The sequence below is a fragment of the Antechinus flavipes genome, chromosome 1 (genome assembly GCF_016432865.1).
Source record: "Antechinus flavipes isolate AdamAnt ecotype Samford, QLD, Australia chromosome 1, AdamAnt_v2, whole genome shotgun sequence".
Taxonomy (NCBI): domain Eukaryota; kingdom Metazoa; phylum Chordata; class Mammalia; order Dasyuromorphia; family Dasyuridae; genus Antechinus; species Antechinus flavipes.
The window spans coordinates 370126822-370198910 of record NC_067398.1 but is presented as its reverse complement, the minus strand read 5'-3'; positions in this window follow the sequence as shown (position 1 = coordinate 370198910).

Here is a 72089-nt window from a genome sequence, read left to right as displayed (position 1 = left end):
GGTCACAGGGTGAGAGTTTCAGGGGGAGGAGAATATACCCAAGGGAACAGGTTCATGTCCTTGTTTTGAAGGATTGGGACTATAATATGCAGAGAGAGAGATAATATTATTATTGTTTGAAATAATGTAAGAGATTTATGTTTTTTCACTGAAGCTTTCTAATAGCTTTCTTCTCTGAGAGGTAATAAGTAAGTGTTATTATTTACATTTTACAGATGAGGAAATTAAGTCAGGGAGGAAAGTGATGTACTTACATTCTTACAGCTAACTGATGTCATTTTGGAAATCAGATCACTGTTGATCTTTCCATTAAGTATGGTGTTCCTAACCTGTTATCCATGATCAAAAGAGAAAGATACAGATATAGAAACAAAGATCATATATACATATATACATATATATGTTTGTGTGTATATATATATATAAACTATATTTCACTAAAATAGGATTCATATATATGTAACAGAATGTGTATATGCATAAAATCCCTGTATTTCAATATAATGGGATTCCTTTTTATTTCTATATATTTTATTTTACGCAATTCACATTGCATTATTCTGAAAAGTAGTCCATTGGTTTTGCAAACAGGATCCATGACATTAAAATTGTTAATCACTCCTGTTTTAGGGCATGGTACCCTCATTTCATGAAAAAAATAAAATAAAATTTGTGCAAATTGTGTTCATAAAGTCAATGAATTAAATATCCTGTCAATAAATATTAAATTGAACTTAATTGGTCTCTTACACTTTCATCAGCCACTGACCAAAATCAGCAACATAGATACTGTATAAAGAGTATTTTATAACTGGGTGAGAACATATTTTGTATAGAGCTTGATACTAGTAGATTTAGAAGGGATACACAAGCACACATAAAAAAGAAGTCCTTGTTCTTGAATTGTCTGTTGATTCCAACAATAGTTCATTCATTTATGCAACATTTCTTATGGACAAAATTCTGTGCACCTAGGGACTATGGGGTATTCAAAAAAGAATAAGATATGGTCCCTCCCTTCATGAATCTTGCAGCCAAGTTGGGAGATGTAAGTATATATGTATTAAAAGGTATTTACTAATATAAGGCAATTTACAAGAAGCAAGTAAATGACATAAAAAAAATTAAGTACTAGAAGGGGTTAAAGGATGGAGAGGATATCATATGTCATAATAGGCAGAAATGTTTTCATATAAGAAGTAAGACTTTAGATAGTGCTTGAATGACAAGTATTAAGTATTAATATTTGTGGAAAGCATGGGGAAAGCATTTTAGGTAAGAAGAACGTCATGAACATAGCTAGAAAGGCAGGATTGTTCATGTCATATTCAGGACTCAGTGACTATTAAAAATCTGAAATAAATAGTTTTAGCGAATATATTTGCTTCTCTTAATCAAATAAGACTGAAGATGATAGAAAGGGCAGTAGGAAGCAAAAGAGAGGGAAGAGAAGAGGAAGAAGCATAGCAAAATCAGTATCTTAAGCATAATATAATTTTTTAAGACTCCAAATGGTAGAAAACTATTTGTAAAATTACCCATTCCTAGGCTTTCTAAACTACATTTCTAAACTACATTGAAAAATACATTTTTTTCAAAACTCACAATGTATTTTTACCATATGATATCTTATGACAGAAACATTCAAGTATTTCTTGAAGCTCAAAATTCTGTGAATCCATTGTCTGGCATTTGCACCAAATGGGAGTTGGGGAAGATGACGAAAAGGCATTCCCTCCTCAAAAATAAAAGTCATTTTGACTTTAGAGATATAAATATTCTCAGTGAAAATATTTACCTGGATCTAAATTATTAATATGATAGCCCTTTAATTCTATACACCCTTGGTTAGTAAATACTTGACTACTGGCTACATCAAACAGTGATAGGTACTATATGTGGTTCAGATCTTGTAGTCATAGGGATAACAGAATACATAATGATCAACCACTCTAACTACATATGTTTAGAACCACAAATCAGAGTCACAATACAATTACTATTTTCAAACCATGTACACTGTGTCTGTTCCCCAGCAGCCAACAGACAGCTCTACATCATTATCTCCCCTGCTTCCTTGGCTACCAGGTATTAGCATCATGTCTTACAATTGTGGTGACTAAACCAATTAAAGTACAATTTAAACAAGGCACTCATAAATATTGTACTGAGGTGGTATTGACAAGTCTAAACATAAAAAAAAAAAAAATAGGCTAAGGCTTCCAAAAATAGGTAATCCATCTTAGGAGAGAAGGCTCCATGGAGTGACTTCTGCATTATGAATAAATATGCATAATCATAAACGGGAGCCCAGCTCAAACCTCTCTCCTGCTCATTTGATATACCTCTGCAAGTCATATCCATTTTCATATAAACAACACAATAATAAAACATCTGCATTACTAAATAACACTACTATGTTCTAATTTCTTTGGAATGGCATGAATAAAATCATTCTTCTCCTGTTTATTAGAATTTATTGGTGACAATCCTTTGCAAAGCAGCAGAAGGTATAATTAATTCTGGTACAACCCTAAGTTGGATATAGAAACTCAACAGAGCTTACTTTTGACTTGAAACGATCCATCACTTGATAATAAGGGGGGACATGCAAAGAAGGAGGGAGGGAGTCTCCATAACTTTAGTCTAAAATACCATCACCATATCTCATGCAGTTAATGTTTATAGATAGATATGTGTATATGTCTATATAAACATGTGTGTACATATGCACAAACATATACAGGCACACATATGTACACATACATATATGCCCCATAGCCTTTAATACAATTGTACTTTCCTAGTTTCAGTGTATAGCTTTAGCAGTCATGTTTGCAGTAAGCGATAAGAGGAAGGGATCAAGAGTCAGATTTTGTAGCAAAGAATAATTTCATTAGAATTAGGGTTTTTAAAAATAGAGACCTCAATAATTTGTTACCAGGATCCTCCACCAAACTAATATAGTAGTCTACTTTTCAACAAATTATATTCTCATAGGAAATCAGATAAGTTTGGGTGTAAATCTTTTCAAAATCCTATAATGTCATTTAACATATCACAGAAGTATGTTGATGCTTCTTGTCTATATGCAATATTAGATTGGTACTTCATTGTATTCCACAGAAGAGATGGTCTCATTATGCTAAAAGTAGGACATCGGATAAATTCTTAACTTACTTTACTGACAATTTCAGCACTAGCAATGAAGAGGAAACACAGTGGGGCTCTGCTATTTTGGACTTAATTCTGATTGACATAAAAGAACTGGCTGATGATAGGAAAGTGACAGGAATCTTGGGAGAAAGTGACCATGTCACTTCAGAAAATGTAACATAGAGGAAAGGAGTACATAATATTGAAGAAAGGCAAAATAAGGTCTGTACCCTAGATTTTAGGAAAGTAGATTTCAAAAGATTCAGAGAAAAGATGTGATTCCATGGTCATAGACTTTCTGGAAATATAGTACTTCTATTTGAAGACATTGATCATATTCTCCCCAAGTCTCATCTTTTCTGTGATTACATTCTTATTTCCTACAGTCATCTTCCAGTATCTGCAGATGAGAGGAAGACTAAAAAGAAATGAGTGTTTTACCTGGAAATGTTTAGTTTGGAATGTTTAATGACTTGGGGTGGGTAAGATATAGCTGTCTTAGATGATTTGAAAGATTACCATTTGAAGAGATTAGATTAATTCCTCAAGGCCCTAGGAAACAAAACTAAAAACAGTAGCTGTAAATAGAGAATGATAGACTAATATGGGATCTAACAAAAGATGATTTTAAATTCCTCATCACGGGAGCGGTCCATATGGATTGAATGTCCTCTTGTTAGGAATCCACTTCACAGGTATAAACCTTTCTTTTGTACACAAACCCAAGCTTATGAGCTTATTTATGCACATATGTCTTCTCTATTTTTTCTGCAGATTCTGAAGCCTGAAAGGGAGCTCAAAAACTTGCCAGGCAAATACACAGAACATTTCTACAAGTTACTTCATGAGATAGTAATCTCCTTGTCATTGGACACATTCATGTAAATAATAATTAACATTTAATAAATAGCAAATTTAAGGCTCAAAAAGTTTTCTTCATAACTAATTCTATGAGGTAGATAGCCTGAATATCATAATCTCCAATTGACAACAGAGCAAAGGGAGTCTCAGAAACTGATGGCCACAGTCACAGGTCTAAGTAATCAGAGTAGGGATTTGAATCCAAGTCCCCTGACACTAATTTCTGCACTATTACAACTGTAATAAACTTCCTCCAAAGACTGAATGGCCCCTTGTCAGCAATTCCATAGAGAGATTCTTTTATTAAGTACAATGTTGTATAAAATGGTCTCAAAGGCCTCTTCCAGATCTAAAATTTTATGACTATACATGTCCGAAGGAATCATTAAGAACTAGTTTAACCCAGTTATCTTAGTGTACCTGATTATTCTATTCATTATGAAAACTCGATTGCATTGAACTTTCAGGTAATTAATCTAGGGCTCAATAATAAAGTATTATGACTGGCAAAAAAAGAAAAGTCTGCCATAATAGTTCACATTTCTCTAGTACCATAAGGTTTATAAAACGCTTTCCTAACAATGACCATTTGAGGGAAATGCTTCAAGTGTGACACCCACTCTGAAAAAGTATAACAAAAATAATGTTTATAAAACACTCTCTCCTACCTTGAGGCATATGTGCTCATACAAGTACACACACACACACACACACACACACACACACACACAGAGTTACACAAACATATTCACACACAGAGTATTTCTGGGAATTGAGCTCATACTTAAAGTACCATGCTAGTGAGGCTAGAGAAAATGTGGGCTCCAAGGCCCAGCTTGCAACTCTTTGAAAGTTGTTTTCTCTTCAAATATGCTCCACCAAGTTTGTCCCAAAATGGAGTCAACAAAATGGATTAACTAACTGACTCCTTCCAGGATTCATTATCTTCAATGATGTCATATAGTGCTAGATGGATCAAGGAAGCTTTTCAACTGTTGCACTCCCTCTTGTCAGGTTCATTTGTTGCTATTCCTGGCTCTGGGATCTATTGGTTGGTGACTTTAAAAGCTAGTCTCCCTGGTTACGGGGCTATTCAATTCCTATCTCAGATTACTAATTCAACTAGGTTCAGGAAAGAAATACAAAATCAACAGAGGCACTGTGGAGTTCATGTGGATACATGATGGCTAGATAGGGTAATATTTCTTGACACTTTCTCTTTCCTACTCAATAAATCTTTTCCATTCAAAACCCATAAAAGAAGAAAGAACAAGATAGTCTTCTTGAAACTTTTACATGCAAACCCATCTCTGACTCAGCCTCTCCTACATTATAGTCTTTCTGAGTTCTAGCCAACCAGAAGATTCTTCATTTCTTCATAGTATCCACTTCTGAGTTACTCATGACTGGAAAAGACCTTATCAAGCATCTACATATTATATTAACCATGCAGACAACATTGTACATATTTTGAAGAATTATAGCAGTCAAAAAGGAAAGGACCAACTAAATGTTTCCATACATTTGAGTGAAATACATGCTCATCTCAAGGGAGGAGATGGAATACAAATTATTCTGCTGCTTAATCTAGCAATGCATATAGATCATAGATTTAAATTTACATAAGTTTTCCTCAGGTATACTCCTTATGACAATAAAGAGATATCTCACTATTTATTCTGATTGAGCTTTCAAAGAGATGAGAAAAAGGCTGCTAATTGCTTCTCTTACCTAGAGAATGTACATAGCATAAAGTTACAAAGAAAGAAATAATGTATTCAGTTTGAAATTCATAGGGAATATGAACACATTTCTCTCAAAAGATGGAAATTGAGATGATTTGAGGAACTAACTCTCAAGTTACAAAACCACTTTCAAGTATAGAAGTAATCAACCAAATAACAAAATAGCAAATTCTGGGATATAAAATTTATCAAGTGACCCACTTGCAGCTCTATGGCTTAGGGAAGTTGGCTGGGACCACAATGACTGATGGGAGAGGATTTATGAACAGTGTCCATTGCCTATACATTATTCCCCAACAATTGACAGCCCAAATCCTTGACAGTAAAATGAGCAGGAATGATTTCAGTCACTTTCTGTCACTCCAGTTGCAAATCTTTCAGTCAGCGAGATCTGCAGGCAGCAACAAGGGAAGGGGAGGAAGTCCAGAGAAGCAGTCACTATTAGATGTGTCTCCTTGATAGGATGTCAGTGAGTATAAATGAGAAAGTTAATATTGATTGAACCCTGCCCCTCACAGTTTATGAAGCACAGCACTAGGCCATAAAGAGTTTGAAAGGCACTAGAAGGCTTATGTCAAATTCCTTCTATTCTCTAACTAGATTCTCTAACAACTTTAAAGGCAATGACAGAGTTCAAATTATAATATATTCAAATAAGCATAATAGCAATAGCTTACATTTCTATAGTTCTTTATGTTTTTGCAAGTTTTTTTCTCAGGACAATCCCAATAAAGGGGTAATTAAAATGTACCCTAATATGAAAGACTGAGAGAAATGAAATGGCTTAGCCAGACATAGAGTTCATGCCAGAGTTTCTGATGTTCTGACTTCCTGAACTTCTCTTGAGATTCTAGAGATCCTACAAACTACATAAAAACAATTAAGTATTAATAATATAAGCCAAAGCACATAGAAGAGAATAAAGAGTAAAAATAGCAAACTCTGACTGACTGAAATTTCTTTCAACTGAGGGCATTCCAGAGTAATAATGCCTGACTGTCAGGTTCGGAAGTGAGGTGAAAACAACCATAATCCTTATGGATACTTATTCTATAAACTAAAAACTCAATCTCATCATCATCATCACATCAAGGTGCTGTTAAGATCTTGAAAAGAATTTTCCATAATACTGTGCCCAAAGGGCTATAAAAACTGTGCATATTCTTTGAATCTAGCAATATCATTACTGAGTCTATATCCCAAGGAAATCATAAAGGAGGGAAAAAGACCCACATATGCAAAAATGTTTGCAGCAGCTCTTTTTGTGGTAACAAAAAAAAAATTGGAAAATTAGTATTTGTCCCATCAATTGGGGAATGGCTGAACAAGTTTTGGTATATGAAGGAAATGGAATATTACTGTTCTATAAAAATTGATGAACAATCTGATTTTAGAAAGACCTGGAAAAACTTAAATGAGCTGATGCTGAGGGAAACAAGCAGAACCAGGAATGCATTGTACACAATAATAGCAAGAATATGTGATGATCAACTATGAAAGGCTTGGTTCTTCTCAGTGGTTCAATGATCCAAAACAATCTCAAGGACAGAAAATATCATTTGCATCCAGAAAAAGAACTAAGGAGACTAGATATAAAGCAACACATGCTATGTTCACTTCTTTTTTGTTTGTTTGTTTGTTTTTAATCTCTCCCATGGTTTTCCCCTTTTGCTTGGATTTTTCTCTCCCAACATGATTCATAAAGCAATATGTGTTTTTTTAAATTAATTAATTAAATTTTTAAAAATTTCCATATGTGATTTCATTTCAGTTCCACAATTCTCCTCTAAAGTAGCCAGTATTGTGATTTTTGCTTTATAGATGAAAAAACTCATGCTCAGATAAGTTATCAAACTTGGTCACAAAGTTGGGAACTATTAGAGATATCATTTGACTCCTGATCTTTCTTGACTCCAAGCCTAATACTCCTCCAATGATACTATACTGCCCCTGACATGAAAAGTGTTCAAATAGAAGAAACTACCATCTCTACCATCCTCAAAGGTTCCAAACCAAGGATGAAAGTTTGGAGTTAAATGTTAAGCTGTAGAATCATCTTGTGGTGGGAATGATGAGTTCAGAGTGCTAGCTGGTCAATGATCATCAGAATTGCATTTTTTTCAATAATTCTCTGCTTTCTTTATTTTGCAGATGTGAAAATAGAGGCCCAAAGAAAATATATTTTCTAAGATTATTCAAGTAGTAAATGGAACAAATGAGCTTAGAATTCAGGTCCTTTGGCTCTAGACCCAATACTCTTTTCTACAATTCTTTACCCTGGGAAACCAATTCTATAGCTTATTGCTGCTGCTTCATTCATTGCCTTAATTTTTACAGTCAAGAGTTTGAAAATGTATGTGAGTAGATAGATACACACATATATTATGTATGCATACAAACATATGTGTATATATGCTTATATATACACATACATATGTGTGTATGTGCTCTTAGATTACCTGGAGTATTTGTATTTGGCTAAAAATTCCCCTAACTAGAACAAGTATTTTCTTCCTTATATAGCTTTATCTTCAAGAATTGTGATGGGATGGAGGGAATAGTGGAAGAAATTTGTTATAATTTCATTTATGAAAAGTTCTCTATTGTTAGCTACAATGGACCAAAGATTTTTCTCCAGAGGAAATTTGGAATGAATTATCATTTTAAGATTGGGGGGTGCTATTCAGTTCTATCCTCCCCATCAGAGATAATACTTATGAGTCCTATTCCATGAAAAATTAGTATAATGTCAGTTTGCTATGATGCAGATCATTAGAAAGAAACCAGCCTGATCATTTGAAATTCTCATGCTCAGAGAAATAATTTACATTAAAGAGTGAAAGCACAATTTTAGGTTTCCAGGGTTCAGTACTAAAAATAATAATAAAAGTGATATTTATCTAGGGTTTTGATGTTTGCAAAGTATTTTATGTACATTAGTATCATTAAGGGGCAGTTAGACTGAGCAGTGGAATATTGTTGGGCCTGAAGTCAGGAAGACTCATCTTCTGAGTTCAAATCTGACCTCAGACACTAGCTGTGTGACCCTGGACAAGTAACTGAATCCTGTTTGCCTCAATTCCTTCTCTGTAACAGAGCTAGAAAAATAAATTACAAGCCACTTCAGTATCTTTGCCAAGAAAACCCTAAATGGATTCACAGAGTCAGATACAGCTAAACAACAAAAACAATACAATTAGAATTTAGAAGTCTACTGAGTCCAAGCCCTTCATTTTAAAGATGAGGGAACGAGAAATTTACACAAGTTCCCATGGGATAGAGACAGAATTTGAATCTAGGTTCTTAGACACTAAATTCATCACAACTTAACACAGCATAATACTGTCTCTCTTAATGGGGAGAGGGGGGAGCAAGAGAAGAGGAGAGGAAATAGCACATATTAAAAATAATAATAAATAAGTACATAAATAATAAATGGATGTAAATAAATGTAGAGGAATGGCAAGAGCTAGAAAAATTTAGAAGGATGGGTGGAGAGAGATGATATTATTCTCCAGACAGCAAGAATGCATCAATTATTCAGCCCCTACTGTGTGCTGAACAATGTGTTAGTGGCTCTGCAGGACACAAAGATAAATAAAAAAAAAAAAAAAAACAAAAACCAGCCCCTGTTCTAAAGGAAATTATAATCTGCTGAAGACACAAGAAAAAAAATACTCAAATGAAATACTAAGTAATATTAGGTGAGAGGGGTTGAGATAGTGAGTTCTCTTGAGGGTAGGGAGCATGCTAGTACGCAAAAGACCAAAGTTGAAAGGTCTCTCATTGAATGTGAAAGGATAGAAACAGTTCTCAAATGAAATGTTTAGCATTCACAGCAGGAAGAACATTTCTTTGCATAAAACTGAGAAGATTGACTCAATCTACAAGAATTTACTGGGTTCAAGCCCTATGGTAGTTATGGTGAGAGATTCAGAATTGTTAAGCCTGGTCCCTGCCCTCATGAGTTTAGTTTAATTGGTGAGATAGGAAGTAAACACATGAAGATAATAAATCAATCAACAAACATTTATTAACTGCCAGACACTATGCTAAGCTCTGAGATTAACAAACAGTAGAAAATAATATGTAATAAGTTCCCCAAAAAATGACATTTTTTAAAGTGTTATAAAGGTCCCAAGGTGGGAGAAACAAATTTCAGGTATGGTGGTCAGTAAAAACTTAGGATCAGAGTGAGGCTTTGAATCAAAAACAGGTTAACTACCAGGGAGGGTGAAGGAGAACCTGGGACTGGAGAAAGTCTTAATTATCTGGCAAGGCTTGTGGACTAAAATCAGTCAGTCAATAAGCATTTATTGACTCCCTGCTATGTGCCCCACAAAAAAGGGAGGAATATTAATATGGTCTAGCAGTGGTAAGGGCAGACTCATAGCATGAAAATGTAAATTTGTAATGTGCCAGCACAGCTCAATATCTTCATCATCTTTTCTATTGAATTGAGCTGTTATATGAAATATGTCTTTATAATATGGGAGGTATGTGATGTTGATTAGAAAAACCTATATAATATATAGTGTGAGGATTCAGTCAATGTTTATTCATAAAAATAATAATATTGATTTGGGCCCAAGGATTTTAAAAAATGAATATTCCATGTAAAAAAAAAGTTAAATATGTTAATGTTGAAAGAAAATCTCTCTATAATTATTATTCCATATGTTACCGATTTTGAGAGAAAATATACATTTCAATATTTCAAAAGACTCATGATTTTATCACTGTTGGTGCCTTTTCTTTCTAGTATATTAAAAACCACACTTCAGTAGATAGCTTTTGTGCATTGCTGTGGCTACATTAAACCTGGGATGCTTAGTGATCTGCAAGGCAGGTCCTCAGACAATAGTGCATCATGGGATCCATACTTAGAGCTTTTGCTTTTCTCAGGACCACTAGAATTCCCATCCTGTTGTCATAACCCTTGGGAATACAGTGTATCACCTCTGTGCCACAGTAGCCATAGATGCTGCAAAGCATCACTGTGCTAGACTTAGAGAATTGAACTCAAATTCTACCACAGACACAAGCTGTGTGATCCTGGGGAAATCAGTTTGTCTCATTCAGCCTCAATTTCCTCATGAGGAAATCGGGATAATAATAACTCCTGCCTCATAGAATTGTTATAAGGATTGAATGAGATCAGATTTGGAAAATGATTATAGTATTCCTTGACTATTAGCTATTTGTTATTATTGTGTTGTTAATCTAGTGGCCAACTTTCTTTTTTTATTACAGTTGTTGTTCTTACTGTTGTTGTTATTAATCTAGTGGCCAAACTTCTGATAACGAGTCTTCAGCACTTAGAAAGTCTGTCCCTCAGATGACAGGCAGGATTTATAATCACATTTTTTACAGTGAACAGTCCTGGGATTATAGCAAATGACTATCACAGAAGTGATTATAAAAATACCTCAATACTGGTCATGGAAATCTGGCTAACAGTAATGAATTCATTCTGAATTAAGGACTCATTAGCCCAGACAGCCATGGACATGTACAGAGTATACACTAAATTTCTGATATCATAATAGTCTCTCACAGCTGGAAAGTTTCTCTAGTGTTCATCAGGTTTATTTTTTTTTGCCCTTTTATAGATTTCATCAAATTGTTAAACTATTCATATTATTTCACAGTAATGGGATGAATCAATGCACCCGAAGGAGTTATGTGGATTAATAATACTGGTCACCCTTACTCAGAACAATAAAATGAGAGCAGGTAGAGTTTAAACTCTCTGGATTTTTTTTTTCTGCCTGTTCTTTGACATCTTCAGAAAGAGAAGTTCCAGCACCACCCCTCAAATGCACCATTCCTTATTACTTGAAACAGAATTCCTCAGATTTTTCCTTTAAAATTTTAATTTTCCAAAAATTTCCTTTGCAAAATGAGATTTAATATGTGAGGAGATTGAGTGTATTGCATCAAATGTATTATTCTGAATTTATGTGCATGTACTATTTCCTTTTTTTTTTTTTTTTTTTAGTCTAATTCTCTATAGGCTGTCAAATGAACTGGGCACAAAAAAAGAAAGAAAGAAAGAAAACAGTCTCCGTATAGAGAAGGGATTATTGGATTGAAAATAAAGAGGCCTGAGTTCTCATTCCTAGATTTCCCACAAATAAGATGTTAATTTGGCATATCATCATAGTATCTTGAGTCTCAGTTTCTTCTGTAAATAAAGGGTTTTAAAATACTGTGATTCTATCATATCTTGGTATATTTGTTTGCAAAATTATTTAACACTGTTGATTCATTTAATATCCAAATATAGATAGATAGATATAGTGTATGTATTTATACACACCTATGCATACATGTATGTATATGCATGTGCACACAGACATGTGTGTATATAAAATCTTACTGCCCTTCCTGGAGCACATGTTCTAGAAAAAGAGTGAAACATAAACATATGAAATCATAAAACATTTTATTTAATGAATACAACGAAAGGTTGTGATGAGTTCTAATACTAAAATTGAAAAAGATAGCATTGGAACAAAGGAAAGGAAATCATATTTTGAACAGTAGGTTGGTCATGCATTAAAACAACTATTATTAAAACAACAAGTACTAATTGAACATAAAGCCTTATCCATCTATATGCCAAATTACTGTTCTAAGAATTGTTGTGAGATGAAAATGTTGACATTTCAATAAATGACAATATGAAATGTTTTAAGAGACTACAGGAATATTTGCAGCATACTGCTGACCAATTGAGATTACTGTCATCATGAAGACAACTGTGGACCTAATGGGACAATTATGCTCTTAATTTATAAAATCTGAATTTGAAAGAACCTCAGAAGTCTTCTCATGTAACCTAAACAGAAATCTATAGTTATCTTTAGCAAGGAGTCACCCATCTTTCTTTTCTCCTGAAAGAGCCTACTCTTCTTTTGAATTGCAATATTCTACTATTTGCCCCAATTCCCCTGCCTTGAGTTAAGTGGAACAAGTCTTAATCTTCTTCTATATGACAGCCTTTCAGATATATGAAGGAAATCACACACACCTAATACCTTAGTTTTTCCTTCTCTGGTTTGATATTTTTCAGTTCAATTAAGCAATCCTGATGTGATATGCTTTCCACTCCCCTTACCATCCTGAATATCCTTCTCTAGATTCATTCCAGCTTGTCAGTTTTATAACTAGAACATAGTACCTAAAACTGAATACTGCAATTGTATTTTGATCAGGATAAAGTGTATGATGACTTTTTTTACCCTATTTGAAATATTTCTTTTAGGGAAGCTTAAGATCATATTGGTCCTTCCTTATTTGGTGCTATGCTGTTATTGATTTATATTGAATTTGCAGTCTAATAAAATCCTCCAATCAGTCACCCACACTGTACTTAAACTTTTTTTTAACCCAAATATGTCATTTAACCCTATTAAATTCCATCTTATTAGAACTGGCCTATCATTGTAGTTTAAGATTTTTTTTAATCCCATCATCTAATGTGTTGATCATCTTTTCCAGTTTTCCACAGATAAAAGTAGTAGAGTGGAACCAAGAAATGAATTTGTATATGGAGAACTGGATTCAAATCCTAGCTCTGCCATTTACTACTTAAATTGACTTTGGCCAAATCACTTCATATCTCTGGATTTTTTTCTTATCTTCAAAATGAAGGTATTGGACTAGATGTTCTCTAAAATCCATTTCAACTCTAAATCCTTTGTCTTTATACGATAATGGGAATACTCCCCAATCCAAGTCCTAAAGATTCTTCCTCAAGGAAAAATCAGGCAGATATATTGAATTTATAGAAGATTTTTGCAACCATAGTAGATGTTTTTATAGATTTGAAAACTTATTAGAAAACTGGAAATGTTCCATATGTATAGTAATCACTTAGAAAAATTCATGTTGATTGATTAACTGATAGACAATCCTATCTGGATTTTTACACATTTCTTTTGGCGGGGAGTAGGAGGGATGGAAGTAACTTGATTACATAGTTATTCAGAGTGGGTTAATTTTTATAGTGAAACTTTACCAGATTCTAGGCCAGCATCTAAGAATGGTTTTTCTACTGGCCTTCTGTTTTGATAATCCTGAGTCTCAATGGCAGATGAAATCACTGTCTGGAGTCTATCTCCTCTTAACTGCTTTCTTCAAGGTTCAAATTCCCTTTTCTTCCAATTTTGATACCTGTGCTGAATCACAAAGGAAATTGTGTTTTTGTTTTCAAACTAAGAATCACCTATGGCTCTCATCTTCTTTTCTGAGCCTCAAAGAATGACTTGCCTTGGTTATGAGCTCAGCCCATTTCTCAACATTAATCTTAATGACTTATCCTCCCTCAATTCCCCTTGAAGTGATCTCCCAGAATCCTGACATAGGAGAAAAAATTACATTTAATTACTCATACAGACAGATCACCAGAAAAGTAAGAGATGAATCCTTTTGTCTCAAGCAGTCCCACCTGCTTTGCCTTGGTTATTATGCCAAAGCATAGACCATGTGTAAAACTCAGATCTCTTCTAACACCACTGGGTAGAGATCATTTTTTTTTCTTTCCAATCCTATATTATACGCAAATACTATCAATGGGGACCTACCTGGGCAATCTCCCTGATTTTTTGTTCCCTACATAACTAATCTTCTTGTAAGTATGAGCACAAAACAAGATATCTACAGTTCTTCTCCTAAATGTTACCTAGACTAATGTGAGACAAAATGTGTCTTTTTTAGATCCTGGTAAACCTGGGGTGGTCAGAAAATGGAATTTTTTAATTGGGTATTAAGTTAATCAATCTGAATAATAGTTTCCTTGTACAATGCATGGGGATTAGCAATTTCTGAAGTGCTGAAACATCATAAAATATATTTAGCACAAAAATTTTATTGGACTTAATTTCATCTTTTGTTAATGAACATATACAAAGCAATTCAAAATCTTTCTGTATCTTGAGGTACATAAATTCCAGTCCATAGAATGCTAGAAAACTAAGTTCACTAAAATTTTTTTATTCATTTAATTTATTCATTTATCAAATACTTATTGAGAATAGATAGAACATGAGACTAGTGACTTTGCATAGCTTTTCCTCACTTAAATCCAATTCACTTATAAGTCATGATCTCTCCTCCCTAATGCTATGGTTGTCTTTAAGAAAGAAGGACAGACAACAACCTGAAGCAGTGATGAGACTGAAGTAGGCACCAAATAATGAAATTGAGGTAAACAATTGGCACCAAATGATGATGTTGATGTAAATACCAAATTTGGGGACTGAGGAAGATTCACCAAATGATAATGCTGAGGAGAGCAATTTATACCAAATGTTGGGATTTGGTCATGGAATGAATTCACAATGAATGGCCTTATTCTTTGCCAAAAGACAGATTTGTTTATGAGAAGAGGTTTAGACAAGAAGAGATAAAATAGGCACCAGGAATAGTAAATATGAAAAACTTGGAAGAGCATATAGTAGTTTATAGCTAACTATGGAAAAGACAAGTTCCCCAGTGGAACTCAAAATTAGCCAGTTCTAAAGTGGAAATATGCCATTAACTGGCAAGCTAAATCCATAGAGGAGTTTAGCAACTTAAAAGAATTAGCTGTAGGTAGTAGAAAAACACCATGAGGCATGGGGGAGGGAAGAGAGGAAAGACACCAAGAGGCAGAATACCATGGTGGGCTAATCCAAAAAGGATTCACACACATGATGTAGACCATAGACAGAGTAATAAGGGAAATGAAACCTTGGGGGTCTGCTTTCTGGTTGAATAAAATAAGGTGTGATTACCAAGACTTCCAAAAGGATGGTAGGACAGTAAGGTTGAGCTGATCCCCAACAATGCAATTCCCTGCCTTCCTTTCTTCTTTCCTCCATTATTTCCTTTTTTCTTCATTTCTTCTTTATTTCATTCTTTATTCCTTTCTTTCTCCCTTCATTCCTTCTTTTCTTCTTTCTTTCTTTTCTTCCCTCCCTGCTCTTACTCTGTTTACATAGGGAATCATACCCTTACCTATGGGTGCTCTTCCCAAAGAAATATAAATTTTCATCTCTGAAACTGAAAAAGATACCTTGAGGTTTACAGATTAGATTTCTTTTTTTTCATGGACTATTCATTAAACCAAAGTGACTATGGCTTTCATTGACTGATCAACAATGGGTCCCAGCCCAATCTTCTTTTGTCATAAATTGTTATAGAAATATCAAATATTGTTATTGGCCATCTATGCAAATGTTGTTTTCCCCCCAGAGGAATGTAAGTTCTCTAAGGCAAGATTTTTTTTCCTTCATCTTTGTATCCCACAATGTCTATACTTTTGATTGTTTAATCCTCTGTATTTTCTCCATTTTTGGTCAATCCAAGTTTTTTAGCTATGCAACCTGCATCACGCGTCTGACAGCTGATTCTGCATTACTCACCAGACATTTCTGACCTTTTCCTAAATTTAGATTTTTGAGCTCTGGCTTTTTCTCTGATCCTCAGCTTTAGCAACCTATGCTTTGGAGGACATTCAGCCCTTGACCTATTCCAACCCTTGTGGTCAACAACATTATACAATAGTCACAGCATTATACATCAGCTAGACAGATACCATTTTAGAAAATTTGTTAAAAACAAACTTTCATCCCAATATTTGAGAAATGTGCCTGATCTTAGATCATGTCTAGGGAAAAAATATTCAATACAGTTCTTCTCCTTAAGAAATTTATCATCTAGTGAGGAATTTGACATGAGCTCCTTGAAAGCAGAGATTATTTTGTTTTGTTTTACTAAATTTGTTTACTTTTCTTTAAATTCCTAGGGCTTACCACAGTGTTTGGCAAATAGTAGGGGCTTTATAAATACTTTCTGTCTAACGGGCATAAAAAAAGAAACAAGAGATATATTTTTGGAAGCTGAGAAAAGATAATCAAATATATATGCCTTGTAGCAAATTCAGTACAGTTCAAATTTTCAAAGTAATGAGAGACTTCTGTACTGACTGAGGAGGGGTTGGCTATGCCTGTAGATTTTTTCAGAACTTATGTTTTGCTCTCAATCAAAAAATGAAAGGGATGGGGTTGGGGGGAAAAGCTATATCATCTGTCACTACTCCAATATCACTCTCACTCCTCTGTGGATTCTCTTTTTGGGGAGCCAGATGCCAGGCAGTCGATGATATTTTTCCTGTAGCAACATCATCTGCTCTTTGGCAGCTTCCTCGGGCAAGTTGTGTTGGCAGAGGTAATGTCGCCTCCAGGTCTGACTCTGTCACATGCTGAGGCCATTAATGGGTGTGTGAGCCTGTCAGCTCTGGATGGACGCTCTTTTCCTTGACTTCTCTTTGTGCTCCTAAAACTTAGACACTTTAATATTTTAAATTCTTTCTTAATTTTAAAGAAGTCACTCACCAATCATTTCTCTGACTTCTAAAAAGAGACTTTCCAACAACAAAAGGATCTTCCATGTGTCAGTTACTGGTCCTACCCAATATCAGAGTGAACACTCCTCCCTATTGCCCACTATCACCACAATATCCCATCATCATATAATTAATCCTTTGCTATACTCATATTTGACCCTATGACTACAATACAATAAGCCATGGGCAATTATGTAAATAATTAATCAGAAAGACAGGGAAGAGATGTCATGTTTATGATAAAGTAGTTTGCTCAGTTGAACTTTATGGATCAAGTTTATTAAAGAAAAAAAGACTTAAAAATATATATGTTCTTACATTTAAAAAGAACACAGGTCCAACCTTCCAAGTCACCAATGCCCAGTGAGTAGGAAGGTTATCCTCCATGCTGCTGCCTTAAAAGGTTGGGGACATACCAAATATCTCTTAATTTTTTTAATGCTTTTTCAATGCCCTATTGATCTAAACCTGCCTTAGTTATGCTAATATTTTTACCTACTCTCCAGGCTCTCCAGGCCTTTTACTTATTGCCTAGATTATGACATAAAATTAAGTTGGCTATCAATATATGTTATGAATACTGCAAATGAATATTATATAGATAATAATTCAGAAATTCATGGTTGAAGTAAGGAGACTATAATCAGGGAAATCTGTGATACTGAAATAAATCTGGCAAATGGGTAGGTTGAAGGATGACAGGTAGGCAAACCTAGCTCAGAATCTTTTTATTATTATTATTATAGCTTTTTATTTACAAGTTATATGCGTGGGTGATTTTACAGCATTGACAATTGCCAAACCTTTTGTTCCAATTTTTCCCTTTCTTCTCCCCACTCCTTCCCCCAGGTGGCAGGTTGAGCAATACACATTAAATATGTTAAAGTATAAATTAAATACAATATTAGTATACATGTCCAAACAGTTATTTTGCTGTACAAAAAGAATCGGACTTTGAAATAGTGTACAATTAGCCTGTGAAGGAAATAAAAACTTCAGGCAGACAAAAATAGAGGGATTGGAAATTCTATGTAGTGGTTCACACTCATTTCCCAGAGTTCTTTCACTAGGTGTAGCTGGTTCAATTCATTACTGCACTATTGGAACTGATTTGGTTCATCTCATTGCTGAAGATGGCCATGTCCATCAGAATTGATCATCATATAGTATTGTTGTTCAAGTATATAATGATCTTCTGGTTCTGCTCATTTCACTCAGCATCAGTTCATGTAAGTCTCTTCAGGCCTTTCTGAAATCATCCTGCAGGTCATTTCTAACAGAACAATAATATTCCATAACATTCATATACCACAATTTATTCAGACATTCTTCAATTGATGGGCATCCACTCAGTTTCTAGTTTCTAGCCACTACAAAGAGGGCTGCCACAAACATTCTTGCACATACAGGTCTCTTTCCCTGCTCAGAATCTTCTAAGTCAAGAAAATTAAGGTAGGCTTCATGAATGTTCAGTGATAAACCTATGGAAGTATATGGAGAAATGACACAGAAAAGGAAGGTATAGATGAGTGATGATTTGCATCATTTGAGAGAACAACCAAGTTGATGATATTACAGACCCATTTGAGTATTTTAGTTTAATCTTTGGTCAAAACTATTTCTCTCGATTTACTGACTTTTCTATCTATTCTTCCTGTGGGGAAAAAAAATTGCCTGAGTTTCCCTATAGAACAGGAATGAAGGAAGAATCTGTGGTACTAGTTATATTATCTTTGATCTTGAGATGTGAAGTTTAAAGGTGATGTTTAGAGGAAGAAATATTCTCAAATATTTGGGGGGTAGGGGGGCAGGAGGGAATGCTGCTTATCTTAACAACCAAATTCAGCAATGATGAAAATATACTCAACTTAGGTGGAAATGTCCAGCATAGTATTAAGAGAAAGATTAGATCCTTTTGGAAAGTTCAAATTTTGCAAGAAAAAAAGTCCCTTTGGTGTTATTAGAAAAAAATGAAAAAAGAAGTTTAAATAATATTGGATCTCCAGTGAAAAGAGAATAGATCTGGTTTGGACCAACTGAAAGAAGCATATGAATGATTGATAATTATATTGAATCAAAGAAAAGGAGATGCAGAAACATCTTATTTTAATTTGTTTTTTTCCAAGTATTCTTTCCAACTTGAAAGAGATAGAGACAGAGAAACAGAGAGACGCTTAAGTTCAATTTGGAAAGCACAAATCAATTTTTCTCAGATTTGATGAGTCCTAAATAAACTGAAGAAGTATGTTCCTGAAATGAATCTTTTAGACATATGGAGATAAGAGAGAAAACTCTGACACACAAAGTGGCTGTAACCTTGATAGCTTTCCTGATCAATCCATCTTTTCCAGTACAACATGGGAAATACAAAGATATATGTGACATAGTTTGTGTCACTGAAAAGCTAAGTGAACAGACAACACACACACACACACACACACACACACACACACATACACATACACACACACACACATACATACACAAAGGGCTATTTAATGTTAAGCAGCATATTATTACGTGTAAGGAGTGGTATTAATAATAAATACAATGGAAACTGAGAGAAAGAAAAGAATAATGTAGCTGGCCATAGAAGCCCTAATAGAGGAATTAAAACATGAGCCAGACTTGAAAGAATAGAAAAATAGGAAAGAATTTCAGATGGGAGCACATAATCATGAATGGGAGTGGAGGCTAGAAATGAACATGGAGAAGACTTAATGGACTAAGTCTGATAAAAACAGAGGGTTCAATATTAGGGAGATGGAGGCTGGAAAAGTAAGCTAGATCTGGGCTCATGTAGGTGTGTATATACATACATATATACATATATAATTGATCATAATTTCTTATCCCTAAAATATGAGACTGAGGTGAATATTTTCATTATAAGGAATATATCATTTTGTTAATAGTGTCAATCATTAAACAATTATGTTTCCTTCCTTAATAAAAAGTCAAATGTCCTTTTCTTTGGTATCAATACCAATAGTTTTTCTTCGTTTTTGGCCACCCTGGAAATAATACAATGAATTTCAATCCCATGTATTTGAAGGGCTATAATAAACCAAGAGGGAAATGAATTTGAAAACCCATTAAAATACCTTCACAATGTCCTTTGAAGGCCCAACAGATTCCTCCAGTGTTCTGCCCTGAGTCTAAGACCCCATTCCATATAGTTTGAATTAAAGAGGAAAGAGATACTAATGATAAAAATAAAATCAGATACAGCATTGCCCCCTTAGCCCACCGATCATACTTTCAAATAGGCTGATCACTTACAGTAGAGGTTATTTAGAACAAAGTGGAACTCGGGAGTCCATTTATTTGAATGTATTTCCATTTCAATCACTACACTTCAAAAGTGGCTTCTCCTTCCCGTCACATAAGGTGAATCGATGTGATTTTGAGAACTTGCATCAAGAACTCCTACTCTGCAAGGGCAAAGATGGGTGGGAAGAGGGCTTTTTACATACCCCCACCCTTGCTATGAGATGTGTGATTCAAGAATCAGTTCTTCATTTCTCACATCCACCCCTCCTCTATAAAGATATCAAATTAGAGTGAATATTTTTTCCTTTTCCTTTTGTGCAAAAAAAGAAAAGAGGAAAAGGAGGGAAGGACTTTTCTTAAAGGAGATCATGAATATTTTGTGAAATTTCCTGATTTATTTGACATAGTCATTATGAGCAGCTATGGTCAAAGAATTCATCACCAAGGAGGCTATTGATGATAAGCTTCCATGTTTTTTGCTGTACTGATGTCAGAAAGTAAACAAAAAAGAAATAAGATGTGGAGCCAGCATATTCTATTAAAATGCATGTAATCTTGAAAGTTCTAGAGGAAGATTCCTTGCGTAAACTCCCCCCAATAAATGGGTTTAACAAAGAAAGACAAGAATCAGGAAGGGGACAATCATAAATGGGTATTAATTAGAATTCCTGGAAGGAATGATAACATTAATGAGATCACAGACAGACAACAAGTCATGGTAGCTTGTCATGAATGTGTAATGTTTGCCAAATTATAGGGACATAATTCAGAAGGTTGTTTTCCATACCCTCACACAAAAATGGAATTATGTTTGTTTTTAACCATCTATGCTTTCTTGCTCAGTAGCCTAAAGAATAACATTATGCATTTGGGAGCTGCCTGCCTAAGATCAGGACTACTAACAAGCCTGATGTGCAGAGTGTATTTAACAAAGGGAAAATTCAACAAAGAGAAAAACAGACATTATTGGGGCCTAATTTCAGATTTGTTTTCTGTCAGGTATAAAATCAGCTGAGCCATTTGTACTACATTTTGATAGAAAACAACCTATCCTGAGTTTATTAAGTTCCATTTATTATTTTCAAATTATTACTGGAGAAGCAGTGTGGTATGGTATGTAACCTAAAGCCAAGAAGATTTGTTCAAATCTCCCCTCACATGCTTACTACCTATATGACTCCAGGAAAATTATTTCATCTTTCAGTGCCTTAGGCTACTAAAGCCTTAGTAGCTTTCTAAGGTAATAAATTACAGAAAATGTGTCTATCATTAGTCATCCAGTGCTTAGCACAATGCCTGGCACATAGTAGGTCCTTTAAAAATATTTACTGAATTGAATTAAATCATAGACTGAATTTCCTCATCCAGGAGCTGAGTTTATTCATGAAGTCAAAGGTACAGTTCCTTCCCCTTTCCCTGAAAAAAATATAATTACCAAATTACACACCCCCCAAAAGAGTCTTAGAGATCCAACTCCCTTTCATTACTTTAATAATATTACCAATTTTCAGAGAGGTTGGGTTATTTGTCTGAGGTCATGAAGTATTAGAAGTTTATCTGATTCTGATGAAGGTAGTGGTAGTAGATAGAAGTATGGAATGGTGGAAAGAGTGAAGACAACAAAACCTTTTTTTTTTCAAAAGCTGACTGCTATTTACTACTTGTGAGATCTTAGGCAAGGAACTTTACCTCTCTGGGCCTTAGTTTACTCATATGTGAAGAAGGAATAGGGGTTGAATTAAATGATCTCTATGGTCCCTTTGAATTCTACAACAATAATCTTGCTACTCACATTATTTTAGAACTTTTACACCTACGAATATGCCAGAATACAGAATGCTAATGATTATTCTAGAACAGGTAGACTTACATAAATTTCTGCCCAACCTCTTCTCTACATTTCCCTCACTAGCTAATTATTGCCCTAAAATAATCAACCTTACCTATAAACATGCCCCATGGGTATCAAATGATTGTAAATTACTTTGATAGTCATAGCATTTCCCTCTCCCCTCCATGGCAGACTTCTTCACTACTTTCTCTTTTTCCTTTTTTTTAACAAAATAAAATAAAACAGAACAGAACAGAACATAATCTTGGCATGTGCCCAACAGAATATCATAAAGGAGTCAAAATATTTAACAATTAATTTCCAGCTCAAGAAAGGATATATAATAGTAGAAGAAATTATATTCATGAGTGTCCATTTTTTCTTTATTTTCTTATAGATTTTTCTTTTGTTCTTTGCTGATTAATTTTTTAAACTTTATTCTTTTTCCCCCCTTTTCATCCTCCCCTTCCTCAAGCAGGCTATAGTTAAACACAGATATATATATATATATATATATATATATATATATATATATATATACACATATATGAGGGGCAGGTGTATATGTGTATATATATATATAACACAAACATGGAGAAACATGCAAACATATCTATAAAAACTTAGACACACACATACACACACACGATCTCTAATTTTTCTACTTTAATTCTGTTTCTTAACTGTTAAGTAACTTGCCATTACTAAAACTCCCCCCACTCATGAATCATAAATCCCTTCCTTCTCTTTTTTCCTCACCCTTTGCATCCCCCTCCACCCATCCCTCTCCCCTTGTTTCTATATAGATTTTAAATGGTGTTATATCTTCATGGCATATATGTAGTGTTGCCTATTTAATTTGTTCCTAATGTGAGTAGGTTTCCAGAAGTGTGAGCCCTCCTCCCTCTTTCTAATGCCTCTATTTCTTTTCTTCCTCTACACCTTATTTGTATAAATCTTTTTTTTTGAGCTAGCTAGTTACTGATGTAAATCTTAAATATATGTTAAATTTTCTATAGAAATTGAGTTTGGTTGAAAGAAAGCCCTGAAAATCTGCAAGTTTGTTGAATGCCCATATTTTTTCATTCAACATTATAGATAATTTTGCAGTTGTAATATTTTTGGCTGCAGCCCTAGTTTTTTTTATTGCTAGTAGATATGATTCTAGAACCTGCAGTCTTTTCATTGCAGTTGCTGCTAAGTCCTATACAATTCTAATTGTATAGTATATCCAAATTGTTTTCTTCTTGTTTCTTGAAAATTTTCTTTTTGACCCAGATTTCAAAATTTGGCAATAATATTCCTATGTGTTTCCACAAAGGATCTCTTTGAAGTGGGGCTCAATGTATTTTTTTTCTAGTTCTACTTTCCCCTCAAGTTCTAACACTTCAGGACAATTTTCTTGTATTATTTCTTGGATTATTGTATTAAGGTCTTATTTTTGGTCACAATTTTCAGGAAGTCCAATTGTTCATGTTTTCTCTTCTTGATCTTTCTTATAAAATGTTTTACATTCTGTTGGAATTTTTTTCATTTTTATATTGTTTTGTAATTTCTTGGTTTCTTATAGCTTCAATGGTTTCCCTTGTCTAATTCTAATTTGTAAACAGTTATTTTCATCTTTAAGACTCTGTATCTCCCTTTCTAGTTGATTACCTTTTTGTTCATGATCTTTTTCTTGATTTTTTTTTCTTTTTTTGTTTTTAATATCTTTCATTTGATTTTTAAATTCTTGTTTGATTCTTTTTTAAATTCTCTCTGGACAGGGAGCCATTTAACATTCCTCTTTGGGGTAGAAGAAGCTTTTTTTTACTTGTGTTCCCTTCTGAAGACGTACCCTAAACTTCCAGATCCATAATAGGTTTCTATAGGTTCTTTCTTCTTTGTCAATCCATTTTTTAAAAATGAGAATTGTTAGTGTAAACACTTCTAATCCTCGGGTGGAGAGATGGTGCCCCTAACTTCATTTCAGCTCTCCTCTCTGACCAGGAACCCCAAACTAAAACCTCCATTTTCCTACCAGAGGCATCCCTGTCCCTCTGCTTCTGTATTCATGAGTGTGTTGGTTTATTCTCATCCAAGCCCATGTCTCTGCAGAACAGGTGGACTTGGCACTCCTAATCAGCAGAGTTTCCCTCAGTCTTTTTGAACTTAGACCCCACCTCAACTAGAAGTCCAGGAAGTGAAAGTTTCTGTGGTTCCTGCTGAGGCTCCAGCCAAACCCAGTTTGCCCCAGGTATCCCCACTTGGAGTTCCTGCAGAGCTAGCCCAGAGGTGTTTGAACTCCACAGGGATTAATCACCAGCCTTGGGGCTTTCTTCAGATCTTCTCAGGTTGTATCTGGAGTACACTTGTTCTGCCCCAAGTCTTCTTGATTTTTCACCAGTCTATGTTTGCCCTGAGGGCAAATGTTGTGCCACAATTCTCTTTTGTTGTCTTGGCTCACTTTCCCTAAATTGTTCTGCCTCAATTTCCTTATATTGTTCTGCCTCAGTTTCCTTAATTGTTCTGCCTGGCAAAATTGTTCTGTGGCAAAAAAAATTTTGTTCTATTTGTGGGAGACATCTGGAGAGCTTGAAATTTACTGATCTACTCTGCTATTTCCCCAGAATACTACCCATTCTTTCTTTCTACCAATTTGGTACCTCCTCTCTATGTGTGAGTCTCATCTTTTCATATCTCTCCACCTTAGGAAACCTTAAGGATTAGAAAAGAATTCATTAATGCCTGGGAATTCTACCAAGATGCACAAAACTAGCTAGTTTGGAGCCCATGTCTCTTGCTTGATTCCTAGTCCAGAGATTTTTTCCAACACATCATATAGAGAAGTGAAGCCAACACAAAAAAGCTAAGGAAAATTCACTGAATTTCTAGACATCACTAATTCAAGGGAAGAACAATATCATTATTAATTAAAATATTTAGTGGCGTTTTTTAATATTACTATGTATCTAGCACTATACCAGACAAATGGGAGAACAGAAAAGAAATATAAGTTTGTAAATCTTACAGTCTGGATGAAGAACTAATAATAGTAATAAAAGTTTTACAGAGCACTTTTCTCACAATAACTCTGTGAGATAATTGGTGAAAGAATTATTATTCCCATTTTACAGATGCAGACTGAACATATCATCCATATGTTCCTAGGCAAGTTTTTCATCTGTAAAATGAAGGGATTGAACCTGATGGCTTGCAAGGCCTCTTCCAGCTTTAAATCTATGATCCTATCAGAATTGCTTTTATGTCACTCAACTAGTAAGAGTAAGAATTTAAACCCAGAAATTCTGATTCCAGACCTAGTACATTTGCCAATGCACATCACAGCAGCAACAAATAATGTATGAGATCAGTGAAAACTAGAGTAACCAAAAAAAAAGCTTCCTGGAAGAGGTAGGGCTTTAAGCAGAACTTTGATAGTCAAATAAGATCTGGAACAGAAGGCATTCAGATAGAAGCAACTGGAACAAAGGTATGGAACATGGTATGCTTGGACAATGCAATCATCCTGCTTTATAAGAGGAGTAAGTGGAGGCAGGTAGGTGTTATAGTGGATAGAGCATCCACCCTGAAGTCAAGAGGATCTGAATTCAAGTCCGACCTCAGCCACTTACTGTAACACTGGGCAAATCACTGAGAGAGAGGGAGAAGTAGGGAGGGAGGAAGAAAGGAAAGGAGGATGGGAGGGAAAGAGAGAGAGAAAGAGAAGAACATTAATGTAATGCTGGAGAAACTGAGGCAAGATAGAGATTAGAGGGTTTTTAATATTTTATTTGAAAGGGAGAGATTTACTGGGACCAAATGGATCCATGGTTTGGTCCCAGGGCTGAATGAGACTATCTCCAAGAATCCACCTTCCAGCGACCATCCAGCAGACAATTTGAGTTCTCCATGATATATTTATACACAGTAGCTAAACAAAGGCGGCGGGGAGGATCAGGAATCTCCAGGCAGGAACCATCAACTCAGCTCTGCCAGGTTGTGGGGTAGGCCCATAAATTCTAACAAGCTAGGAGTTAAGAAAGTGTCTGAATACAGACACAAAGTCTGGAGTTCCCCTTTCTGTGTTTACATGTTGACAGTTTATAACCTTAGAGCAAATAGCCCTGAGTTATATCAGTCTTCATGAACCAGAGGTGGGGGAGGGTTTGCAACTAAGGGGATTGAGGCAGAACAATTAAGGAAACTGAGGCAGAACAATTTAGGGAAACTGAGCCAGGACAACAAAAGAGAATTGTGGCACAACATTAAGAGATTGTGAGCCAAAGTTGAACAGATATAAACAGGTATTAAAAGATATCATGACTGGGTTTTGTTTTGTTTTTTGTTTTTTCATATTATTATCTGTGACATTCGCTTGAAAAATCATCCTCCCTAAATGCCTTCTATGTTTGTGACAGCAATTGAAATGGGACAGCAATTGAAATGGGACTGGAGATACAAAAGGCCAAGGAAGGAATTTTCTGAGAGTTTGGTAAAATTCTGAGAGTTGGTGAAATTCCTTAGCAAAATATTAGACTATGGTGCTGATACTTATTTTTACATATGAGAGAGATTAAGTGAACTGGTTAAAAGCTTTGCCCCAGATCTTAAGAAATTGTCAGGAGAGCCAGGATTAGAGCTTGGGGTTTCAGAGTCCCAAAGAATTAGACTCTATAAAACCTTGAGCCTTCATTAGGAAGCTGATTTTCAAGAACCAAGAAAATGCAATGTTGTTCTGTGTAGTTGAAGAAGGATTGACTTTTATCAGAAAACAAAACCCTGAATTTTGCATATCTCATCCATGACCCATTGGGCTGTTGGGCTCTCTGCTGTTTTTAACTTTCCATTAAGTTCGGGAACATTGAGTGGGGTTGCCCTAGAGAACTGAGCAACCCATGGAAGGAACATACACATATATACACTTGCAAGCATCTGATTATATCCACACACCCACACATACGTTCCCATATACACCAATGATCTAATGTCAGAACTATATGAAGGGCAGGAGAGCAGGTTTTTAATTAAATTATCTCCAATACCAGTTTGTTAAGAAAGCTGAGCTCAATGAGAAAGCACTTGCAATCATTAATACTGTTGTCCCAGAAAAGTACTTTCTCTTGCCTGGCTTTGTGACAGATTACAGAGGACAAAGAGAGCCTGAAGACAGGGACCTGTCAGTCCTGCTGCACAAATCGTCAAAGAAATCCCACAGAGAATGTCCCTCCCCCTCCCCTTCTGCTTCTTTTTCCTTGTCCTTGAAGGGTCTTCTTTTTCTCTCTGTCTCTCTCTGTCTCTATGTCTCTATGTCTCTCTGCATCTTTCTTCCCTCTCCTTCCCTTTCTCTCTCTCTCTCTCCCCTTTCCTTCTCCCTTTCCTTCTCTCTCTCTCCTCCTCCCTCTTCTTCCCTTTCTTTCTTTCTCACTCTCCCTCTCCCACTCTTTCTCCCATTCTTTCTCTCTCTCCCTCTTTCTCTCTCCCTCTTTCTCTCTCATTCTCTCTCTCTCTCTCTCTCTCTCTCTCTCTCTCTCTCTCTCTCTCTTTCCATCTTTCTCTCAAACTAATAATCACCATTCAAATGTCACAGTCACTCATTCTGCCCCTTTTCTTCGCTTGCTCCCTTTCCAATAGAAATCAAATATGCTCACAGCCTAGTATCCTGAAGGCAGGCCATCCAACTTTGGTTAGGAGCCATCACTTTTTCCAGCACCAGTAGCTCCCCTTTCTTGCCCCATACCCCCACTTTTCTCAGTAATAGAAGTCTCTAAACCATCATCCTGAGTGTAGAGGTAGTTAGAGGCTACCTGCATGGCCTAGATACAAGCAGCAAGGACCAACTGGTGGTGAGAAGGTTAGGATTTAATTGGTCTCTTGTTGACTCCTGCCACATTTTCCCTCTTCTCACTGCCTGTGCACATGGCAGGTAGTTCACCCACTCTCCTAAATCAACATGCCCTTCTCTCTCTCTCTCTCCCTCCCAATTTCATCTTCCAGCAGAAAACAGATCCTTAAATAAGCACCTAGTGGCACAGTATTTAAAATGGAGAAACACATGCTAATAACTGAGCTAAGCAGCAGAGGAGGATGAAAAAATTATATCTATTGGCAAATATCAGAAGCCTGTAAATACCAAAGGACATAAGAAACAGTTTTATATGACCCAAGGGGATATTAGTAGGAACAATGAAATAAGATTGAGAGAGTTCAAGTGGAAGCTATATAGTAAAAAAAAAAAAAACTTCCTGACAATGAGTCTTTTTAAACTGTGGGATAACTACTGTGGGGAACAGGTGGAAGCTGTAGTAGCAAAGCAACAGACAAATATACTGAATGAAGAACAAGAAATAAGAGTAGCAAATGGTAATGTTCCCACTGAAGGACCCACAGTTACTCAATGCTCATTAATGGCAAGTTTCCCAGTTTGGACATCTGTCACTCTTTAACTTTGATCTGAGAAAAGGAATTTGATAGACATTCTGCTCTGCATGTGATGAAGAACTATTGAAACCTATGAGAGGCAAAATATTACCTGCTGCCATCCTCTAAAAATACATTTCTTTGATAAAGCTGTCACTTATCCTAGAGTCACAGTGTTGAATGTCTACAGCACTGGTAGTGGTCTTCACAACAAATATGTGTACCACTCATTTGAAAATAAATTATTTGATGCCTTATATCTCCTATATTGTTGCTTAATTTGCTTTACTATTTAATGTATACATATGTGTGTCTTATTTCCCTCAACAAGATTTTAAATTGTTTGAAGGTAGCAACCATATTTTCTATCCATCCTATGTCTCCCAAAGAGTTAGGTGCATAGAAGATGATGCAGAAATGAATTGAAGTCATCAGAACCTTAAGCCATATCATGTGACATTGGCAAGTAATTGAACCATCCTTGAAGAAGGGACCCCGAAACTCTGAAAATCCTTAAAGAAGAAAATCTGCTTCGACTCTGCCTCAGTGAGAGACCCCGCCCTGAAGGATAAACAATTTCATCTTTGTTATCTGGGTTGGGGTCGGCTTAGTCCTGAAACTCATTGAATTCAATTCATATTCTAGCTCTAGCTGAAACCCAGCTAGGAGCCAACTTGGGACTCCACCAACGCGCCCCCTTTAGCTAAATCTCTCATCATAAAAAGAGCCAATAAAAAATCTTCTCTTTGCAGAGATCCCAACATGCCAACTATACCATGCTTGGCATCCCAAGGAGTGTCTGTCCACTGGAATACTCTTTCCAGTGCTAGCCTCTCTTTACCCTCACCTATTTCCCTAACCAGGCTTTAACCTTACTTCCAATCCCCATAATAAATCTCTTTTGTCAATCTAGGTTTCCAGGTCTGTAAATTCCTTTACAGGTACAGAGAACCTCTGTGCCACCAGAAGGGAGTCCCCAAAACTCCCTACCCTTGCATTGAATCCCAAGGGATTGCAGGGGAGCTCCATTTGATTCCCTGAACTCCAAACCTGCTACTACTTATTTAACTGTCTGACTACCAGAAACCCTAATTTCATTTGGGTTCCCCAAGGGAAAAAGGATTTGGGACAGGATCTCTTATTGAGGCAGAATTGAAGGAGATTACCTTCATGATAATCTTATAATAACGACAAATGAACAAAAAAGATAGTCCATGTAAGGGTAGCCAGATAAAAGGAATATTTATCTATTTTCTGATGTTTCTACAAATGGAGTTGAAGCAACATATGAAGTTAAATAAAACAAAAACAAAAACAAAAAAACAATTAAAATGGCATAGAAGTAAAAAGCATAAAAATTCATTATGAATGAGGTGTTTTACAATAAGAAAGCACTGACAACTCAATTCATTGAGTCATGAGATTTAGCCCAATCTTGTTTTATACACCCAGGATGATGAAGTTTAGATTTGGGGAACCCAAATGAAATTAGGGTTTCTGGTGGTCAGGGAGTTAAATGATGAGGTCTAGTGGCAAGTTCGGGGTTCAGGGAGCCAAACAGAGAGACATTCAGACAGACAAACAGACAGAGAGTTCCTGGCAGAGAAATCCTGACAGAGAAATAAAGAGGGGTGTAGTCCTATTAAGGAAATTGGTGAGAAAGATAAAGAGGGGCTGACACTGAGAAAAGAATGTCTTCTCAGTGAGCAGAGGGTCCTTGCAGGCAGCTATGCCAAAGGAAGAGAGAGAGGTTCTTTGGCCTGGCAAGAAGTGTCCCAAATTGCCCCTTTTTATAATTCAAAACTTTTGCTAGGGGCTAAGAGCAGTTTGAGTTGAAATCAGATCTAAATCTTCGAATTAAATAGAAATTTTAATTGAATAAGATTACTGCCCCCAGGCCTAGATTTCCAGTAGAATGGGGCACTTTACTAGGAGTGGTCAAGCCAATTTTCTGCTCAATTTAAATCTCCAGCTCAGGATAAGTAGGAGTGAATCTGGACTCAACTAATCCCACCAAGATAACAGAATGAAACCATTTTATCTTGATTCCCTAGAGTGGGTCTTTCTGAGGGGAGAGTTTCTCCAAGGGTTCAAGCAGTTTTACTTTGGATCCTCCCCCAAAGTAGAGACAGTTTCAGGGTCCCCCCCCCCCATCAAAACTGAGACTTATTGAAGACTAGCTTTAAAAGGCCAAGATTTTCTATATCATCCAGGGCCATTTTCAATTGACTTGATCTGTATCTTGTCACTGGATTCATTTGGCTCTGGAGGGGAAAATGAGGCAGGTGCCTTACACACCCCTCCCTCACTTAAATCCAACTCACCTGCTTGTTATGGTCCTTTTCAAAAACAAAGGAAAAACAACAAATACATTTTTTAGAAACTGTAATCTGTCAAATAACTAGTAATTTTAAAAAACTGTTGCAATGTTTAAAATGTAGCAATGTTTAAAGACTGTTGCAAACCTCCAGCTATGTAGTTTTATGTGATTTTTATGAACTTGATCAGTTGAATTAAATTGGAATCACTTTAATCAGTTGAATTAAAGTAATTTTTTTTTTCAAATTGGTTACATGTAGTCCCAGGACTCAGTCCCAAAACAATTGATTATGAAAACTATACTTACTTTTCTAAAGTTTCCATTTGGACCTGACATAATTCAAACTGAATTTTAAATCCCCCAAAAACCACAATTCATTCCTTCTATTCCTAATTATCCAATTTTTTTTATGATTCATTAAAGAGAAAAGCAAAAGAAAATAAATTCTCCTTGTGGAATTTGGGGGCCCTGTTTCTGATTGCAGTAAATTAACAGGCTGACATTATTCTTGTAACTATATTGATATTAATTGAAGACATTTTGTGTTCTAATTTTTTCCTTGTGTTCTAATTCTTTCCCTCCCTTCCCTAGATGGCAAGTGATCCAATATAGAAACAACTAATTTTAAGTAAAACATTAATTGTATTGCCATGTATATAATAAATACACACAAAAATGAAATTTCTGAAGCATTAGTGAGATAGACAAGTGAGAGAAAGATATACTCATGCTTTTAAGTTATGGTTACCAAGGAGAATAGAAGAAATTCAAACTTATGTAGAAGAGTATAGTCTTTATTTTAAGGGGGGGGGGGGTATTTCTTTGAATCACAATGAGTTTCTTCATTTGTAAAATAAGAGAACTAGAATAGAACCTCTCCAAAGTTCCTTCTGTCTCTGAAGTTTATGATCTTTAAGCTTGAGACACCCACTTAGAATTTGATTAAGCTTCTGACCTCTACAATTGCAGAAAGAAAAAAAGAATGAGAGAGAGAAAGAGAGAAAGGGAGGAAGGGAGGAAGGGGGAGAGGGAGGGAGGGGGGAAGGAGGGAGGAAGAGAGAAAGGAAAGAAGGAAGGAAGGCAGGCAGGCAGGCAGGCAAGGGAGGGAAAAGAGGGAAGAGAGAGAGAGAGAGAGAGAGAGAGAGAGAGAGAGAGAGAGAGAGAGAGAGAGAGAGAGAGAGAGAGAGAGAGAGAAACATAACCTAGAGGAAGATTCTGAGTCCCTGAAAAAATCCATCTCATCATGCAGGCAATTAATTGGTGAAGTGGAAAGGTGCTGGACCTGAAGTCAGGAAAATTTGAGTTCAAAACCCACCTCAAACATTTATTAGTTTGACAATTTGACAATAGACAAGTCATTTAATACCTATTTGCCTCAGTTTCCTCAATGAAATGGGTTATTAATAGAATATCTCACAAAGCTGTTGTGAGGATAAAGTGAGGAAATGAGAAAAGTGCTTGGCACAATAGATATGATAGGTGCTTAATAAATAAATGCTTTTTCCCACTTAACTCATTCTATAGTGAAATCCCATCAAAAAGCAAATAGCCCTTATTGCCTGTGTTCTTGCCCATTTGTAATAACTATTTCTTATACTGCACACTCTTCAATTCCTTACACCAAATTTAAGCTACCATTATAACTAAAATTGAACAGTTTTGACTATCAATTGCCCTTCAAGTAACCTAAAAGAGACAACATGCTCAAAAATTTCCAACTTTAATTCCATGTGTTAGAGGAAGGAGCATAGTCTTTTCTACTTAATAAGGACATTGTTAACATAGATCAAGATAGAGTACAGATTAAGAACACCAAAACCAAATTGCCAAGCATGTGGGATTCTAAATTAAATTACAAATCCATCATTGGAATTATCTGGAAGACAGCTGTGAGAATTTGAGGGCAAGCAGATAAGGTGATTAAGTAATATGACAATTATATAAAGAGTGATAAACCAGGCAATAGAGTTGGCTCTTTACAAATTTGTGAAGTTGGTTAAGTACAGTGCCTAGACCATAGTAAATAATAAATCCTTGTTTCTTTTCTTTTGTCTTGCTTCTTTCCCTTCTCTTCCCATTTTTGAGTTTCTTTCTTTCCTTCTGGTGCTCCTGGTTCCAACCTAGCCTCCTTTTCCCTTTGGTTTCACCTCAGCTCTCAGGTATTTATACTCCATTCCATATTCCCAAAGCTTTGCGATTGGCTAGCTTCCAATTAATTCCTTCTAAAATACTAACTGATAAGAGTTCATTCTTTCTAAACACAATGGTATTTTATAAAGCACAGAAAAAAATCTTCAAGACCCAGAGAAAGGAATCTATAATGTCAAAATCGCAGACACTATGATGAGTAAATTTATTTCCTTATTTCTGATAAGGCTGACCCTTCAGATCATTGGTATAGGGATGAACATTTACTCAGGTGTCTTCAAGTACTCACTACACATGTAGAAATGCCTCCTATTCAACCAAATTCTGAATTACAAATGTATATGCAATTAGCATGCTTCTTTGGTGAACTTTGATACCAGAAAGTAATACTTATCCTATAAGAAGCTGCCTAAACATTTCCCATTCCCAAAAGTACCCTGAACATTTATTTGCCCAGGGAATTATCTCATTAGTCCTGATCTGTAATAAAATATAGAATTATAAAGTCCTTTTCATTAGTTGTAGTAGCAGTAGTGGCAGCAGCAGCTGCAGTAGTAGTTGTTGTTTTGTATCACATGCCATTCAGTTCAATTTGACAAACATTCAATGACTTTCTATTAAGTATATCATTGAGTATTGTAATAACATATTTACTCATACTCTTCCAATCCCCAACATACTACTGAGGAGATGGGAGGCAATATGAACAAAAACAAGGAAACAAGAAAGTACAAAATACATTCAAAGAATGGTGAGTAAACCAGTTTGGCCAAGCAGAGTGATTCTTCAAGGGAGAAGTAGATCAGAGAGAACAAGGGCATAAGTGTCAGAGAAATTAGAATGGGGTAATAAACCTTTTGGACTCAAGGTTCATAGGATACCCAAAGTGTTTTCTTTGTAAAAAGGATCTGACCTTGCCATAATGTCTTTGTCAAAAAGAACAAGTCCAGTTTAGGGGAGCAGGAGAAGGGGAATGCCTTTTGATCACAGTAATTACTGGCAGACAGAGGGGGAGCCAATTACTCAAGAATGTTGATTTATGTTTAAATGCTGTTTATTACTTTAAAAAAATTGACACCAAACCTCATTTAAAATTAGACAAAGGAGCCTATTTTTCCCCTTCACAATGATTGACACTCAAAAGGTAATACTCTTTAAATTCGTCCAATTAAAGCAAATTTAATTTTAAGTTTAATTAAAGGAAACTTTAATTAGAAAGAAGATTAAATTTTAATTAAATTTCTCTAAAATCTTCATACTGGCCTTTACTGCTAATATTTCTGTCAGAACCAAATCCCTTCTTAATATTCTTAAATTCCATTCTAGCATTCTTTCCTTGGAATTAAATTGGTGTCTCACCGGCAGTCCTTGCTACTGTGAAAATTATCCCCTGTCTTAAAATACTGGAAATGTAACTGAGGAACAAGAGTCTCCCTGGGCCTAGGGGATCGAGGAGAGGGAGAATGGTGATTCTATTACCACTGTGATTTTTTTCAGTCCCTTACCAATTCTTTCCAAGGCGATTAGGTATGGTGGACCTGCTGTGATCGCGTTTGTACTGCATCAATTTTATCAGCAAATATTTATGGAATATCTACTGTGTGTATGTCACAGCACTAAATTTCTTCCCTGTCAGGGGCAGCATTGTTAGAATGCCAGTTCATTCAGACAATCCCAGCAGGCAGATGCAAGACAAAGAAAACATCCAATATTGTCTCTGGTGATTCATTGCCACTTCTTGATTCCCATAGCCAAGACTAGAACCCAGTTCTCTTAACTATAATGCAGGGCTCCAGGATGCTTGAAGGTCTTCTTCTCTCTTGGGCAAAATATAATTTTTTGAGAGATAATGTGGGATGAGTGTGACTTGCCCAGAATCATACAGTTAATATGTGTTAAATATATGCAGGTGGGTGTGAATTCAAATCCTCTTCAAGACTCCAGACTTGGTATTCTAACCACTGCACCATCTATCTGTCCCTTAAATAAAAAGTACAGAAATACTGCTTCAGTTCTAAACTTGGCTAACTTGATACAGCTGAAAATACACTGGATTGGAAACTCTGAAATCTAAATTCAGGATTTATAGCCCTCCATATGAGTAAATCATTAATATTTCTGTGTCCCCACTTCCTGAAAATGAGAATAAAAAACCTGTCATTCCTATATGGAAAGTTTATTATGAAGACTAATACAATAATATAAATAATGAATTTAGAAAACCACAAATTATTATGCACATGTAAAATATTATCACTATTATTACTAACTGGTCTTTTCTTCTCTGCTGTGTCTTTTCTATCCTTCACTACCAATCCATGTCCAAATCCAACTAAAAACCAATATTTTCCAGGAAGCCTTTCCTGAAATCTCCCCTTCAGTCTCTCCAACTCTGACCATAATTCTCTTTCACATCTCCTCAAAGTTCTTCACTTTCACAAACTGCTCAGCATTACAGGAGTGAAAATTAAAAAAAAAAAAAAAAAAAAAGGAGGATAAAGAATTTAACTAAAATAGTTAACTTCAATCTGTTTTTGATAAGAATGAGAAAAACTAGGTAGCAAGAAGAAGACAGCTTTGGAAATTGTGTGACAGAGTAGAAAGATCACTGGATGTGGACCAAGAACTCTAGATACAAACTCTTAAAATCTTGGTTTCATCATCTGTAAAATAGTTGATATCTCTGCTACCTACCTTATGGAATTGTTATAAGTGCTTTATAAATCTTAAAGGTCTCCCTAAATGAAAGTTGTTATGTGGTTAAATTCTTATAGACATGGGAGGGACTATTTTGAAAATCATTCCAACTTTACTCATCAGTGAATATAATTTTCAATCAGCTTTTATTGTTTATTGAATACTATAAGAAGATAACAGTGTTGTCTGGCCATCTCTCACCACCAAAACTACATGATATGTACAGGATATGATGTGTTTGGTTAGAGTATTCTTTTTATCTGGAATTGCCTTCTCACTTTTTTTATCTATTTAAATCTGAACTACCTTTCAAATTTCTAAGCAAATCCTAACCCCTTGAAGAAGTCTTCTCTGAGCAATCTAGTCCTCATTGACTATCACCTTACCCACCATAAACTCTTCTTTTCTTCACAAACACTATACCTCAGAAGTTAGTAAATTAGACATTATTTTATTAATTAGTGAAGGTCTATATATGCTAATTGTGCCTTTCTTACTGAACTATGTTCTGGAGAGCATTTTGGAACAATGCTCAAAAAGTTATCAAACTGTGCATGCTCTTTGACCTAGCAATGCTTCTAATGGGCTTATACCCCAAAGAGATCTTAAAGGAGGGAAAGGGACTCACATGTGCAAAAATGTTTGTGGCAGCTCTTTTTGTAATGGCAAGAAACTGGAAACTGAGTGGGTGCCCATTAATTGGAGAATGGCTGAGTAAATTGTGGTATAGGAATGTTATGAAATATTATTGATCTATAAGAAATGACCAGCAGGATGATTTTAGGGAGGCCTGGGGAGACTTACACAAACTGATGCTAAGTAAAATGAGCAGAACCAGGAGATTCTCATTCTGAGAATACTTCAATTACAATACTGTATGAGGATCAATTCTGATGGATGTGGCTATCTTCAACAATAAAAGGATCCAAATTAATTCCAATTGATCAGTAATGAACAGAACCAGCTACACCCAGAGAGAGGACTGTGAGAACTGAGTGTGGATCACAACATAGCGTTTTCACTCTTTTTGTTGTTGTTTGCATGCATTTTGTTTTCTTTCTCAGGTTTTGTTTTTCCTTCTTGATCCAATTTTTCTTGTGTAGCAAGATAACTATAAATATGTATACATATACTAGATTTAATATATATTTTAACATATTTAACATTTATTGGACTAGTAGAAAGGGTGAAGGGAAGGAAGGAAAAATTTGGAACAGAAAATTTTGCAAGACTCAGTGTTGAAAAATTACCCATGCATGTGTTTTGTAAATAAAAAGCTTTAATTTAAAAAAAAAGTCATGCATCCTAGTATAAAATGGAATTTAGATATAAGATTTTTGGAATTCTCACAAAGATTCACAGAAGCTATTTATAGAAGTAAAAAGAGGATAGTAAATAGAGGAATTGTCAGTGATAGGTGAGAGGTTATTTGGAAAGGGTTTCCATCTCAAGATGAATTTTGAGGATTAAATAAATGGAAAGGAAAAAAATCAGATTCTGAAAGTGAAGATGGCGAATATGAGAAGGAAAGGAAGGATATGAGAATTTGTCAGAAGCCCTAGGTGCAAAAGACACCTAGCAAGAAACATAGAGAGTAAATTGACTTGGTACAATCCCTCTTTAAATCTTCAGATTATCCATTATTCAGCTATAAAATGGGTACAGTGTAATACTAATGTTCCTATCTTGGGCATTTTTGTGAGTCCTAATTATTTATTGTTTATAAAAGGGCTTTGAACTCTCCAGATAAAAGGCACCAGTAAAGTTCAAAGGATCATTCAAAACCATTATTAGTTATAGTTAGACTCAAAGTGCTACTAAAGATAGGGCTGCTTCCAGTGTACCTGTCATCTTGCTTTTTTATCATCTGCAAAATTTTCACAGTTAAATTGGAATTGCTCTTCATTACTTTTTCACTGGCAATTAAAAAAAGATCAAAATGGGACTTATAACAAGGAGCCTGAATGCTAAATTTTGCTCACTATAGAAAGCCCCCAAAAATATATTATGAAACACTTTCTTTGCATATATTGCTTGAAAAGGATTTAAGGGTGTGTGTCACTTTGCTGAGTTTCTCCCTTATTGTAAGCCAAGCCAAATAAACCTTGCCGTTTTTGAAAATGTAAATTTATTTTCCTCCCCGTGCCATAGCTAGTAACAAATCACCAACCTGATTATTCAGAATCATCCAAAACACAATGGGCAGGGCAGTCTTCAACACCTATCAATCAACACTTCTTATCCTGATGTTTTTTGTACCTGATCCTCAGACTCAGGAAGTTCTACAGGAGGAAGTCCTTCTCTATTTCTTGCTGGACTACTTTCTTATGTGGCTCATGGACAGCAACTTCTTTAGAATCAATTTCTTTTGTATTTACTCAGCTAGAGGTCATCACCTGTTTCCTGCTGAACTCCCTGAATGATTTCATATCCTCTTCCCTCCTCCTCAGTTTCGATGCTATTAGGAGGCAAAGGTTGACTTTTTTCCTCACTGAGGGTCAGTTCTGCTCTCCTTGGACATGTAACACAATTCTTCAGCTTAGCCTGATATGAGAGTTGAATGGAATCATTACCTCTTCCTTGTTCCTAGCACTTTCCCCCACTTCTTATTCGAACAGGTAAAACCAGGTTGAGTGACCCAAAGAAAGCATTGCATATTGATTCTCTGCTGATTCTGGATTTTGGAAAAAAGCAGAAAATCTGTTTATAGCATAGGCTGACTGCTCAGTCTACTCAATTTCCATCTCTATCTGATGAAAAGAAATAAAGAGAGAGAGAAAGAAAAAGAAAGAAAGAAAGAAAGAAAGAAAGAAAGAAAGAAAGAAAGAAAAAGAAAGAGAGAGAGAGAGAGAAAGAGAAAGAAGGGGGGAGGGAGAGAGGGAGGGAGGGAGAGAGAAAAAAAGAAAGAGAAAGAAAGAGAGAGAGAGGAAGGAAGGAAGGAAGGGAGGAAGGAAGGGACATCTTAATTCAAAAATAAGGTTCAAAAGTGACAAAATCAGCCAGAAATGGAAAAGAGAAAATGAGCTCCTTTGAAAACATAACCAGAGGTATAATGATTTCTTGTTTACCTCCCCAATCAAGAGTATAAGGGCTCATAAGTCTCTTTTTTCTTCTATTTTCATGTCCTCTCAAGAATCCTTCTTTCCCCCACCAATAACAACAAATGCTGTCAAAACAGCCAAAAGGACCTGAGGAACTGAAGCTGGGAAGATTGCTAGAGGGTCTAGCAAACATCTATGTTACTCCTATTTTTGAAGAGACCTGGGATCCTGAGCTTGGCCCTGGGCAGATTAGAAACTTTCCTATTCCCTTTCAAAGGTGTAATTTCCATTTTCAGAGGACTTTCCAGTTTACTATACAGAGCTTTGAGCTCTTTGGTGAATAGCTGTGTGCTAGGCATCTGATTAATATAAAATAATTTGAAAGAATACTTGAAATCTCCATTTTCTAGCTGGTTTCTCCAGATACACAAAGTTGGGGGATGCAGGAACACTAGTCTTGAGAATATTCAATAATCATTTATAAACACTAAAAAGATAAGTTTGAAATTTGATTTGTTGCTGTAAGAGTGGGGACCTTAGCCTCTAAAAAAAATTTGTAGTTGCACTTATCAGAAATACTGCAATTAAATGCCCAATTATATATGTATGTCTGTGTTTGTATGCAAGCATATATGTTCAGGTTACTTTTATTTACCATACTACACATGGCTTCTTTAATATATATTGACTCATTGGCTTCTTTTGCAAACTTACAAAGCCCTGTGTCTATCTCTGGCTTTTTCTAACTGGAGCTGAAATTCTGGCTGGAATGAAAAATCTGTTTGTTCATCCTACAGGATAGAACAATGGGAGGTACAAGTTTCCATCCCAGCTATACCATAAAAAAGCTATGTAACCCTGTGGAAAGTGGCAATTATCTTTCTGGACCTCAGTATCCTCATCTATCAGTATTGATAAATGTCTAGCCTGCCTCCTTCATAACCATATTGTAAAAAATGGTTGAAAGCACTTTGTAAAGGTAATTTAGTGGTGCAAAGTTCTATACAAATATAAGACATTATTGTTATTGTTTCATTAAAATCTGCTTTCAGGTGTCAGTCTCTGAATTTCCTTTTTCTATACATTTTGTCCATCAAAACACTTCTGAGCCAAGCAATAATCTTCATATATTTTCTTCCCCCATTTTTTGAAGCATTGGAATTGGAAGTGCATTAGAAATCAAAAAACTGAAGATGACAGAGTGAAGCCAGGAAGCTACTCAAGCTCTCCCAGTTTCCTTGGAAAACCACATGAATCCAAGACTCTGAACAGTCTGACATAATGAAACCACTCTCTAGCTCAACATAGATCCAGAAAACTTCAAGAAAGGTCAATCTCATTGAGGTGAAAATAGTGTTCAGCTCAGCTCAGACAGACTCTGGGAAAGCCAGTGAGAGGGTCTTAATTACAGCAGATCAGCATCTGAGACCCTAGGTTCTGGTTCAGTAGAAAAGCAGACCAGTGGGGAAGCCTCCAGTCACAACTCAGAAGGCAAATTCTTGGAAAGCAGGCTTTTCCTGGTAAAAGCAAGCAAAGCTACCCCCTGAAAAAAACAAGGAGCTCTGGGCTTAAAGCAAAGGCTCAGAGCTAAACAGGAAGTTTCAGACAGTGCCCCAGGAGCAGAGCTCAATAATAAAAGGAAGAAGAAGGAGAAGAAGGAAAAGGAGAAGGGAGAAGGGAAAGGGGAAAAGGGGAAAGGGAAAAGAAAGGGAAAAGGGAAAAGGGAAAAGTGAAAAGGGTAAAGGGGAAAGGGGAAAAGGGGAAGGAGGAAGGGAGAAGAAAAATACAAAAAGAAAAGGAAAGAAAATGAGCAAGAAACAGAAAATAACCTTGACCATAGAAAGCTACTATAGTGATGGGGAAGACCAAAACACCAACACAGAGGAGGACAAAATATCCACAGAGTAAAACTCAAAGAGTAATATGAATTAGTCTCAAGCCCAGAAAGCCTTCTTGGAAGTGCTCATAAAAGACCTTAAAAGGCAATAAGTGAGGTAGAAGGGGGAAAAAATGAAAAAAGAAATGAGAGGTAGGCAAGAGAGAATCAACAACTTGGAAAGAAAAGAAAATTCCTTTAAAAAATACAATAGACCAAGGGCAGCTAGGTGGCACAGTAGATAGAGCACCAGCCCTGAAGTCAGCAGTTCCTGAATTCAAATCTGGTCTCAGACACTTAATACTTCTCAGCTGTGTGATACTGGGCAAGTCACTTAACCCCAATTGCCTCAGCAAAAAAAAATGAAAGAAAAAAAAATACAATATACCAAATGCAAAAAAAAAAAAAAAAATCCACTAAAAAAAAAAATCTTGAAAAATAGAATTAATCAAATGGAAAAAGAGAATCAAAAGCTAACTGAAGAAAATTACATCTTAAAAATAAGAATGGGCCAAATGAAAGCCAATGACTTAATGAGACAGCAAGAATCAGTCAAACTAAAAAGAATGAAAAAAATAGAAAAAAGTACAAAATATCTCATTAGAAAAAGAGCTGACCTGGAAAATAGACCCAGAAGAGACAATTTAAAAATTACTGGTCTATCTGAAGTCCATGACTTAAAAAAGAGCCTGGATATCAGTCTTTAAGAGATCATCAAGGAAAACTACCCCAATATTCTAGAAACAGAGAAGGAACTAGTTGCTGAAAAAATCCATCAGTCACCTTTGGAAAGAGATCTTATAAGGAAAACCCCAAGGAACATTATTGCAAAACTCCAAACTATAATCTCTAGGGGAAAAAACTGTAAACTGCCAGACAAAAGCAATTTAGTTATCAAGGGAAAACAGTCAGGATTATCCAGGATCTGGAAGCTTCTACAATAAAGGATCAGAAGGACTGGAATACCATATTCCAGAAGGCAAAGGATCTGAGATTACAATCAAGAATTAACTACCCAGTGAGACTGAATATCATCTTTCAGGGGAGATGATAGATCATTAATGAAGTAAGAGACTTTCAATCATTTCTATTGAAAAAAAAAAAAAAAAACAACTAAACAGAAAATTTTATCTTCAAATACAGGACTCAAGAAAAGCATAAAATAACAAATGGGAAAAATATATATTATTTAAAAGTTAAATTATTCACATTCCTAGATGGAAAAATGATATCTGTAACTCTTGAGAACTATATCTATTACTGGGGCAGTTCCAAGGAGGTATTACATGGAGGAAGGGTGTAGTGAATAGAGTCTGATGTGATGATATCAAAGAAAAAGCCCTTAAGGTGTGAGGAAAGTATTGTACTGGGGCACAAAAGACCTATTACAATAGAGGGGAAGAAGAGAGGGAGATGAGCATTGTCAAAACTTGATCTCATCAGTTTTGGCGCAAAGAAGGAATAACTTAATCATTTAGTTGGATTTAGAAACTTATCTTGCCCTATAAAGAAGCAGAAGAAAGAAGAAAGAAAAGAGAGGGGCTGCATAGAAGGGAAGGCAGAATCCCTAGGAGAAAGGGGTAAGAAAAGGGGGAAGTGGTGACAGAAGCTAGGTCAGGTAATGGGTATGATGGGTTAAAAAACAAAATACTACTGAAGGACAAGGTAGGCAAAGAACAGAAGTATATACAGAAGAGAAAATAGGATGGAAGGTAATATAGAGCTAGTAATTATAACAGTGAATAGGAATGGGAGAAATCAAGAAACTAATGCAAAATAGAAATCATTATGCTGCACTCCTTTTCTTTATAGATGAGGAAAATAAAGTGTAGAGACCTAAAGTGTCTTACCCAGAGCACACAGATGTCAAGATTTTGAACCTTGGTGCCTGACTTCAGGTTTAAAGCACATTTAAATTTGTTCTGATAGTAATTGAGAGCTTTTACAAACAAGGAAATTATGGGCTTTAGGGTCAAAGATATCAGATTCAAATTTTTGCTCCTTATATGACCTTGGTCAAACTACCTTATTTTCTCACCAATTTGAACCTCTGTTTCTTCATTTGCAAAATTAGAGAGTTAGGCTAAAGAATCTTTTAATTTGATTCCAATTTTCATTTTTATTGTCCTACGAGAACTTTTAGTTCCAGCTCTGCTACTAATTAGCAGGCTAATCTTGTTTGTACAAATCATTTCATCTCTTTAGGTCTTGCTTTTCTGAGTTGTAAAGTGTGCATACTTCGCTACATGATCTTTAAGGTGTCTTTCAAGTCCAAGTATCCCTGTGTGAAAAGAGGGAGGGATGCAAAGGAAAGAGGGATGGAGGGAAGAGGGGTGCAAAGGAAAAAGGGGAGAAGGAAGGGAGAAAGAAGGAAGGAAGGGAGGGAGGGAGGAAGAAAGAAAGGGAGGAAGGAAGGAAGGAAGGAAGGAAGGAAGGAAGGAAGGAAGGAAGGAAGGAAGGAAGGAAGGAAGGAGAGGAAAGAAGGAAGGAAGGAAGGAGAGGAAGGAAGGAAGGAAGGAAGGAAGGAAGGAAGGAAGGAAGGAAGGAGAGGAGGAAGGAAAGGATAGGGGAAGGAAGAGAGGGAAGGAGGAAGGAAGGAGCTGCTTCACCCTACTGGAACTGACTAGTCAGTGCCTAGTGGGACAGCGACTATTCTCATAGATCATTGTTTGTCTTTTGTTCTCAAAGAGGACCATAACATCAGAAAGATAATGTAATGACTTAAAAGTGAATTGGATTTAAGTGAGAGAAAACTATTCAAAGTCACCAGCCTCCAAAGATATATGAGTCCACTGGCAAGATATAGATCAGTGTGACTAGAGATGTCCCTAAATGAAAGTCTAGAATTGGGTAGATAATGAATAGAATAAGAGAAACTTTTTTTTTTTTTTTGCCAAGACAATTGGGGTTAAGTAACTTGCCCAGGATCACACAGCTAGGAAATGTTAAGTGTCTGAGGCCACATTTGAACTCAGGTCCTCCTAACTGGGGCTGGTGTTCTATCCACCGCACCACCTAGCTGCCCAAGAAACCCTTTTCTTGAAAGAGCAATAAAAATGAAATTAAAGAAAACTAATGAAGAGGACTTGAAGGAGAAAAGAGGAAGAGAGATGTTATTTATCTAAAAAGGGAAAAAATAGCAGTGAGAATTATTAACCAGACAAAAGCAAGAAAGAAAAAGGAACTAATAAGCAAAATCTCAAAGGGAAACAGGTTTAAAAAAAAGAGTTGGAACTAGGAATGATGGAAAAGAATCAAGGTAGAAATAGGGTCACTGTTAAAAAGATTGAGCTTAAGTAACTAAAGGAATATAGTACTATGTTTACAATAGGATAAAGAATCATATCTTGAAAAATAAAATTAGACAAATGAAAAAATTATACATTAACCTTCCTAACTTAAATATGAATGGATCAAATAATCCAATAAAGTAAAAAAGAGCAGATTAAATGTAAAATTAAATTCTACAAATCGTTGCTTAAAATACACATATAAACATGCATGCACACACAGACATTTATAATTAAAAAACAAAGACACATATAAAACAAAACTGAGAAGATGGTAGAAAATGTTACTATATATCAAGCAGTTCCAAAACAGCAGGAATTGTTAGCTATCTGCCAAAGCAAAAACAAACATTCAAAAAATAAAAACTGATATATGAGGAAATTATAACAAAAAGAACCATAGACCACAAACCAGTATCAGAAATACATTTATATGTTCAAATGTCTTAGCAGTCAAATTCATAAAAGCAATATTTATTGAGCTACAAGAATGCATAGCAAATAAATAGTATTAACTGGAGATTTCAATATACCTCTCTGTTTTGTATAATCTAACAAGAAAATATAGAACTGAACAAATCCTGGAGAAACTAAAGTTAATAGACTTGTGATATCTTTTCAATGAGACTACTAAAAAAAAAAAAATACATATTTCTCTGCACAACCTGGAACTTTTACAAAAATTGACTAAGTATAAAAAATGTAAAAAGGTAGAAATCATTAATACATCTTTTGCAGCTTATAAAGCAAAAAAAAAAAAAAATCATTACTTCAAAGACCTTGAAAGATACATGGAGATTTATACATGGATACAAATGGAGACTTAACAATGAAATTCTGTTATGGGACAGAACTCTGCACTTGAAACAAAGGATGCTTACAAGGTATTAAGTGGAATTGAGGAGGCAATTGTTAAATCTAGTTTAGCATTAATTTAATCCTACAACAAATAATGGTTTCCTAGTAACATAATGATTGGTTTGTACTCAGTATGGAGCATATAAGCTACCGTGTTTCCCCGATAATAAGACCTATCCCGAAAATAAGCCCTTCCCTTACTGTGTAAGATTCCTCTAAAATAAGCCCTCCCCCCAAAATAAACCCTATTGAGATTGCTACTGTAGTGAAGGTGATCCCCTGCACTACACGCTACATTACAGTACCCTCTGTATGCACTGTCCCCTCCTCCCCCCGGTGAAACGCACGCTGCGCTCTGAGCTGCATCCAATCAGAGCTGCAGCTGTGAGTGCATCATCCTGTTCTTCCCCAGTGATTTGCTTGCTGGTGCCATTGAGAGCAGTGCCGCGGAGGAGAGCTGAGGCAGGACAACATAAAAACCCAATATGTAAGCAGGAGTGAGGGGGCATGATGGAGGATAAAAGGGGCATGATGGAGGATAAAAGAAGAACTCAGGGGACATGATGGAGAATAAAAGAAGAACTCAGCCAGCCCTCACCGTGCTAAAGAAATGAAAAACTTCCTTGCAGAGAGAAGAATAGATCAAGTAATGATTCCTGCAGGAATGACTGCCTATCTCCAGACTCTTGATATTGCAATAAACAAGCCATTCAAGAACCATTTGCACATGGTAGTCAATGACTATATTGAAAATAGAATGGAAAGAAATCAGTGTGGAAACTTTGTGAAGCCCTGTCTGCAAGAAGTCGTGACTTGGGTAAAGTCATGGGATAAAATTACTGACAGCTGTGTCGCCAAGACACTATGAGCAGGTTACCTGGACAAGACATGTTCATTTAAAGAGAGCTATATTGCTGGACGTGACAGATTGGGTCCACTTCTTCTGAAGGAAATAGAGGCGCAAGACATCCAGGAAGGAATTCAGGGTATGGACACTTATCACGATGTTGTTGAAGAAAATGACATGATCATTATTGAATAAAGGCACTTTTTTTTTGTTCACATTTACCTGTTTATTAAAATTTCTGTCAATGTTCATTAAAATAAGCCCTCCCCTGAAAATAAGCCCTCTGGTGTTTTTCTGTCCAAAAAAAATAATAAGACAGTGTCTTATTATTGGGGAAACACGGTAGAAGCCTCAGCCAGGGAGATTCAGAGAATTCAGATAGAAGGCAAAGGACTGGCAGGAGGAGCTTAAGCTTTCAGAACCAAGGGGAGAAATTCAACTAGATCTTCCTGGAGGGTGACCTGGATTCCTGCACTTCCCCCACTAAAACCAAGGCCAGACTGAAAGGCTTTCCAGAAAACTGCCCAGCCCCAGGAAGGAGATAATAAAGGATCTGGACTTTAAGAAAGCTAACCAGGTCCCAGGAAAGGAGACAATAAAAGACGTGGACTTTAATACCTGACTGTACTTGTGGTAATTACTGAACTGAAATGAAGGCTGCTTTCAGAGCCCAATAAAACCTTACCAGAGAACATATTTTAGAGAGAACATTACAAAATTCTAAATAATGAACAAAGCAAAGAACAAATCTTTTAAAAATAATAATAATAATCATGTGAAAGAATATAATAATGATAAAACAGCATAAAAATTTTTTTGGAATTTTCCAGGGAAGGGGCAGGGAGAAATGGAAGATCAGATTCTTATAAACATATATTAACAAAATCAGAAAGGCCATTGGATTTAGATTCAGAAATCTGGGTTTAAAAACTAAGTATCTGTGTGACTTTGGATAAATTATTTTACCTCTCTGGGTCTCTGTTTCCTCATTTATAAAAAGAGATAGTTGGATTAAATGATTTCTAAGGAACCACTGAGCTCTAAACTCTTTCTACCTCTAAATCCTATGAGCTTAGTATTAATATCTTTCTTACCTATAAAGCCTTAACTCTGAATACTTGGTAACATAAATACACTCACTATACAGCTTTCATTCAGACTAGTCCTCTCAGTGCCAATTATCCTATATAAATGGTAATCATTCTCATTTTGACTTGAGGAGACCTTATCAGTTTCTTTTATCTATTTCAAATGCGACATTCTGTAGACAACATCTCTCCAAATAAATGATTATGTGGTAACAACATATACTACTATATGGGAGGAAAATATTAAAAATATACATTCAAAATTTACCATCTAAATGGGATTTATTAAAGAATATTCTATAGAGTTGACTGGGGCTTCAAAAGGGGTAGGACTGGAAGATATTAGAGGATTGTACTCAACTATATTTATATCACACTGAGCTTTTGTTATGAAAGCTTCATCAATTATGCTTTTTTTAAATTTATCCTTTTGTTCAGAAAAGTCTTATCTCTTATTTTTGTTGGATACACTTGTATTCCAGGAATTCTGAAAGCATAATTGCTGGGGGAACAAGATATTTATCTATTCCCTCTACTTCCAGATCTATATTTTGGGATCTTTTAGTATAGTAAATAATTCATATTTAACAGAAATGAGAATACAAATTTGAAATATTTCCCAATCTACTCTAGGTTGTCTAATAAAGAATATGTGGAAAAACTTATCTTTGATTCCAGATCATGTTTGATCCCACGTAGATATTTTTTCTATGAAATTTTTTTATTAGTTTTAGAAGCAAAAGCAAACAAGAAGTAATTAAAACTAGATAGGTTTCCTGGATAGTAATCAATTAATATGAATATGAATCTTCCCAGGAAAATATGCTTTTAAATTGCTTGGCTCATGCTAGGAAGATGGCCTTGGGTTATTATCTCAAAGGATCAAAGGCTTTCTAATGGAGTTGCCTATAGGTTGTTACTTTTCCCTCTGTGATTCTACATATAAATGCTAGCTTCATTCAGATTCCATAGAAGAGGAAGTATAAATTTCCAATACACAAAGAAACTAACATTGCAAAATCTAAGTTGTGAATACATCAATACATAACTATGAATGCAGAAATTAAGGTTGAGGTTAAGTCAATTAATCAAATCACACACCTTACTTAAAATAAATTAAAAGATACTGTATTCCTTGTCAGGTAAGAACAGTCAAAGGTATGAACAAGACCTAAAGATAGTGATCGATCAATCATAGACCAGAATAAGTGTAAAAAAGTACATAGGCAATTTAGAATTTCTTGAAAACCACTGAACAATGATACCTCATAGAAAGTCTATTTAAATTGTTTTGTTCTTTACCATAACACACTTAAAATTTTTATTTTATGATAATTTTAATAATGCCTTTCTTGTATAACAATTTCTTTTTAAATAATATTTTATTTTTCTAAGATAATTTTTCACCATTCACTTTTGCAAAACCTCATGTTCCAAATTTTTCTCCCTCTCTCCCCTATCCCTCCTCCTCCCCAAGGCAACAAGCAATCCAATATAGATTAAATATATGCAGTTCTTCTGCACATATTTTCATATTTATCAGGTCAAAAGGAAAAACAAATCAGAGAGGGAAAAAAGCAAACAAATCCTCAAAAAGTGAAAATGCCATGTTCAATCTCCATAGTTCTCTCTTCAGATGTGAATGGCACTTTCCATTACAAGTCTATTGAAATTGCCTTGAAATATCTCATTGCTGAAAAGAGCAAAGACCATCACAATTGATTATCACATAATCTTGTTACACTGTACAATGTTCTCTTGGTTCTGCTCACTTTGTTTAGCATCAGTTAATGTAAGTCTTTCCAGGATTTTTTTAAATCAGCCTGCTCATCATTTCTTATTAAACAATAATATTACATTGTATTCAGATACCATAACTTATTCTGCTATTCCCTAGCTGATGGGCATCCATTCAATTTCCAGTTCCTCGCCACTACAATAAGGGCTGCTAGAAACATTTTTGCACATGTGGTTCCTTTTTCCTCTTATTCAATTGTTTGAAGGAACTGGTCAAACTCTGCAGAATTTGTTCAAAACCAGGGAGCTACTTTGGAATTAGGATTCAAGTATTTAGCAATAGTTAAAAGCCTCCAGCCAACCCTCTGAAGGACATTATTCCAGAGAGAGAAAAGCCCCTTCTTCATCCTCGGCCTCTCTCCACACAGAGGAAGAACTTATGAACATTGAAAAATCCAAAAGATTTTTGACTGATCATCTTCCAATCCTAGTGCCCCTGGGACATTTGATAACAATGTCTGCATTGGGAACCTTTAAGGCTAGATTGGAAATAGAAATACTCAGGTTTCTACAAGGAGTCCAGCAGAAAAGTTACACCACTCCTAAGGTTTGAAGAAACTAGAGAAAGAATTTCTAAGAATGATTCACTCCTTTTGCCATGTGTCTTATAAACTTGAGCCCACTTTCCCCTGGACTCTGTATGTTGGTGGGAGAGTGTGATAGAGACTTTTGGGGTGAATATTTTGTATCATCAACAGCAACAATGTGCGAGGATCAACAATGAAAGGTTTGTTTCTTCTCAGTGATTCAGTGATCCAAGGCAATCCAAATAAACTTTGTATATAAAACGTCATCTGCATCTAGAGAAAGAACTGTGGAGATTGAATGTAATTCAATACATTCTATGTTCACTTATTTTTTCTGTTTTTTTAAAAATCTCGTAGTTTTCCCTTTTGTTCTGATTTTTCTCTCTCAACATGATCATAAAGAAATATGTATTAAAAATAAATATACAAATAATAAAAATTCTAAGCAGCAAACATATCTTTATATGCATAATAATAAAGGACAAAGAAATCACAAACCAAACACTATGAAATCAATTCTGGCAGTCATAGTTAAGGACACTTACTTTGTGGAAAAAGCACTAGACTTGTAATAAGATGAGCTAGGTTCATGTCGTTCTCTAACACTATGTATTTGATAGTTAACATTCTCCTTGAGCCTCAACTTCATCATCTATAAAATAGGAAAAGTACAAACTATAGGGTTGTTATGCAGCTCAATTAAGATGTGTGTTGTGCTTTGTAAACTTTAAAATTCATTGATAGATAAATGTGTTATTCCCCACGTATTCAAATCCAGTTTATATACCAAAATTTGATCATGCCCCCACTTTCTCTATCAAACTTTTCTTAAACTTCAATCCACACTGATTTGCCCTTTTACTGACTTCCTACAATTATTGTCTATACCATTTATTTTATAATAGATTATATACATGCACATTCATCTGATTTGCCCATTTAGATATAAAGTTCTTTATAGCCCCATAGTAATCTAGCAAAGTGAGAGGTATATAGTAGGTTTTAATGATAACTATTGAATTGAATGGTTTTTTTAATGCCATAGAAAGATTTCTCCCTCCTCAAGAGCAGGTGGGAAAAAATGACCTCCCCATACCTATTGATATCCCCCTTACTTTCCAAAACTCAGGGGGTTGTCCATCCAGGTGAGTAGCTATTTAGAGTTCCCATGTCCAGGAATCTTTTATTGCATGGGGTAATTTGTTTTCTGAGAATAGGATTTACTGATTTTTTTGGAGAAACAATGTTCCTAAAGAGCTCAGCACTTGTCAGCCTAGGATTATAGGTGAAAACATTCTGATGGAAATTCAGACCAAAACCAGGAATTTTGCAGTAAGTCCATCTGAGTTTAGGATAGATTTTTTTTTTAAAAGGAGGGGAAAAAAATCTCTTTGTGCCATCTGAACAAACTGGTCTGAAGAATAGGCAATCTACTGTAGATATGGAATTTTCCCTCCCCCAAATAAAATATCTCCCACAAACTTAAAAATATATAAATTTCTTGAAACTCCATCAATTTGAGATTAAATTGTTCTTCTTTTAAAATACGTTATTCTTTATTTAAAAAAAATAAAAACAAAAAATAGTGATGTAGAGTATAGAATGCTGGTCTCAGAGACAAGCTTCAACTCGCCTTTGACACATAACTGACAGCATGATTTGGACAGGTCTCTTAACCTCTGTACTCTTGACAATTCTACTTAATTACTGAAAATGGAAATGAACCTAATCATTCACATTTCCAAGTTAATTAATGAAAGTATTTTTACTTCCATTGCTTGGATAAGGAAATGGGCAAGAGGAGAAAAAAAGAGAAGGAGGACTGGATGGAAAATAGTAATTTTATATTTTTTACTATCAAATCTTGTTGAATCTATATTCACAGCTTTTCTCACATCTACCTTCTTCTTTCCACTCAGAAAGATCCATCTCAATTCAGATCCTTATTACTTCTCACGTGGACTATTGAGATGGCTTTCTAATTTGACTTCCTTCTCCAATCTACCCTCTACTTAACTGGCAAGTTAATTTTCCTAAAGCACCAATCTGACCATCTTACCGTCCTTCTCAGGATGTTACATTGGCTGGTTTTTGCTTCTACAATCAATTACAAATCTTTTCTCTATGACATTTTAAACCTCTTATAGTCTGACTACAGTCATCTATTTCTAAACTTATAATTGTTTAATAACAGTCATGTTTACAGTTGAACCAAACTTGCCTCTCACAGTTCCTGATATATAACATTCCATTTTGCATCTCTTTGTTTACATAGTCCATTCCCCAGTACAAGGTAAACATTCCCACACCACTACCATTTTCTTCCCCAGCCACCCTTATTTTTTTTAAATTTCCCCTGTTACATATAAAACTTTTTTAAAATTATACATGTACATTCATTTTTTACATATTCCCATATGAATCATGTTGGGAAAGAAAAATCAAAACAAAAGGGGAAAACCACAAGAAAAAAAAAGAAAAAAGTGAAAATATGTTCATTCATATTTGAATCTCCATATTTCTCTGCAGGTGGATGGCATTTTCTATCCAAAGTTTATTGGGATTGCCTTGGATCACTGAACCACTAAGAAGAAACAAGTCTATCATAGATGATCATCACACAATCTTACTGTTGCTATGTCCAAGGTTTTTACTTGCTTCACTCAGCATCAGTTCATGTAAATCTTTCCAGGCTTTTCTAAAATAAAAGTGTTCATCATTTTTTATATAACAATAATGTTTCATTATTTTGATATACCATAACTTATTCAGCCATTCCCCAATTGAAAGGAATCTACTCATTTTTTTTTCAATTCTTTGCCCACAAAAAGACCTGCTACAAACATTTTTGCACATGTGGATCCTTTTCCCTCTTTTAAGATTTCTTTGGGATACAGACCCACTGCTGGGTTAAAGGATATGAACAGTTTTATAGCCTTGGGGACATAGTTCCAAATTATTCTCCAGAATAGTTTAATTATTTCACAATTCCACCAACAATATATTAGTGTCCAAGTTTTCCCACATCCTCTCCCACATTTATCATTATCTTTTCCTGTCATTTTAGCCATTCTGATAGTTGTGAGGTGCCCACCACCTGCCTTACTTTCCCCTCCAGAGCCATATAGGTCTAGTGGCAAATATAAATCAAGATAACTGGAAATGGCACTGGATGAAATGGGTGATCTTGGCCTTTTAAAGTTAAAATCTTCAATTATATGAAAGAAGAATATATGTGTGTACACATATGTATGCTATACACACACCCATACACACATAACTTTTTTAACTTAAAAAAGTTATTTTCCTACTTCTATTATAGTACAGGCTTAATAAATGTTTGTTGGAACAATGAGTGAATAAGACACTACTCAAAAGGAGAAATCCAGGGTGGCCATCAAAGTAGGAAATTTTGAGCTCTTAAAGAGCAACATGTGGTTACTAGGAGCATTATAGAACATGGGGTAGAGAAAAAATAATCTAACACATGAGAGAGGAGACCAAAAATGGAAGTGAAAGATGAGAAGACACTAAAGCAGTGGTTCTCAAACTTTTGGTCTCAATATCTTTATCCAATTAAAAATGATTGAGGATCTGTCCAAGGAGTTTTTGTTTATGTGGGTTATAGTTATAGATATTGATCACATTAAAAATAAAAACTAATTATGAATTTGTAGACTCTGTGAAAGAATTTCAGAGATTCCCAGGTTGCTCTGGACCATACTTTGAGAACCACAGCACTAAAGAGAGACAAAATATTTTTTCTGAAGATAGCCCTATAGAGAAATGTATCTCTTTGCTTATTTTCAAGGCAATTTGTTTTCCTCTCTATGCTGGCATTTTGTTTACCACTATTTTAACTATTGGGAAAATTGCAAACATGCATTTCCCCCACTCTGAAATTGGGGTCCAAAATCCTCTTGGATGAAATAATAAAGCCCAAAGCATATCATCCCATCAGGTAATTTACTTATCTGGAAACCCACTGGCCTAAGGCCTGTTCAAGGGATGCTTTGCCAAAAGAAAGCTCAATTCTGCAAGTTATTCTGTCTAGAAATTTTGCTACTTGTCTTGAGTAAGAATACAAACATGTCTTTTGAAGCCCCTGTCTTCTCACAGTTTCTTTTACTTTCTGCAATGAGAAGCTTGACTGAGAAGGAATCAATAAGGAGCTAGTGAATGAGAAGGTAAGAACTTAAGTGAGACCTCTCAATTTCTTTCAAATCAGGGTTCTGGGCTTCATAAAAAAGGGTCTAGCCAGAAACACAAAAGTAACCAGGAAGCATAACCTGAGGCTATTATAAGTGTGAGTAATTAGCATCAGAATGTTTAAACATTCAAGTCACTGGTTCCTGAAAAAAAGACATGATATCTGAAAAATAATTTGGCCAAAGTCTAAAACAGAAATTTCTTCAATCCATGTGTATACACAGCCACTGTCCCCTTTGACATCTTCTCCTATCACTCTCCCAGCCGCTGAAATTTAAAAACGAAACTATGAGAAAATGAAGTAACGATGAAGACTAATTTTTTTACCACCTATGTCATAGAGATAGTCTAAAAAAAGTTATATAAAACGTCAAGTATGATAGAAATGTGAGAAATTGAAATAATGCACAAACTTCCAGCAACTTTATCCACCACATGCCTATACAGAGAGCTGATGATGTACAAAGAGCACTGTGAAGTCCCTGGGAGAAAGGATCAATAGAAATAGGAGTGTCAGCCCCAAAAGAGATGGGAGATTATGGTGATACTGAAGATTGGGGCAGGAGGATAAGGATTGCAGGAATGTGGTGAGATTAGGTCAAAAAGGATGATGCTACAAACTCTAGGTCTCTCGGGGTGAATCACTGACAAATACATTGGCTCCACTATCCAAAGGCTCTGTTAATAGAAGGCTATGGTATCTTAAAAAAAAAAAAAAAATGGTTGCGATAGCTCACATTTTTAATAAAAGAATTTCAAGAAAGTACAGGGCTCCTGGGCAGCATATATATGTGAATTTAAGGAGAGAGAAATATTCCATCATTCAGTAAAACCCCCAAGCACCAAGAGCTGACTCCTTAATGAAGTGCCGGATGAGGTGTCCCCAGGTAAATTTGCAAGCTGGCCTTGAATCTTACCCTTCTTTCTCTACACCCTTTGTGCTCTTACATGGCTCTCTAGATGAATGCAAACGAGTGGAATGGGCTGGGAAGAAAAGTGTCAGAAATGATAAAGCCCAGAAGGAACTGGGTTTGGCTAAGCATGCTAAAGGCAATAACCAAAGAAGAAAAAATAAAATAAAAAGAAGAAGAAAGAAAGAAAAAATAAAAAGACTTTCTTTAGCTATTTTCTGAGTAAGAAGAGAACCAAGAATTGAGGCCCTGAATGACAAAGAAATGATACCCAGAAAATACAAATCCATTGATAGATTTCTTGAATGCTTGAAATGTGCAGATATAATATGAATCCAAAGAGATATCATAGGTGAAAATGCCTTGAAAAAGTATGAAAGCACCATACAAATTTATAAAATTATTACAAGACATTTTAATTTAACAAGAAATTTGTAGTGTGGGACTTAAGAAACTTGATCTCTTGATTTCCTGCTTTTGTTGAAAAGCCTATCCCTCAGCTGAGAATCTTGCCTCCTATTTTACAGGAAATTTTTTTAAAAGTGAGCTTCCTCTTCACCCTTCTTCATCTCCTATCCAAATGCCTTTTGCCTCTTTCTTCTCCTTGATTCTTGTCTTACATAAAGAGGGCCTTACTCCTCCCTTACCAAAGCAAACTCCTCTACCAGTCTCTTCTGGACTGAAGATAAGTAATTTTTCCCTATTGCCTATAAATATTCTCTTATCTCTCTATCTTCAAAAATCCCCTGGATTCTTCCTTCTCTACCCTTTATTATTCTTTATCCCTTCGGTACTTTATAGCTAAACTTTTGGAGAAGGCTGTCTGCAAAGGTGCCTCTAAGGTGACTATTTTGTCTCTTCTCACTCTCTTATTACCTCTACAATCCACCTTCTGAATTCATCATTCCTCCAAAATTTCTCTCTCCAAAGTTACCATTGATCTCTCTCTCTTTTGGGGGGGGAGAGTGTGGTGGTAGGGTGATACTCCAAATGTTTTAATATTTATTAAAGAGCCCAGTTCTCTTAAATGCTAAAACTACACTGAAGTCCATTTAAATTACACATTTTGCTTGTAAATTGGTAATTACACAAATTCTGGTAATGCTATTTTACTTAAGTTTAGACGAAAGTTTCCTCCTATTTTCTTTTCCTGTTCATAAATAATACCAATATATAGGGATGATGCCTTTACAATAATACAAGGGTTTAAAATTTCATTGATATGGCTACTTCCTTATTTAATATAAATGAAGAACCAATATGACTTGCAAACTGGTCTTTGGGAAATTTGTGGCCAAAAATTCATTGCTACCAGTCATGCCCATAGTGAATTTACTGAAACTTACATTGATATTCAGATAACACAATTATTAGATTATAAGACTTTCCAGCTTATTCTCAGACCTGCCTAAGTTTGCTTTCCACTGAACCTTCAGGAATCCATAGTCAGTCACCACCGTGCCATGATAAGAAATCAAGGGAAGGAATTCAGAATAGGATGAAGAGTATTCTTATGGCCAGATTTCCCATCATAAAAAAAGGGAAACCCTAATAACTATTTTAAATGGTTAAATAAATAATCATTTATTAGTTTCAAGATAAATGAGTTGTAGAATTTGATCAGTGCTGAGGTGGTTGTTCCTTCCAATCCTGCTAAGAATGATGAGGTGATTGTGAAAATAGCTGACCATTTCTACACAGGCCAAGTAAGTGGTAGATAAACACTTACACAAGCAAACATTTTTTCTTTCTAAAGTCTTAACGTTGTTTTCTTCATTCCTTCCTTCTTCTGCATGTGTCAGTAAAGTTGGTGGTTATTTAAAGCTGATTTAATCTCTTTTGAACTTTAATGAAACAAATATTGAAAACTCCATGTACATTTAATGTGTAAATCTAACATAATGTATCACCTTTCCTAGGCTCACCTCCTTAATATATACTGGTACAAACAAGTTTGGTCCCAACAGGGACACATTCTAAGGCTAATGCTATGAATGACTATCTTTTTGATGCTGTCACAGTGAGCCCCAACAAAGTACATCCCTTTAACAATCAATTAGTAAATTCAATTAGTTTTTCAGAAAAGACGTTTATTCATATGACATGACAATATCAATAATTTAAAAGAATTTTTTCTTAAAACTGTGGCACTCATTCATGAGTACAGAGTCTTTGGTGAAAACTGGGAGCACACACTTGAAGTATAAAAGTAGTAGGGTATATATATGTACACAACATATGTGGCCAAGTCAAATGAAAACTTTTGAACTGTAGCACTGTGATGCTTTTTTTTCTGCTGTTTTGTTCTCATGAAGTTCCTTGTAGAATGAAGCATCAGTTGGTCCGCGTCTGTTATGAATGATTCATTCTGGTGTTGACTTGAGCTGGCATCTCATAAGGCAATGTCTCAACCAAACTGGTGGTTCATCTTAGAATGCATTTCACAGGAAATGGTCTCTGTTGGAGAAATGGATATGCTTTTAAGGAGAAAAATGTTTCCTTTCCATCTGAAAGTTCTTAGCTTTACATTTCAATATCTCTGCTCCTTATCAGCTTCAACTTTGTTGAAGTTTAAATTGGGCAAAATCTACAGATAGATATAAGGGAATTTGAGGAGGTATACCAGAAGCTGTAGGGATCAGAAAAGATCTTTTGACAAAGGTAATTCTTGAGCTTGATTTAAAGAATACTAGAAATTCTAAGAGACAGAGGATTTGAGATATCATGGATAACTTATTCAAAGACACGAAAATGGGACATGGTATTTGAAAATCAACAAAAAGGTAGACAAGACTGCAACATAGAGTATAGGTAGTAATATACTATGTAAAAAATCTGGAAAGTTTGTTGGAGTCAGATTGTTAAGGACTTCAAATGGCAAAGAGAGGAATGTATACTGGACAGCCAACAGAGTTTACTAAGTGGAATAATATCATAGTCAAATCTATGCTTTTGGTTAATAGATTTGTCAACTATGACGAGAATGCATTAGAGAGAGGACAGACAAAAAGAAAACAGATGAATTAGTAACTTACTGTTTTAGTCCAAGTGAGAGGGGCCAAGGGCCTGAGCAAGGGCAATGAGCATATAAGTAATGAGATGAGGTTATATATAATAGATGTGGCTGAGATATAATCAGTAAGAGTTACCACTACCACATCTATTACCTAGAACCCTACCTCATTTTATATATCTGTACATAGTTATCTGCATAATACCTTTCCCCATTAATAGACTGCTAGTTCTTTGAGAGCAAGAATGGTTTAACTTCCTTTATGTGCATAATACTTAGCATTGTGCCTGATCCATAAGTGCTTGATACATGCCTGTTGATTTGACTTGATTGGATTTGGGAAGTGACAAGAGTATGAGAAATAGAAGAAGACTGAGATTGCAAATCTGGACAACTGAAAGATGACACATTAGATTATCCATTAAATATGGAAGAATGGAATAGTAGTAGTTTTGGAGGAAAGAAGTTCTCTTTGGGATATGTTGAAAATGAAATGACAAGTGGGACATCCAGTTTAAAGTATTTAATAGATAGTGAGTGATACAATAAGAAGGATTGTATAATGAAAGAATGCATTCAATTTGGAATCAGAAGAACCTGTGTGACATTAGGCAAGCCTCTTTGTCTCTCTGAGCCTAAGTTTCCTTATTTATAAAATCAAAATTACAATAAAATCTTATATTTCCATAGTGCCTTAGAATTTACAAAGCACTTTTCTTATAACATTCTCTGAGAGTTCTAGTGAAAGTAATAATAGAAGTGGGAACAAAATGATGGAGGGATAGGAAGCAATATAACAGGCTTTCTTCCACAAAACTCTCTAACTTGATTTCGAAAATCCACCTGATATAATCCTGAGAGGTCAATCCAGAAAAAAAAATTGGCACAAAGTCCTTTATCCAGCCTAGGTCATCATGAAGACATGGAGGACTATGAACACCAGGATAAAGAAAGGCTAGGAACATAGTGTGGGTGGAACATTCCAATTCCTAGGGATACTGGTACCAGGGCAAAGAAGAGGTTCCAAATTGAGATCAAAGCATTATCAGACCCATATTAGGATATAAGGACAAAAGTAGGTACAAATTGATAACTATGTCATTCCCCTCCTTACCCAGTTCCAGGAAATCTGAGGAAGATATCTATGTGGGAAGTATTCCACAGTATGAAGATTCTGGAGAGTGTACAAAAAAGGAAGTCCAGAAGCCAGTAAGAGCATCATAATGTGACTCAGATCTCATGTGCAGAGTAGGGTCTCCATTTCAGCATCTAGCCCAGCCTGTATCAGAATTACCAGGGCAGATATCTTTGAGCAAAGAAGAGCTTACAATTTTATCTCTCTGAGCCAACAAAGTTTACTAACTAGCAAAGTCCAGAAGCATTCTATTCTTGCATATACCCAGACCCAGGTCAGGAACTTGCAGAGTTCAGATAGGGGTACAGAAATCATATTTTGTCTTGAACCAAAACACTTTCAGAGCATTGAAAGTTTGATAATTCCCAATCTGTCCCTGAGAATTTAGGATAGCAATACTCAATACACTAAGAAAGCAGTATTGAGACCAAGCCAGACTTTACCTCCAGTAGTTACTATAGAACCCAGTACTAACTGGGTCCTGAAATTTGAAGTCAAGAAACAGGGGAGGAGAAGAAGAAAGAAAAAAAAGAAAGAAGAAAGAAGGAAGAAGAAAGAACAAGAAAAAGAAGGAGAAGAAAGCCCACAAATGCAAATGAGCTATTATGGTGTCAGGGGCACTCATGACACAAATGCAAAATAAGAGAATGACTTTAAAACATTTATGAGCAATGCTTGAAAGAAAAACATAGCTTGGGCACAAACTCAACTAAAATTCCTGAAAGATATGAAATAAGAGTTTGGTTTTGTTTGTTTTGGGATTGGGGTTTTTTTTTGTATTTTTTTAGTTTAAAATGTTAGGGTTTTTATAAATGGAATGAGAACATGAGAAAAAAATTGAGGGGAAAAAGAGTTATGGAATAAAGAATTGTAAAGGGTATCAGTGACAAATCATAACAAGTTCAAAGCCCACACAGGCAACAATGCCCTTGAAAATAATAATGAACCAAATAGAAACCAATGATCTCAGGAGGAAATAAGAAATAGTTTTAAAAAATAGTATAAATAAATAAATAAATAAAAAGACTGAAGAAATAATAGAAGAAAATATAACATATCTCATAGCAAAAACAACTGAAACTGAAAAACTGAAAAAAAAAGATCTAAGGGAGAAAAGAAAATGGGAACCCTATTTCAAATAATCTTAACTGCTCCAAATCTCTTAGAACCAGAAGGCTACCAGAGTAGCAAGAAAAAGAATTCGCCAGTCACCTAGAATAAAATGCCTAAATGAAAACTCCCAGGAATATTATAGCCAAAATCCAGAACTTCTATGTCAAAGAAAAAAAAAAAAAATATATATATATATATATATATATATATATATATATATATATATATATATATATAATTCAAGTACTGAAAAGTCAGAGTCAGGATCACACATAATTTAACAGTCCCTACTCTAAAGGAACAGAAAACTTGGAATATGATATTCCAGATCTGGTATGGAATCCAGATGTAAGCTTACAAATCAAGAATAACTTACTCAACAAAAATGAGTATAATACTACAGGGGAAAATGGATCTTTGAAGAAAAAGCAACCTTATAAAAAGACTAGGGCCACAAAGAAACTTTACAATTCAAATTTAGGGTTGAAGAGAAATATAAATAGGAAAACATGGATGAACACTATTAAAGAACTAAACAGGGATAAACTGCTTGCATTAAAATATGAAGAGATAATAAACGTATTCCCTCTGTTCATTGTCATCTGGGAGTGGTTGTTATGTTTTGATGATCTTAAGAAAAGAATAGAAAGAAGAAAATTATAGGTAAATTAGGTTAGGGGAAATTATCTCATATAATCAAGGAATAAAGAATTGCACACATCTATACAAAAAAAAGAAGGTGGGAGTAGCAAATGATACTTGAATTTCACTTCTAACTAAATTGGTCAGAAAAAAGAAAGAATGCACACATACAGTTGAGTACAGAAATATACTTCACTCGATAGGATAATGGGGAAAGGGGAAAAGTAGGAAGGAAGAATTTGAGAGAATAGATTAAGGTATGGAATAGACTTAAGCAAAACAAGTTTTAAGGATTTACCAAAAAATATCTAATTACTGTTTTTAAGGCAATAAAGTGGGAATCTGAGGGAGTACCTATAAATTGGGGAATGGATGAACAAAATATGGTATATAAATGTGATGAAATAATGTTTCACTGAACTCATCAATGTAATAATCAACTAGTATTCCAGAAGACTAATGATAAAACATGCTACCCGCTTCCTGATAAAGAAGCAAAAGACAATGAATACAGAATGAGAAAAATGTGTTTTAAGGACAAGGAAAATTGTTTTAAATGATTATAATGCTTAAAGTGGTTTTGTTGTTTTTATATTCTCAGTTGAAGAGGTAGATTGGGGTGAGAACAAAAAAAAGCTGCTATTGGCTGAACAAAACAAAACATATTAACAACAACAACAATAACAACAACAACTTGGGAACTCTGATCAACACAATGACCAACCACAAGTTTTGTGGATTAATGATGAAACATGCTGCATGCCTTCAGGCAGAGAAGTGATAGACTCTGATTAAAGACTGAGACTTGTTTTTGTTTTTTTTTAAAATATGGTCAGTTAAGAAATTTTGCTTTGACAACATATATTTATAATAAATGTTTTTTTTTCTTGCTTTCTCAGTGGATGTGGAAGAAAGAAAGTGGTAGGAAAAGAAGGCTGATCTTTGAAAACAAAATAAATTTTAAAAAGAAAGTAATCATTTTAAAAGTAGTATAAAGGACATCATTAAGTATATTTATGATTGTAAAAGTGAATGAAGTCATGTAGCAAGAATAAGGCACATAAAATTTGGACCAGTCAAATGCTGCACTAGGACACAAAAAATATTGAAAAGAACCAGAGAAGGCTTCCCAATGACTTGGGTGACCCTCTGTGGAAAATTTATAGAAAGACATGAATTTGAATCTCACAGAGAAGCCATTGATGAATAGAATATACACGCTGATGAGTTCACATGGTTATTTCAATGCAATACATTCTATTTTTCAGATTCATGGTAAAGAAACTGCTTTATAGGCTCACATGGCTTAAGCCTACTTTTCTTTGTAGTGTGTGTGTGTGTGTGTGTGTGTGTGTGTGTGTGTGTGTGTCTCAGGCTAGTACCTAGATCCTCCAGAGAGCTAGTCCACATGGTATATTTTGGTACCCCAGCGTGGGGGCTCTAGAAGGCACACTACAAATTTCTTGTGGGGAAACTCTTCACCACTGTATATCAGTAACAATTCTTTTTGTTTGTTTTTTGTATTTTTGAAAGGAAATTGGGGTTAAGGGTCACACAGCTAGGAAGTATTAAGTGACTGGGGCTGAGATTTGAACTCAGGTTCTCCTGACTCCAGCTCAGGTTCTCTATCCACTGTGCCATCTTAAACTTCTGGTAAGGAAGGTTCTCTGAAGCAAATATTTCAAACCCATTGACCAAGGGCAATCTCCAAATTGCAAAATTCTCTAGTGCTCCTGAACCAAATTAAAGTGTAATGGGAAAATATTTAACAAAATAAATACAAATATAATAAAACATAGAAAATACTAATATGTGGTTTTCTAAGTCAATAAGTAGCCTTCAGGGATCTTTGTGTAGGGTTTACTTCCCTACTTTCTTGTTATTGTTCTCCTTTGTTTTCAAAGAGGACCATGACATCAGGGAAGTGATCCCATGACATGCGGGTGAATTGGATTTAAGAGAGGGAGGACTGTGCAAGGTCCTCTCCCTCACGTTCTTCTCCAGAGCCAACTAGGTCCAGTGGCAAGATATAGATCAGGACGACAGGAGATGGCCCTGAATGAAATGGGAAACCTTGGCCTTTTTAAGCTAAGGTCTTCAATAAGTCTCAGTTTGACTGAGGATGCACTTATTCTATGATTAAGGCTAGGTAGCAATTGAAGGAAAAGGTCTCTTTCACCTAGTCCAAAAAATATATATAAACAAATAAATAAATCTGATAGGGGAAGACCCTCAGGGTTTCTGGCCAAAGCAGAAATGATTGCTATTTACATTCAATCTGAGTCAATCAGGACTCAATGACTAAATAGAGCTTGGCCTAGAACCTATTGGTGGCCAATGAGAATCAGAGCAATTTTGGTTTAAGGCCCGGTCCTTAAGAAATCTAGCCAATATACCCCAAGATATCTTGGGAGATTCAGAGGTGCAAAAGAATGGGGAAAAAAATTATTTTAAGAGCTTCTGTAGGGAAGAATATGATACCCTATGTGGAACAGAGGGAGGAAAGGGAAGAAAGGAAGGAGGGAAGGAGGAATAGAATAGAGGGAAGAAGGTGAGGAGGAGAGGGAAAAAGGAAGGAAAGGAAGAATTTTCCAGTCCTACTGATAATTCCAGTTTGTGGGCTAGCTTTGCTCACAGAGGTTGTTGTTTGTTCTTCATTCTTGAAATGTAACATTGCTGTCAGAGGCAGAGAAGTTAAGGGACATGTTAAGGGTCATCAGGACAAACAGAAGTGGGGATAAAACCAGTCTTCCAAACAAAGTCTGGATCTCTATCTCAAAGCACTATATATATGAGTAATTATTATTAATTTGTAACATATGAAGTCAAATGAGGTATTTTGAGCATTGTCTCTCAACTCAGAACTATAAAAGGGGTCTTGATGGCTCAACAAAGTGAAAATTCAGTGTACCTCAAATAGCTTATCATCTAGCTGGTGAGAAATAATTGAAGAACAAATCAAGGTAGTTATTAAGTCAAAAAACTATAAACTCCAAATTTGAGGACTAAGGGGATCCTTGAACACTTTTGTGTAGATGAGTAGCTATTTATTTTCTGAAGCCTAGAAATTGCTAGTATTTATGCATATAGGAGTGGGTGTGGAAATAGGCAATTATGATAGCCAGCGAACTTTCTGAGTACAGATTATGAGGAATGCAGACCTTAAAATCTCTGTATAGTATGGAACCAGCATTGGCTTCATTTTCCCACCTCTGGTAACCCTAGAAAATCATGGGAAAGGACTATGCCAACCAGTTTGCATATGTAACTATTGGCAGCTGCCAACCTATCAACTGAAGATCATTGGTACAAGAATTCGGGATTGGAAGAGGAAATAATACAGACCAGAGCTGTCAAGGAATGTGAAAAATATGACTTAACTTTAGTGGATCTTTTTTTTAATAAAATGAAACAAAAGGAGGAAACAAAAGATGAAAAAAAAAACAAATCCATATATCCATAAACAGGCACACAAGTGTAACTTCTTGGATTTCTCTCAGCCCCTCCCTTGGGGACCCACCAGGCTTAACTACCACCCTTTAGGTCACATCATCCCTCTCCTCCCTCACAAAGATAAATTTCATATCAACCTTGCAGTAAGCCATCATCTATTCTCAGGAGAGAGAATATAGCATGACCTCTCTTGAAATATTGGATCTATTTACACAGGTTTGCGTGGGCCACATTACTTATGAGTCGCCAAGGGGAAACAGAGCCTCCAGTAGATAAAGCGATCAGCACAAACCACTGTAAATAAATCTGAAATTTCAATGAAGGTCATGCCAAGCCTGATTTATTCCTTAGCACCCTATGAAATAATGTTGACCAGGTAAGTATTTTTTTTTCTCAAGCCACAAGAGAGAGAACCATTTAGCTCCTAAGGCATTCACCTTTCATGTTACAAGACATATCTGGTTAGAGATTTCTTCAGGAAAGAAATGACCTCTTAATATTATTATTATTATAGGTAACTAATACCAAGAGACCAAATTATGTAACAATTCTGTTTTGCACTCACCTGTGCAAGACAAAATGCTACATAAATCCTATGAAAACTGTTGACAACTGTCCTATTGTTCCACAATAAAAATTATTATTCATACCACAAACCTTTGCATATTCTTGTATAAGTAACTATACAAGAAGATATGGGGGACTCACAGATGAATGAGATTGAAAAGCTATCTATATTTACTTTGGAAATACAAAGTTGATCAGATATTTGAAAATAAATGTGATTGTATCTAACTTGTGACAAACCAGTCATTTTCAGCTTTTAAATGTGGTATCTGTTATCAATCTAAATTCAGTAAAACAATTGGTAGGTTGTAAGGAAGAGAAGAGAATCCAATTATTGTTCTGTATGCTTTAAAGAAAAAAAATTTTTTTAAACATAATACAGATGTTTTGCCTGATTTTTCCACTTTCTAATCAATCCTGCTGGCATAACATAAAACTGGATTATATGTAAAGAGAGGACTTTGGGACCAAATGAAATATTCTCCAATCAGGAGAAAGTATCACAGTGCAGCAGCTTGAGAAATAGATTGGAGGGAAAATGCCAGAGAAACGGCTTAGGGAGGCAAAGTAACAATTAGATAGATAAGAATTGGTCATTAATTCGTTTTTAAGTGGAGATAAAATGCCAATAAGGGAAACACCAAAAGTCAAAGTCAAGAGTTCATATTTGCAAAGTTTGTCCTTGTTTCTGACATTCTTGGCTCTCCACTTTTGATTCAGATTAGTACTTTGACACAAGTGAGTTTCCAGGCTATCCTTTTAACACTTCAAAGACCCCATTAAAAAATAAGATTATTTAGATTTTATGATATAAGAAACTTTTCCTCATTTCAGTGTTAAACTGAACTCTATTTTGGCTCATTGTATTTCAATTCAACATTCACTGAGCAACAAACATGGTCAAAGCACCATCTTAGATCTTAGATCTTCTGTGATCAAAAGCAAAAATGAAATGGTTCTTTCATTTTAAGATTTTACATTCTGCTACAAGATACAAGTTTTAAGGATGGATATTCTATGATTAAAGCTTGTTCTTTGGTAATTTGTTTGATATTAGAACAAAATAGGACATTTGGAAATTATTCAACAGTCAATAAAACAGTTTAACTTAGCCAGAAAAGGAAAGGTTACTCAATAAATATATGTCTGGAGGACACCCTGACTTGATGGAGTTGAGCAAAGCAACTCTGCAAGAATTACCCATCATGATCCAGAAACCCAGAAGTGACATCAACAGTCTGAGTTTTCAGTCTCCTGAGACAATCAAGTCTCAAAAATGGTTTCAATATTTTTTAAGGAAAAACCAGTCAATATAAGAAATGAGGAAGGGGGTGATTTCAGAGAAACAAGAAGAAAACTTACATAATTGATGCATTCAGTAACAACACTGTAAAGGTGAACAGAATGCTGATCAATAAACAATCACCATTCCAGAGGACTTGTGTTGAAACATGTTACCCTATCCATCTCCTAAGAGAAAGATGATGAACTCAAGGAGAAAACTACTATTTTTCAGATATAGACAATGCATAAGTGTTATGAGAGATTTACAATACCTTTTTTTTTTTTTTAGTGGAGGGGGTTGAGGATTGGGAAAGGAAGGTAGAAAGAAGAAAGGGTAGATTATTATTTATTGAAAATAAGAAAACAGGGGCACTTAGTTGGTATAGTGGATAGAGTACCAGCCCTGAAGTCAGGAGGACCTGAGTTCAAATATGACCTCAGACACTTAACACTTTCTGGCCATTGTGACCATGGGCAAGTCACTTAACCCCAATTGCCAGAAGAAAGAAAAACTAAGCTTATTTGTAGGAGAGAGGGATTAGACTATTTCTCCTAGGGAAATGCTTCTTTTTCGCTCTCTCTTCTCCAGTCCCCACCTCCTTTACCTCTAATGGTCTCTTTAAGCTTTAAATCTATGATCCTATTATTCTACAGACAAAAATCTACATTTATCACCTAACTCCCTAGAAATGTAGTTGGTGTCTATTTAAATGTTTTGGGGAGAAATGAGGGTAATAATCTCAGAAATATATCAGTTGGTACTAGAGTTCCATCCCATTCATTGCTCCAGCTGGTTTTGTTTTAAGAAGTAATTGCTAATAATGATAATTTTAAGAAAACAGAAACTATGATTAAATAGTTAAATTCATTAAATTCAAGAGGGAACGTAATAAAGGGAAATTAAAGCAGAAAACTTGTGTTCTGTTGGACTAATCTTGTTTGCATTTATATACAGATAATCTATCACCTGTAAGTATATTTAATTTGGGATATTTGTCACTTTGACTTTGTCTTGTCATTGGACATCAATGACTCAAGAAGAGAGAGAGAAGCTGACAATTTTGTGCAATTCTGCCTCACTTAAATCAAAAGTAAACAAGCCATCACCCATGATGTCATTGGTCCTAGCTTTAAAATGGGATTAGTACATTTAAAAAAAAAATCTATATTTATAGAAAAAGTCAAAACATTGACAAAATTAGGAACTGATAATGTATAGTAAGAGTATTGAATCAAATCTTTTTGTTGTTCAGTTATTTCAGTCATGTCCAACTCTTTTTGATTCCATCTGAAATTTTCTTGGCAAAGATACTAGAACAGTTTGTCATTTCTTTCTCCAGTACATTTTACAGATGAGAAAACTGAGGCAAACAAATCAATTTATTTGTCCAGGGTCACAAAGCTAGAAAATATCTGAGGCCAGATTTGAACTCAATTCTTCTTGATTCCTGAGTCAAAGAGGATGTTGGAAATAAAAAATTAAGGTGACAATATACAAGCCTTGTCATACTTCTTTTCTGATCTTAAACCAATAATTTTTCCATGTTCAGTTCTAAATGGTTATTTCTTGGTCCACATACATATACGTTCCTCAGGAGAGAATTAAGATAAACTGTAATCCCATATTTTGAGGACTTGTATTCAGAGTATATCATATGAAATGCTAGACTGCATGAATCAAGAACTGGAATTAAGGTCGGGAAAAATATCAACAATATCATATCTACTGATGATAGCACTCTGATGACAGGAAAAGAAGAATTAAGAAGCCTCTTCATAAGGGTAAAAGAGGAGAGTGTAAAAGCTGGCTTGAAGTTTAATATCAATAAATAAATAAATGAATAAGATCTTGGTAAATGGTCTCATTACTTTCTGTGAAATAGAGAAAGAAAAAATGGAAGCAGTGTCAGATTTTATATTCTTGTGTTCAAAGACTACTGAAGACAATGAAATAGTCAAGGAAAAGTATAATGGACTGTTTCGATGTTTTTTTGTGTTTTTGTATCTGTTCTTGGGCTCCAGCACCCTTTCCATCTACACATTTTCATTAAAAATGAAATGAAGTCTGTCCCATACTCAATACCCAATTAATTGAATGCTAATACAGGAGTTGAGGGACCCTGTTAAACACATCAGCAAATGATATCTGAGATTTATTTAAAGATTATTCTTGGGACAGCAAGATAAAAAGAAAATTGACTACCTTGAGGTCAAAGGCCATTAGGATCAGATCCAGTTGGTATGTTCGTATAGCTGTTAGGAGGCTCTGAGTCACAGATTTTACAATCTTTATAATACATTATTTCAGACCCATGATTCAGAACTTCGGATCTCTTAGAAAAGGATTGGAATGTTATGCTTTTATCAGGTAAACAGAGATGAATATGCAAAATCTGATGGGGGCAGATCAGAAAGACAAATGTTTAAAGAATTCAAGGAAACAAGGCATTTCAGAAGATCCTTTCACACAAAACAAAAATGTTCAAATTATGAATTATTTCTGTCTAAAACCAGTCCCTCACAGTCCCAACTTAGAAACAGTTTGAAAGTCTCCTAAATCCTCAAAAGTAACAAAGCTTCATTGTGTGATTCAGATGGATAACTAATTCATAGAGGCTTTATGAATAATCACAGGAATTAGTGCAGTTTAACTAGAGGGTGGTTGGATTTTTCTCCTTCTGAAAGCAAGCATCCTCTGTCAGTGGGATGGCTATTTCATCGGTGAAAAGGATTCAAAAGTGTTCATTTTTCCCATATCTTGTAACTTTGATCTCTAGTAAATCCCCAGGTATCATTTCCTATTCTAGGTGTGATGGATATGGTAATTTACTTAGGTGTCAGTCCCTGCTTACATGGTTCTGGGATATTTCAGTGAACCAAGGCAACAGACCTGAGAGCAGCTTTTTGTCATGCTGAGGCATTTGCCTGCGTCCTTTTCCTTTTCTCCATTCGATTGGATTTTATGTATACTTTGATCCAGGCAAAGCATAACAAGGATATTTTTCAGCTTCAGAATTCAAACTATACATTCACTGAGGGTAAATCTGAAGCCTTCATTAGGCAGCAGTGATGTTTTGAAACTCCAGTTCTACGATTTTTTGAAGCATTTTCTTTCTCCCCTTTGTATGAATAAAACCTTTTAGAATCTATCACATTCATGATGCCTCCCAGTCTCCCCATAATGCAAGCTTACTTTGTTATCCCTATCTTACTGCTAAGGAGCCAGAGGACAAGAGTGGCTAAGTTGATTGCCAAAAGTTACTTGCATGGATTAAAAGACAAATACCCAAAGTGCCTAAAAGAATGAAACGACTGCTCTTTGATCACAGTTTCTTCCTTGTGCACTCCTACCATTTATTATCTGCAGTACCCTTCCTCCCTCCTCTCTGCCAAAACAATTCCCTTCCATCCTTCAGTGCCCCACATCCTGCATGGAAATTTCTGTGACTAGTTCAGCTTTCTCTAAATTCCTGTGGCACATACATATTGTCTGAATCACAAAATAGCACCCAATATCAATGATCACAGGAACATGAATTTAGAGCTGGAAGAACAATGATGATTCAATCCCTTTGTTTTATTGATAAGAAAACTGAGATCAGGAGAGAGGAAGTGGATCTGCCCAGATCATCTGAAAACTCTGCTTTTTTCATTTCACCATATTAAAATGCAAGTTACAAGCATTTCTTAAATGCCTACTATGTGCCACATACTATGCTAAGGCTCAGCATACAAAGAAAGGCAAAAATAATCTCTTGTTCCCAAAAGGCTCACAGACTAATGGGAGAGAAATATGGGAACTAGTTACGAACAGGTTATATACAGGATAAATCAGAAATAATCTCAGAGAGAAGGCACAATGACAGGACAGAAAGAGGAGGAGGACAGGAAATATTCCCTGCAAAAGGTAAAATTTTAGAATTGATGAAAACCAAGAGATAGGGATGAAATGAGAGAATTATAGACATAGGAGACATGCAGGAAAAAAAAAATCACAGAATCAGGATATGGAATGTCTTATATGGAAAATAGCAAGGAGCCTGTTACCACTGGATTACAGAGTACATAGGGGAATAAGGCTGAAAGATGCTTTTAAGGTTAAAAAAAATAACTACAGGACAAAGGCAATAGATTGGTTAAGAATGGGGAATGAGAGTGAGGAGTTGAGGATGACACCTAGGTTGGGAACTTAAGTGAATGAGAGGATTGCAGTACCCTCAAAAGTAATAGAGAATTTCAGAAAAAGGGAAAATTCTGGAGAAAAGATGAGTTCAGTTTCAGAGATGCTGAGTTTAAGATATCTATAGAACATATAGTTCAAGACGACCAGTAGTCACTAGGATATGTAAGACTAGAGGTGTTCAGAGAATTTAAAGGTAGATAAATAGATTTGAGAATGATCACAGAGATGATAATTGAATTCATGAGATCTGCTGAGTTTACCAAGTGAAAGAGAATAGAAGAGAATCTAGGACAGAGACTCATGGAATACCCATGCTTAACAAGCATGATTTGTATGAAGATCCAGCAAAGGAAAAAGAAAAAGAACAATCATAAAAGTATAAAGAGAATTAGGAGAGAATAGTGTCATAAAAATCCAGAGAGAACAGAATAACAAGATGATAATAATCAATACCAAAGGCTACAGAGAGGTAAAGAATGATGATGCCTGAGAAAAGGCCATTAGATTTAGGAAATAAAGAAATCATTGATAACTTTGAGGAGAGCAGATTTGATGGAAAGATGAGGCTGGAAACCTGACTATAGAGTTAAGAAAAAAAATAAGAAGAAAGAAGGTAGAGACATTGATTATAAATGATCTTCTCAAGAGCATAGCCACAAAAGGGACAAAAGATATGGAATAATAACTAACAGGATGGATGAATCAAATGAGGATTTTTTTTTTTTAGAATAAGGGAGATAGAAGTATGTTTTTAGACCATAGAGAATCAGTCAATATATGGGGAAAGACAAGATAAATAAGAGAGTGGTAATGAAAGAAAGGACAATCTTCTGGAGAAAATGGGAAGGGATGGGCTGGGCTGGAATGGGATCACTTTGTGCATGTAGAAGGATCAGTCTTGGCAAAGAGAAGTGGCACTTCATATAAAATAAGAGAAAAGGCAGAGATAGTGCCAAAAGGCATCTAGTTGATGTGAGATGAGGAAGGAAGGAGATGTGGGAGCCAATGGGAATGACCTCAGTTTTTTGAGTGAACTATTTAGTATGTTATTAGCTGAAGGAAAGGGGTAGCATGTGCTATGAGAAGCTTAAGAAAGAATAAAAAGTCACTGAAATGAGTAAAATTATAGCATATAAGAAAGATATGAAAAGATTTCCTTGCTTCAGTGAGGGTCCAAATGAAATTATTAACACAAATGATAGTGAATGCAGTCAGCAGAGTTTCATGATTTTCTTCAGCTTTAATCAATAAACAGCACATGAAGGTAAAGACAACATATGGTAGAAGTAATCCAGGTCAGAGGCTTGACAGGGCAAGATCATTGATATAATAAGAGGACAAGGAACTAAAAAGAGGACAGTGTGGAATTAAATATGTTCACCAAGGGAACAAGTTAGAGAAAGGATGAGATTAGCCAGTGCAATTATGATGTTCTGAGAACTAAAGACTTGAACGATTAGAGATGGTAAAGATAACGAATAGGATGTGAGCTTGCAAAGGAGAGGAAGAGTGTTCAAATAAGGAATGTCAGAATTCATGAATAGAGAAGTGGGTTGATTTGTAAGTGATGAAAAGATCAAGGGTATGACTATCTCTATGTGTAGTTAACATAGAGTGAAGCAAGTTAAAGAACTGAAAGTGATAATAAACTGAGATCTTGGGGTGGGGGGGGGGGGGAAAGGTGATCCTGGATTAGAAATCTCAAACCCCTCTGAAGGGACCCCACCCTCCTGTTCATTGGGGAAACTCCCAGATAAAGTAATCTCCTTCAATTGGAAATCTTGGCCTGAGGCATAGTCATCATCCTCTATTGGAAGGCTCTCAGTTTCAGGCCAAGAAGACCCAAATTTAATCTAGCTATGTACCGGCTCTGTTCATTGGAGTTTGCAAATTCTTTCTCAAAGCCTACAGACCAACCAGGGGATCCCTGTGCCATCAGTGGATCTCTCAATCCTCATTTCTCACACCTCAACAAAAGGATAGAGTATTTGAAGTCATATCAACACATTTGTTAAATCCCTTGTATGAGAGCAAAAAGGAAGGGTAATATCTTAAAGATGCATAGAAAATAGCTACTAGGATCTTTATTAGATAGTAGATATGGGTTGAGTGAACCTCCAAAGAGGAAAGTTTCCTGGAACAAAAATACCATTTCAACTAGCATATGTGGTAGGGGAGGAGTTTGGGGAGGGGGCTAAATCCATGAAAATATAACCCAGTGGTTCTCAAAGTATGATCTAGAAAATCCTGGGGATCTCAAACCCTTTTAGAGGGTCTACAAATTCAAAAATACTTTTTATTTCCAATATGGTAATTTCTATAAATATAACCCAGATAAACAAAAATGTTTTGGAGAGATCCTCAATATTTTTAATAAGATAAAGATACTGAAAATTAACATTTGAGAACCACTGAAAGCAGTGCTGGAAA